Source organism: Sciurus carolinensis, chromosome Y (genome assembly GCF_902686445.1).
Source record: "Sciurus carolinensis chromosome Y, mSciCar1.2, whole genome shotgun sequence".
NCBI lineage: Eukaryota > Metazoa > Chordata > Mammalia > Rodentia > Sciuridae > Sciurus > Sciurus carolinensis.
The window spans coordinates 1,696,432-1,768,520 of NC_062233.1; positions in this window are offsets into that span (position 1 = coordinate 1,696,432).

Genomic DNA, 72,089 nt, shown 5'->3' on the forward strand with positions numbered 1-72,089 from the left:
AAAGAATCTTTGGATCTGAAAAATTACAAATCAATGGATTTAACAGAAATATATAGAATATTTCATTCAACAGCAGCTGGATACACTTTCTTCTCACAAACTCATGGAACATTCTCCAAAATATACTGTATTTTAGGTCACAAGGCAATATTTAGGAAACAAAATATTGATATAATTTCTTGCACGTTATCAAATTATATGGTATGAAATTAAATTTAACATGAACATACACTTTGAAACACATTTTTCATTAAGAAATGGGTGATGTAAGATATCAATGAAGAAATCTAAAAATACTTAGTCTTAATTGAGACTACTTACACAATATATCAGTACTTCTGGTACACTGTCAGGGCAGTTCCAAAATGAAAGTTCATAGTCCTGAGTGCTTACATAAGAAATCAAAAGAATTTTATATAATTTAGATGATCATATATTTCAAGGTCATGGAAAAACAAAAACAAACCCATCCAAAACCAAAAGAAGGAATTAAATAATTAAGATCAGAACCAAAATTAACCAAATGGAGAATAAAAAAATTAAAGGATTGATGAAACAAAGGGTGATTATTTTGATGAGCTAAAACTGATAATCCAACAGGCAATATAATCAAAAGAAAAATGGAGAAGACCCATGTCAACAAATGTAGACATGGAAAATCATAGAAACCAGTGGATTACTGGGGGATTTTTGAAAACATAACCAAAAAACTGGAAAACCTAGAAGTAATAGAACTATTTTAAGACATGTACAACCTGCCAGAATTGAATCAAGAGAACAAAGGAAACCTAAAGAGCTCACCAACTCACAATGGGATAGAAGAAGTAAAAAGAAAAGTCATTTAAAAAAGGAAAATCCAGGACCAGAACAAATATCAGCTCAATTCTATCAGAGCTTTGAAGAACTAATCCCAATGCTCTTCAAATTATTTCATGAACTAGAAAGGGATGGGACATTTCTAAATTCAGTCTATGAAGTCAGTGCCACACTCATATCCAAATTAAATAAGAAAACATCAAGAATGGAAAACAATAAAAATAATCCCTAATGAACACAAATGCAAACATTCTACTAAAGTATTAGCAAAGCACATTTAACTACATTTTAAGAACACTGTACACCATTACCAGGCTGATTGGATCCCAGTGTTGCCAGAATGGTTTAAAATAAAAATACCAATAAGTGTAATACATTACATAAATTGAATTAAGAACAAAATTCACATAGTTGCCTCAAAATATGCAGAGAAACACATCAACAAATCTCAGCTTTTATTTATGATAAAAACCCTGAAAACTTAGGCACAAAAGAAACTTTCATCAATATCAATATAACAAAGATTATATTCAACTAGTCCAAAGCCAACCTCATAGTAAATGAGGAAATATGGAAAGATTTTCTTTCGAATCCAGAGCAAGAAAAGGATTTCAACTCTCACCACTACATTTAAACATAGTGCTAGGAAGTCTATCCAAAGCAAAAGAAGAAAAGAAAGGGCATAAAATAAGGCAAGGAATATATAAAATTACCACTCTTTGCAATAGACTGCTGGAGCTAAAGTTGAAAATGTTCAGCAAAGTATCCAATTTCAAAATCAACATGCAAAAATCAACAGCTTTTCTATTTACCAACAATGAATATATTGAGAAATTAAGAAAATATTTCCATTCACTGTTCAAAAAAAATAGAAAAAAAGAAAAAAAGAAAAGAAACAAAGAAAAAGAAAGAAAGAAAAGAGAGGAAGAAAGAGAAAGATGGAATATCTGCAAATGAATCTCAGCAAAGATATAAAAGATTGCTAAATTTAAAGCTATAGAAAAATGAGGAAAGAAACTGAAGCAGACCTAAGAAGATGGAAAGGCCTTGCATGTTCAGAGACAGGCATAACTGATATTGTTAAAATACTCACATTAAGAAAACAATATGTAGATTCAACAAAATCGCCATCAAAATATCACTGACATTCTGCACACAACTAGATAAAACAGTTCTTAGTTTCATTTGGACAAATAAAAGATCCCAAAGAACCAAAGCAATTCTATGTTGAAAATGCAATGCTGCAGTCACCACCATGCCTGATTTAAATTACACTAGTTCGATATCTGATAAATGTACTTGGTAATGGCCTAAAATTACACACCCCCACCAATGGCCCAGAAAAGAAAACACAGAGACAAACTGGCACATCAATAGTATAATGAACCTTGACACAGGTGCCAAAAACAGGCATGGAGGAAAGGCAGCCATTGTAAACAGTGGTGTTGGGAAACTCATTATCCACAGTAGATAAATGAGTCTAGACCTGTATCTCACACCCTGCACCAGAATCATTTCAAAATGGAATAAAGACCTCGGAATTAGACCAGAAGATATGTGACTCCTACAAGGAAACCTAGGGTCAACACTCTAACTTTAATGCACAGACATATCTTTCTTAGCAGGATTTCTAAACTGCAGGAAATAATGTCAAGAGTCAATAAATGGAATGGCTTTAAATTAAAAAGTTTCAGCACAGCAACTGTAACATTGAGACCATGAAGAGAGAATGTAAAAATGGGAGAAAATCTTTGTTAGCTTTTCTTCTGACAGGAGAGTAATATCTAGACTGTATAAAATATTTTAAAAATCAAGACCAAAAACTCCCAAAGAGACTTTAATAACTTGGAAAATGAATTAAAGACTTCTCAAAAAAAGAAACACCAACAGCTTGTAAATAAATGAAAAATAGTGCAAAATCATTTTTAATTAGAAAAATGCAAATCAAAACCTCACTCAAATTCCTTCTTTCTCCAACTAGAAATGCAGTAAACAAGAATATAAACAACTAGTTTGGTCCCATGGTGCAAACCTGTAATCCCAGCAACTGAGGATTCTGAGACTGGAGACTCTAAAAAACTCAGTGATACTCTATCTCTAAATAAAGCACAGTATAAGGCTGGGGATGAGCTTACTTGTTGAGTGCTTCTGAGTTAAATTGCTTGTAATACCCCATTCAATAAAAATAAAACAATGCAACAGTTTCAAAGACTGGAGAGACTGTGGAGAAAAAGGACTCTATTGTAGTGTTGGTTGGAATGGAAATTAGCACATCGCTGTGGATATTTCTCAAAAGACTCGGCATGGAACCACTATAAGTTCCAGCTATAAATGTTTCAGGATTCATCTTCAAAATTAAAGTCAGCATACTGTAGCAATAAACACAAACCCATGTTATGGCAGCACAATTCGGCATAGCCGCATCTCAGAAATAAGCATGTGTTTGTCCACAGGTGAATGAAGAGAGAGAAAATGTGTATGTAGACACAATCTAGATTAATTCAGTCATAAAAAAATAATAAAGTCATCATTTGCAAGAAAATGAGTGAAACATGAGAACATTATGTTAAGTGAAATAAGCCAAAATCAGAAGTTAAAGTCCAGGTTATTTCCCACATACAAAGTCAGAGTGAAAACAGGGGAAGAAAGGTAGGGATCTTGTGAAACCCAAGAGTGATCAGTAGAGAGAGGGAACAAGGAGTGTGTTGGTGTTGGAATTTGACACTGGCCACTGGACATTTCTACACTGTATAATGTGATGGTCATCATGGTGCACATCTGTCACTACCAACAGAATGTGGAAAGAACAAGAACACCCAAGAGGAAGCTGGAGTGAAGGTTATACTATGCTTCCTTTCTTCTTGCTGCACCTGGATTCAGTTCCTGGAGAGAGCTCATGCAGTCTAGGACATGGGCACTTAGAGGTGCCTGACCATGGTCTTGACCCTAACAAGTCAGGCATGGGAAGGGTCAGGATGGTGAGGGCAGTGGTTCCAAGGCACAATCATGAACACAACCTGCACAGGCCTTGGAGCTGGCCTTGGTGGGGCACACCCTTCCTACCCTCCTCAGGTCCTGGTCACAAGGCATCCTCTCATGCCCTGGAAACAGACCACCACCTAGACGGGATCATTGGTCCTCCAACTCCTGGTGCCAATGGCTTCTTGAAACTGAACTTCCTGCTTCCCATGCCAGGAACCAACTACACAGGGCCACTGAAACTTAGCCTCTGAATGATAAAGCCAGAACACATCAAGTAAGCTGATGCATGTGCACAACAGTCCTGACAGGCTGCAATTACCCAGTCCATTGACCATGACTGGGCATGTGATCAAGACATGATCATCAACCATGACCATTAGACCACTCTGAGGACCACATTCCCAGTGGTGGGCCAATGACCAGCCCAAGTTCCAGGTTCCTTTGAATACATGCAGGGAACAAACAGCAAGACCTACTCAGGAAACATCTTCCCATGCTGCAAATGCACAATTTAATTTCAAGTAGTGTGCATTAGATGGACCACTGAGTGTGTAAACTCTGACGCAGATCAAGACTACATCCAGCCATAGCTGAACTGAGATATGATCTGTGATGTATTTATTCTTACCTGTGCTGTGCTGCCTTCTCACTACCAGCTAATGGGGTACTGAGTATTTACAGATCACCCATCCACTGGTGTAAGCAAACCCCTACTTGACTGAAAATTAGTCTGAGTTTCCTCCCACACTGCCTGGGGCATATAAAGATGTCTTTTGCTCATTCATATTCCACCTCCCCATGACCTCTGTCTTTGCCCAGGTAGTTTCCCCATGTGTGTGTCTATAAGGTGATCACAACATTTATATGAGGCACAATGCTATTTCTTATGCATAAAAGTATTAAGAAGTATCTGCTTAGGGTTGGGAATTGTGGGTCAGGCATGGTAGCACATGCCTTTGATCCCAGTCACTCACAAGGTGGAGATGGAAGCATCACAAATTTGAGGTCAGTGTAGCCAACTTATCAACACACTGTGTCATAATAAAGCATATTATGAGGAGCAACTAGGTGGTAGAGTTCTTGTCCAGCATGTGTAAAACATGTGCTCAATTCTCCCCACTTAAAAAAAAAAGATTTTGGAAGCTCTAGAGTTGAATATTCTACTGGTATTACCTATTTTAAAAGGAAAACTGAAAAGGGATATGTTGCAAATTATCAGGGTTAGAAAAAGCCTGACATTTAAAAATAAAGCCTTAGAAAGAGCATAAGTTGTGATCAAATTTCAAATTATTAAGACAAAACTTTAAATACACATAGAAGTCTGGCAGGTAATATAGAGAACTATCATATAATCAATACTCAGATTAAAGAGTTACACTTCATGGTCAATGTTTCAATTAGACATTTATTAATTATTGATATTTTCCTAAAAGATAAGTGTGTTTAAAATACACACTACCAGTATTTTATTTACAATATAAGACTGACCTGCATTGGAAACCCTCTTGATTCAGCCTCCCTGGAACTTTGATGAAGGCATGACCAGGAGGAATCCACCCTGTCTGTATCACTTGCTGTACATCCTGGGCCTCTTATTACATACTAGTAGTTAAGACTGGTGGGCAAACAGCCTCCACTGTCTCCCAAGTGGAGCTGTTGCCTGAAGTGCCTGCCTGTGCATGCCCTTGATGGTTCAGGAAAAAAACCTCACTTGGTCAGGGAAGTTTCACCAATCAAGTAGTGACTGTATTTTTTTTTTTTTTGGTAGTGGTGAGGATTGAACCCAGAGATTTGTGCTTGCAAGGAAATCACTCTACCATTTGAGTTTTCTCTCCAGTCCATGTCTTTATCTTTACTGAAGTTTATTTAGTTTAATATGGAATGGTAAATAAGGGAATCTAAAAAGACCTATTTGTTTGACAAAGTTGTGACCTGTAAGTCACTAGGACAGGCTGAAATATTTTTTTAAATATTTTTTTATTTCAGGCAGGTGGCACAGACCTTTAATCCCTTACCTCAGGGAGACTGAGGCAGGAGGTTGCAAGTTTGAAGGTAGCCTCTGCAATGTTAAGACCTTGTCCAATATAAAATATAAATAGGACTGTCATTTAATGGTAAAGATACATGACTTCAAATTTCAGTATGAGTCAATTAATTAAATGAAATTAAAATAAATGCAGTATAAATTTCCTGGATCTGAGTTGGTGAAAGTGCTGCCAAACAAAGAGGATGCTTAACTCACATTTGGATCCAGGACTACAGTGGGCCCAGGAGGGCCTCAAGGGCCTGTGACAGTAGAGACAGGGAATCTAGGCATTGGGCAGTCCTGGTGAATGCAGGTTCACTTGAGAAACCTCAGCAGAGTCTTGCAATGCAAAGGAGTTCTCAGGTAAGTTAGAAGATGATGCCTTGATCCCTGGCTGCTCCAGAAAAGCCAGACACCCAAATGACTCCAGAGTGTAGTTGCCTGCTAGGATGACCCTGGGTACCAGAGAGTCAGGTAAGATTGGGATTGAACAGCAGGAATCCCCAGGGGTCCAAGGAGTCTTTCATGGTTCAAGACCTGGATGCTGCTTTAGGAAGCCATCCCTGGAAGGCATATGGACAAGCATAGAAGAGCAGAACTGTCTGTCAGACCTAGAGGGAGAGTTCTGGAGAGTGATGAGTTGTGGGTAGCATCTGGACTCTGAAGACATAGAAGAATATGCTGAAAGCAGGATGCCTTAAACCTAGATCCAGGTGAAACCACAGGAAGATCTGTATGAATCAAATAGAACTGCAGGCATTTCTATTTTCTGTGTCCAGCAGAGAGCAGAAGGTGTGTATTCAGGACTGACATCTCGGTGCTTTCTCTGTCCATCATAAAGGCAATCCCTCCATTTCTGCCAGTGCTGGGACCATGGAACGAAGGAAGGGAATAAAAGCATGTCATCCTTGAGGGCTGCTGGGGCTCACAGGCAGTGTAATGTGGTTTAGGAGTGGTTGGCCTGTCCAGCAGGGTCTACTGTGAGTGGAGGCTTGCTCTGAAGCAAGGCACTATGTGGAGGTGGGGCATATTTTGAGCTGAGCTTAGTGGGTTGTCCTGGGGTGATTGCAGCTACCCCAGGAAGCAGTGGTCTGGAAGTCTGGGTGTTCCTCAGGGAGGATTGTTATTGCACCACCTGGAGATAGGATGCTTCCTCCACACACTCTACTGTTGTGGTGCCCATGGTCAGATCATGAGACCCTCACAAAAAACTGCCCTGAGTCAGGTTTCTTGGTGTAGACATGCTAAACCTGAGTGGAATCAATTCTTATCCATAGATTCAGCTGCCTCGGGCATTTCCTTGCAGGAATACAAGACTGAACAATAGGTACTGGATATTCCTGCTCATAGTCCAAGATCATGGGCAGCGTTTGTGTCCAGACAGGAGATCCATTATTGCTGTGGTTCACATGTCAGAGTCTTTGTTCCTTAGTCTTTGTTCCTCCTCATGGAGTACCAATGGCACACAGAGGGTCTGTGTCTTGCTGTTTAGGTGCAGCTTCCCACCAAGTGTGTGCTTCCAAAGCCAATTGAAACAGGCCCTCGTAGCCATTCCTATTCAGAGGGAGAAGCAGGGAAGCAGGAAGGCGTTTGGTGCAAATTCACAATCCACCAGGGCATTGGGACCGAGGTCAGGAATAACCCTTTCTGCTAATCGGTTTGCCACACATCTGCAATAACAGTGAACTGGGAGGCTGAGACAGGAAGACTGCAAGTGCAAGATCAGTCCTGGAAAGCTGGTGAGATCCTTTCTCAAAATAAAACTACACAAAGGGCTGGGGATGCAGCTCAGTGGCCAAGCCTCTTTGGGTATTATCCCTAGTAAGGACAACAACAACAACACCCAATATTTTACTTTATGCTTCATCCATAAGTTTTCATGGCTAAATACCCCTTCCAGAATGGGTGGATGTCAGTGTCCTGTTCAGTGACAGAAGAGGTGGTAGCCCTGACCCTGTTGCTCTGTGCCTGGGTCATGCAGTATGTGTGTTCTGCTGTGACTCTGTATCTGAGTCATTACCATTACCACCCAAGGCTGGAATTGGACCCCAATGTCAGTAAAGGTTTGGGGAGTGAGGGCCAGGTCTGTCTCTGTGGTTTATCTTGTGAGACTCTGTGGCAGTTTTGCCCATGGTGGTTCTCTGTCTGGGTCTCAGAGATAAGAATTCTGTAGGGGTAACCATGTGTACACAGAGGTGAGAAAGATGGTGGGTAGAGCTGCCTGGTGAGGGGACCTGGCAGCATCCCCTTCCTGGGCTCAATGTACTCCAGGACCATGGAGGGAGGGGGGCAGCCTACATCTCTTCAGGACCTTGGGGCCTCTCTTGTGTCATCCCAGGGTGCATCTGTCCTCATGTTTTTAAGAAACAGTCAACCATACCCTCTTTTCACCAATCTGATGAGTAGACCAAGAATTTTCCAAATTTAATAGGGTACACTTGCTTGTGGGTAAAATTCTATCCCCTGTAACTATTCTCTAATGGTTTATGAGAAGCACTCAGCAGTGCCAGTCCCCCCTTAGTACCCTGCTTACACAGGTCTTCCGTCAACAAGTCTTTGATCTAAGGTCCTGCCTGACATGAAGCCCTGGATCAGAACAGTTGGGTCAGTTCCTCTTTCCTGTAGCAATACTGCACATTCATCACTTCAGTCTCATGCCTGCCAAACTAACCTTCTGACCACCTATCCTGATGACAGAGATGACTCACAGCAGGCTGAGGTTTTTCTGCAAGTATTTCCTTCCTGAGTGTGGATAGATTGAACCTGAGGTTGACAAGATTGCACTAGGGTCAGGCTGCAGAACCTCCTTTTATTCTCAGCTGTGGGTCTCCTGTAGGATCTTTTTATAGCACAGTCTCTGCTAAGTCCACATGGGAGAATCCCACCCTCAAAATCAAATGAACCTAGTGATTTGATGGAGTCCCTCTCCCCCAGGAGTTCCAGGTGATGTCTGGTCACATTTTTCTGTTTATGGTAGGTATGGGCATTAGTCTTTTCTTTTTTTTTTTTTTTTATAAGAAACCACATATTCTTTGTTTTATTTAAAAATGTGACCTGTGGCATGTTTGTATCTGTACTTCTTTTTTTTTTATTATTATTGTACACAAATGGGATACATGTTGTTTCTCTATTTGTACATAGAGTCAAGGCATCCCATTTGTGTAATCATACATTTACATAGGGCAATGATGTTTATTATTTTTTTCCTTCCCCCCACCCCTCCAGGGACTGGTCTGGTGAGGGAGTCAAAGTCCCAGCTATAGTAGAACTTGGGGCAGTGAGTGTGATGCTAAGTGGGTTCATTTATTTACTGGTAGGTGTTTCATGAAACCAGAACAATAGGGATGTAGGTAACTCCACTATCACAGCCACCCATTGGAGGCACCCACAGGAGCAGGCTATGTGTTTCTGAAATGGAATCCTGTCACCACCAGATGGGTTCCTTGAGGTTGCAGGAAGAAGAGTTTACTTCAACCCAATCCTGCAGGTTCTGGACACGCAGTAGAGAGGAATTTTTGGACCTCTTAGCAGAGAATCACGGAGAGATTTATTAGGAAAAGAAAGACACAGAGGGGGACTGGTAACTGGCATGAGGTCCCTTTTGGGGCTGTGAACTCTCCATGAAAGGAAACCTGCAGATGGTGAAGATGAGGAGCAGACCTGGAGAGTCAGCCTAGTTCCTTAAATACAGATCATGGTGTACAGTTTCGAGTGGCATCTGTTTTCCCTTCAGGACCTGTGCTTGATGCTCTCTAGTAGATTTACAGCTCCTGGACTGTACCCACATCTGTGACCTTGGACATTTTCTCTCCAAGCTTCTTGTACTTACTCTGCAAACATTTTCTGTACTGAAACTAGTTTTTCTGCCTCTCTCCTTTCCTGCTAACAGTGCCATCATCACCAAAAAAAAAAAAAAAAAAAAAACCACTCAAATGGAGCTTTCACAAAAGCAGTTCAAAATGATTCCATCTTGACTAGAAAGAGAGGCCCCAAATGGGCACAAGGAGAGACTCAAGAGCAATTAACAGGAAGAAGGGAAGACTGTATGCCCATTGGGAATGATGTTCTAGGGTCAGACTTTGCGACCAGAGTCACAAAAGTCATTTTTTCATCTTATCAGAAGCTGTAATGTAATCATCACTGTCTATGATGGTCAGAAAGTCAAGAGATAAGACTGAGCCTTGTAGCTCAGGGATCATCTTTACCTGTCCGGCATCCTGGGCCAGAAGTCCTGGGTTAGACCGCTGGAGCTGTATCCAGTGACTATAGCAGAGAACTGAAGTTCCACCAACCTGACCAAATTCTGTCCTTGACCCATCCCAGAGCGTGAAACTGGATTTCCCTCAGCAGTCCCCAAATCAGACATTCCTAAATTCAGGGAAAACAAGGTCAGAATCAGAACTGATTCCAGTCTTTTCAGACCTATGAATACAGTCAGTGGAAGCAGAAGTCATTAGGCCCAAGGAAGGTTACACTTGGGGACACAGTCCTGAGGGCCCCACACCCTCTCTAAGGCCTTAGTGGCAAAAAGAGCTAGGCCTTCCCCTCCCCCAGACAATTATTACATCACAAACTGTATGAGAGTTAAGTAGAGAGGCTGGACACTGTTCCCAGACTACCATAAGGGGAGGGCACTGGGGATCTGAGGATATGGGGAAGATTCCATGAGGTCACAGATCAGCACAAATCAGATGAGGAGACAACTGGAGAGTTGTAGTGAGTGCTACATTTATATGAGTACTAGGGACATAAACTGTCACGTGTGTCAGGTTTCCAGACCAGCAATTCTGTCTCCTGTGCCCTGTGGTTCAGTAATTCTCACCTAGGGGTTCTTAGTCTTCTCTAGATTCTGTGTCTAAGCTTCTCTCACACACCATTGCTCAGTGTCTCCTGTGTCCTCTGGGACCATAAACCTGTACCACTGGTGCTCAGGCATTTCAGGTTTCGATCTTTAATCCCGCTTCCCCACCATTGCTCAGAGTATTCTAAGTCATGTGGGTGAGCACCCCTCTCTCATGGGTGCTCAGCCCCCTCTGAGTTTTGGGGGTACATACACTTCACCTGCCAGTGTTCACTCTCCAATGAACCCTAGGCAACATAATTCACTTAGTGAACTCTGTGGGTGAGTCCCTTCCCTGCTAATGTCAGTACAACATCTCAGGACTTATCTGCATGTCCAGGACAACAGAAGTATGAAAACATGGAGATATAGGGATATTTCCTCTTTCTGAAAAACTCAATAGGCCTTTGGTGCTGCCATGCAGACAAACTTCATTAATCTTCATTAATGCCTGAAAATGCCAGGCAATTTTAACAAAAGTCAATTCCCACAGCACTGAGAACCTCGTTCCACCACTCATAATCCACAATTCCCACACCATTGTTCAAGTTGCTGAGCTCTTATGAGTGATGCAGGATCACCAGTTTTTCTGCCATCTATGTGAGCAGTGGATGGAAAGCATATATTGAAGTATTTTCAAGATCTTCTCTGATGTGTTAGTGGCTCAGAATTTTCTCTGATATGATAATGGCTGCTCTCTTTTGACAGAAGAAAAACCTTCCTAGGACATCTGGGTCTTGCACAATGTACACCTTCAAGGGTCAGTGTGAAGTGTGACCAAGGAAAATTTCTCATCATAGATGACTTCTTCAGACCTTTTTAATTGCAATATTCCTACCTTCCCTCAAGATATTGAGACATTGGCCTGAGAGACACTTTCAAAAAGGATCCCAAAACACCAGAAACCCTCTCCCAACTGAGCTCTGTCTCCTCTGGATTCTGTAGTTTAGGGCACCTCATCTAACTTGCTTTATTCTTCTCTGGGTTCTGCACTAAAACTCTTTGCAACCACTATTTTTCATTTCCCTTCTCCCACAAGTGCTCAGTCTTCTCCAATGAATATTTGCTCAGACTCATCTGGTCCTGTGTGTGAGTGTCCTTCAGCTAACAGTTCTCAGGCTCCTCTGTTTTAGTCTGAGTTCACTAACCATTCCATGCTCATTCCTTTCTGGGTTCTTTTAGTGAGTGCCCCTCAGCTTACAGTCCTCAATCTTCTCTCTGTCCTGTTCCAGGTTCTCCAATGCAATATTTGTTCAGACTCACCTGGTCCTGTGTGTGAGCACTCTCCAGACAGTGCTCAGTCTTCTCTGTGTACTGTCCTAAATCTCCTTCATACATCATTGCTCACAGTCATCTGAGTACTGTGGTTAGGACCCATCACACACAGGTGATAAGTTTTCCATGAATATTGTTTTGGTTTGCCCCTTAACCTTCAGTATTCTGATTCCTCTGTGTCCTCTCAGTGAGCACCACTCATCAAGAAGTGCACAGTGTAGTCTTGGATTTCTGTGTGAGCACCCCTCTCGCAGCAATGCTTAATCTCCTCTGCGCCATAAGCTAAATTCCTTTAACCAATATTATCTCACCCTCCTCTGGTTCATGTGTGTGCTCATAAATACTCTAACATTGTTCAGCCTTTTCTGGGTTCTGTCTTAACCTCACCTACCCCACCAATGCTCTGTGTCCTCTGAGTCTTCTGCGTGACCCACCGGTGCTCAAACTTCTCTGGGTTCAGTCCTTAATCTCCCTCCCTACACCATTGCTTAGAGTATTCTGAGTTTTGTGGGTAATTGATCCTCTTCCACCAGTACTCAATTCCCTGTGGATATTGTAGATGGGCACAATTGCATCACCAGTACAAACTCCACTGAGCCCTAGGCAAACCTACTCTATTGGTGAATTATGTGTGAGTCCCATTCAGGCTAATATCAGTATGCCATCTCTGGTGTTATCTTAATGTCCAGGCCAACACTACTGTGGAATTCCAGAGATGTGAATATTTACTCTTTCCAAAAACCTCAATAGGCCTTTGGTGCTGCCATGCAGACAGGCTCCTCAACAATGCTTGAAAATTTTAGTGGATATCATTTCCCACATCACTTAGGACCTCGTTCCACCATACATTGTCCATATTTCCACACCATTCCTCAAGTGACTGAGGTCTTATGGGTGACATAGCATGCCCAGGATTTTGCACATCTTTCTGAAGAGTGGACAAAAAACATATATTTAAGTATTTTCAGGGTCTTGACTGATATGTCACTGGCTGCTCACTTTTGAGAAGGCAGAGACCCTCCTAGGACCTCTGCATCAGGAAAAATGTACACCTGCAAAAGGCAGTGTGAAATGTGGCCAAGGATAATTTTCCATCATCATGCAGGTCTTCCCCAGAATTTGAAGAGGCACCATGGTCAAACCACCCCTGTAGTAACTGAGATTATGGCCTGAGGGTCTGTCTTGATATGGGTCTAAAGACTGTAAGTCATCTTGATGAGCACCTTTTACAACTGCATTTTGTCTTCTCTGGTTCCTGTGGTAAAATACCTCACCTAACTTTGCTCAGGCTTCTCTGGGTCCTTCCCTAAGTCTCCACTATCCCACCATTGTTCAGGGTCTTTTGTGTCCTATGGATGAAGGCCCAACTCACCAGTGCTCAGTTATCTCTGGATGCTGCACTAATCCGCTTTCACCCATCATTGCTTAGGTTACTCTGAGTTCTATGGGTAAAGCACTTTCACCCACTAGTGCTTTGTTTTCAGTGGGTCATCTAGCTGATTTTCCCACTCCTAATATGGCTCAGTTTTATTTGTTTAAGTTGCTGGGTTCACATAACTTCTCCTTTTCAGGTTCCTTTGGGTCCTGTGGTTGAATGTCCTTCACCAAGCCATGCTCAGGGGTGTCTGTTTCTTTTTTCTCAGTTTCCTGAACATTTCTTCATTATTCTTCACCGGGTTCTTTAGGTGAGCAACCTAACCTAAAACTGCTCAGTCTTTTCTATGTCTTGTTCTATCTCCCCCAAGGCAATTCTTGCTCAGAGTATTCTGGGTCCTGTGGGTAAGCACCTCTCAAATGAGAGGTGGGTAAGCACCTCTGTCTTTAATCTCCCTTCACACACAATTCCTGTGTGTCATATGAGTCCTGTGTGAGTGCCCCTCATACACAGGTGCTCAGTTTTCCCTGAACATTATATTAGAGTACCCCTTGTCCTCCAGTACCCTGTCCCTTATGTGTCCTATGGGTTATTGAGTCTCATCAAAGAGGGCTCAGTGTACTCTGAGACATCTAGATGAGTGCCTTCACCCAGCAGTGGTCAGTGTCCTCTGAATCATGTGCTATGTTCCCCTAGTCAATCTTTCCCAGCCTCATTTTGGTCCTGTATATGAGCATATATAGCCTATCAGTGCTCAGCCTTCTTTGGGTTCTGTCTTAACCTCACCTACCCCACTGTTGCTCAGGGCTTTCTGAGTCCTGTGATGAGTCCTGTTTAAGCCCCCTCTTAAACAGTTGCTCATTTCCCTGAATATTACTTACCCTTTCCTGAGTGCAACACTGAGCTCAGATGAAGTGAAGGCAAAGATAAGGACCAGGCCAACCCCATCTAGACACACCCAGTCAAGTTCAGGTAAGAGATGTGTCAGGGACAGGGCTAGTCATGTGAGGCAGGGTAAGGCTAGTAAAGTTGGGTACTCACCTTGCTCACAGAAGATTTGGAATCAACCTGGGACTTGAGATTGGCTCTTGACACAACTGTCTGTGGATTTTTAAAACATACATGCATTTGTTGATTTGAGTTACTGCCTGTAGAAATCAGGGGCTCTATGCCAGAGTTTGGTTTTTTTTTTTTAATTTAAACACAGGATCTCACAAAAAGATTCATGCAGGCCTCAAATGAGGGATCCTGGTGCCTCAGCCTTCCAGGTGCTGGAATTCCAGGCTTGGTCACTTCACCAGGCTCTGTGGATTTTGTATCCCAGGATCACACTCAAGGGAAGACTGTGGGGTGAGGTCTCAGTTCTCCTGTGTAGTTACCATCTGGCAGGTTCTGGATTTCTTGAGTCTTTGGAGGACAGTGGGGCATTTGGGTGTAAACATGACTGCAGATTGTGCTCCTGCCCAAGTCTGACACAGTGTGTCCAGTCCATTGGTGAAATGGATAGAATGATGGGGACTGTAATTGGAGAAAAAGATCTGACCCTGGCAGTTTGAGGAATGACACTAATCTGAGGCACTTTTGCCCCTGTGAGAGGAAGGAGTTATATGAAAGGTCAATAGAAATACATGCATCCTCCAGGTACAAGGCAATATGGGCTATTTGGGAAAACCCAAACATTAGTTGTACTTGGCCCTCCCTGACAATAGCCTGACTCAGCACTGCTGAGTGGAGAGGTCATGTTGTGAGTGAAAAGTGTTGTGTTGTAAGTGCATAGTGGGATATGCATGGAAATGTGTGTGCATGTGGGAGTTACTATTTTCATGAGTGAATTTTATGATGTGTAAGGCATGTATGTGCACCTGGTGGGTGCTGTGTGTTTTGATGTGTGTTGTGTCATGTGTAAAGACATGTGCAAACACATGGTATGTGCTGTGTTGAGTTGTGTGTGTTGTGTGATGTCCAAGCAGGTGTGAGTGCACATGGTGTGTGCTGTGGTGTGTGTTTCATTGTTTATGTTATGTGATGTGTAAGGAGGTTTGTGTGCACATGGTGTATGTTGTGTGTTTTGCCCCTCAAATTTCAGGTGACTGAGCCTTGAAGTCAGGCCCTCAGGATAACCCAGTGCTGGTGCCAACACATCCTCTGATGGCCAGGTGCAGTTTTGGTGATGACATAACCCCTGTTTTCTCAGAACTACTTGGGGCAGGCAACGAAGCCCAGAGCCTGATATAAAAGTCAAGGACCTAGCATCCTCCATAGATGTCCAGAGTCCAGATGGCAGTGGGCTGGTGGGGTTGGTGTCCAGGAGAAGCCTGTCTTCCTGGGCCCAGTGGAGGACAGTTTACAAGCACCCTGCCCTCCATGTGGCAGCGCAGGTAGTCACCCAAAACTGCCCTTTTCATACTCTGGGACCCCAGCAGCTAGCTCATGTGGCACTGCGAATTCCAGAGGGGTGAAGGGTGAGGGGTGAGGATCACAGTGTGCACTCAGTGGTCATGTTTGTAGTGTTAGGGGTTCTGAGGCTGTGATCTTAAGGGAGAGAAGGATGGAAGCCAAGGCAGTCTCAACTGGCCAGTCACTCTGACAGATGTCCTGCACAGACCAGGGACCCCTCTACAAATCCTCCCTCTCTTGTTCCACATTAAAACCTCCAAATTTAGATGGAGGGCAGCCCTGGCCCAGAACCCATGATATCATCCCTGGGGCTTGCCAGTCTGGGAGACTCCTCCTCAGCATCTGGGGCAACACCGGCTGAAGAAAAGTTTCCTGATCAAGACAAAGCTGGAAGTTCTATTCTCTGGGCTTCTGGGTCAGGGTGCTCTCTAATGAAATGAATGCTTTCCTTCTCAGTGTTTATACTTAGTGTCTACTGGGCAATCCCAGAACACCTACATGCGAGGATTCATATGTGGTTTGAAGAAAGAGACAGGGGTTAGGAATTCCCCACTGAAACCCCAACAGATGCCAAACTGCTCTGCATCCTCCTTTATATCCTTTCCTGCTGTCCCTAAGGCCTTTAGTCTCTCTGGTGGTCTTAGCAGTGAAGGTGCCATGGCTGAGAGAAGAGACCCTCCCATTTCCCAGAAAAGAAGCTAAGTCCCCTTCCAAGTCACAGGATGGGCCCTGGCCCAGATAGCAGGGCATCCACCAGGGCATCTGGGGCATGGTAAGAACAGGAGTGGAGTCATAGGCCTGGCCACACCCCAGAGGCCTTTGTCACACAACTTAGATCCACTGCCCCTGAAGAGGTGGCCTCAGGTTTAATTCCAGTATGAAGCCAGGGCAACAAAGAGATGACCTTGGCCCTGCCTTGTTGATAGGGCCCTGGTCATACTGGGCTTCAGGGAAACATAGAGGTTGTTTCAGAATGAGTGTGTCTCATGCAGCACCAGGAGTGAAGCCCAGCAGGGCTTCCTGGAAAACGGAGAGACCACAGGTCAACTGTTCAAGACCAGTCCTTGATGGTGCTCCTGGGAAGAGAAACATTGTATAAGGTAGTACCTAGTTGGGGTTTAGGGGCCTAGTGGAGTTTCAGGGCCTGAGGTGTGTCTTTAAAGATAACTGTGGAACCTGGGCTCATCCTGCTTCTCTCTTGAATCCCAGAGATGATGTGAAGCATCTGCCCTGCCACAAACTTCATCATGCATAGTCTCACACCAGGTACCAAGAAGCCCTGGAATGAGGTTTTTAAAACTCAGAGCCAAAGCAAACTCTTTTTCTTGCAAACCTCTGGCATTTTGCTGCAGCCTGGGAATCTGACTCTCTCACTCTATAGCAGTTTCCTCTTCCCAGAACTTGCTTACCCATGTACACAGTCAGGAGTCAGGAATGGACCTGGGGGACACTTTAAAGTGGTTCATGCTCAATCTGTCCATCAACATGAGAGAGGAGATACTCACTGATGCACTCCCCAAAAGCAGATCACTCAGCAGAACTAAGCAGAGTGTGGACAGTTGCATAAAACTAAACCTACTCAAATTCAGAGCAATACCCCTTCCTAATTCTACTCATAGAAGTTTCCATAATGGGGAAGACTTGGCTGGTGCTAGGTCCTGGGATGGTGTTGCTGGGCAGGGGAGACATAGGTGTATCCTGTTGAAGGTTTAGGGTATAATTAATGGAGGGCTTTTCTCTGTTTTCCATTCCTGTTACTCTTTTATCTCAGTTGTGAAAAGCAGAAACCACTGCAGTACCATAGCATTCAGAGAAATATCCAAAGATGAAGGAAGCTGGGCTCGGATCTCCAAGGTGCTGGGAACTTGGACAGACATCTGGGAGTTGGGGCTTATTCTTGTTGGAGGCAGGAACCCCTTGTGGAGAAGCATCTGTAGCAGAGCAGGGCATTGACCTGGTCAGAGTTTCCCTGCAGCAGAGCCAGGAAGATGGAGGCAGGACAGAGTGTAAGTGACTGGAGACTTGGCCAGGGCAGCAGGAAGAAGTGCTGGACAGGAGAGAGGCCACGTGGGTTAGGACCATCCACCAAAGGCAGTTTGTGGGACTGGGAAACCAGAGGGCTGCTACTTAGTCCAGGTTCACAGGTAAGTGAGAGGGCATAGAGAACTGCAGTCTTGTAACTGGAGAAAGTCATCATCGTTTGGCATAGTTGATGGGGCCACAAGCAAGAGGGGAGGATCCCAAGACAGCATAGGAGGACCTGGAGGACAAGATGCAGATGGAAGGGCCTTATGTGGATGGGAGAGGGTAGGGGTTCTGGGAGCAGTAGGACCCATCCAGCAGGAAGCTGAAATAGAGAGTTAGATGTGGTGAAGGGAAAGTAACTGGGGCAGGATTGGGAAAAGAGGGAGAGACTCAATGGGCAACTCTCTTCATCCAGGAATAGTGTCTATGTCCTGGGTTTGAACCAGTCATGCTCTTTGCAGGATGTCTGCTTATCCAGGCTTTCTTGCCTCCAAATGATGTGCCACATGTAGTTCCCAGGTGAGACACCACAGGCTGAAAGCACATGGGAGCAGGTCCACGATGTGACCATGGGTGGCCCATGGTCTGTGAATCTGACATCTGGGTTGTACTTCTCCTCCAGGAGGTGAGGCTAGGCTGTGCAGGGTTGGCAGAGGGCCTGTCCTGGGAAAAGATCCAGTCACCTATCATACTGATCATTTTAGATAATGTCAACCCTCCAATTTCTCAACATTTTCTCCTCTGTTAAATCAAGTGAATAGAAAATGTTTGAAAAGTAGCTCTTTTAAATGCAATTTCATTGCAATGAGAGTTTTCAGCATGATGCTGGCATAGGAATCAATAGTGCTTCCCCAGTGACCTGGATTACGTAAGAGTAGGCATTCTTGGAAGTGAGTTAACTAAATGAGAGGTTATATGATTCTCACAAAAATTTTGATGTGGGGATTAAATCAGAAAATTCTTGAAAAAGAATGATCTTCAGCAGTATTTAATGGCATGTAATTCATACGCTTTTTTGAGCATCTCTGATCCAGAGTCTGTGGCACTTGCCTGTATTCTGCACCCTACAGGGGCTGCTAAGATAACCCTTGACATTGTCACAGAGGGCCCTATGTCAGACAGGCAGAATTCAATTGAAGAGGATGAACCTATGTGTCAAGAGAGTTTATTCAGATATTTCTGCATCTAAAGTTGAGTTGAAGGGCCCATTGGAATCTCCTACCAAGAGAATTTCTGAGTTCAGCCTAGTTGTAGGCCAGCAGCAAATGAGATAGGACATGGCAGAATGAATGTTCACAGAACATTTCTCTTCACTAGCTCTCTCCTGGCCTCTCTCACATGTGCTAAATGATTGATTCCCTCTTCTCCTCACTAGTGATCACAGCAGCAACACACATTCACTGAGAAGTCAAACTTACATGTTCCAACCCTGAAATGTTTGAGCATTCTAGGGTGTTTCTCAATTCAACTTCACCTAACCCATTGAGCAGCACTGGATGCTCCCCTGCCCTCTCCTATGAACAGTCGTCATTCCATGTCTTTCAGTGTATAGGCCAGGTACCTGACAGGGCAAAATCCCAAGAGAACCTAGATTAGAAGAAGCTGATTTGGTGTGGAATGGTCAAGGGGCCTGTTGTAGGTTGTTGATCTCGTCCCCTCTTGAACCCAACTCTTCCTCCCAGGTTCAGTAGACTTGGTGGGGACCAATTGCCTATAAAAGGACATGATGCCTGGTTTATTGTTCAAGTATCATGATGACTGGTTTAGTGAAACATGGACAGCACTGTCAGGCTTCAGCAGGTTCCCTTTCCCTGAATGGACTGAATTGCCCATAAGGTCATGGGTCTTGACACCAACACACCCTGGCTCCTCTGCTACTGGGTGAAGAAATTTGAATCACATTTCTTGAAAACATTAGGCTCCAGGGAATTACTCCCTTTCTCTTCCCTCTTACCATCAAACCAGAGCCACCACTTTTCCTCAATCTTTTTCTGAAGGTGTCAGGACTTGAAGAGTATATGGTTGCCTTGAAAACCCTGTTGTATTCATGCTGTCATTCCACATTTTTGTGACATCAGGTGGCATCTTCAGAGCAGCCTGGATGTCACACCATGCACTCCTGGAGACACATGTTGTCCAAGATCCAGAAACACCACCTACACAGGGAAAAAAAGTGTATTCTCCTACCTGAGCCTGGAATCTTCTTGCCCTTCAATCCCAAAGTTTTGGATGCCAGTCCTTTCCACTTTGAATATCTTAACTCTCCAGCCTTTTGCTCTCATTTCACAGGATCACTGTTAACCAAGTTAGGTATGACTTTTCTTAGATGTCATTTTCCCAAATGACAATTCATTAATTTCAATACACTAATTTAAAAATAAACATCTATGTGTAAATTACAGGGGAATCAATAGAATAGAGGGAGAGTAGGAGAAAGTAGTTTGATTGGGGAGTGCTTGGGCCAAAAGTAAAATTAATTATACTCCATCCTTTAGTGACTATGTGAAAATGTATCCTAACTATAGATACATAGATATATCTCAAAATTGAAGAGAAATCTGGCTTACTCCAGAAGGATATGAATTTAACTTCTTATTCCCATGTAAAGCAATTTTTTGTATCCTTCCTACTGTCTTCATTCCCTTTTTTCCACATGCTCTCTTCCTTTCTATCTGTCATTAGATGTCCCCATTCACTCTACACAATTTTTTCTCATAATCAAGCCATTTAGAAATCAAAGACTATTAGGGTATATTGATTGCTGGATATTGGGTGTCTGTATTCTGAGTTGTTTTCATTATATACATCTGAGAAATATATTTCCTAAATGTACTTTCATTCTCATATAACATTAAATATATATTTCATTTTATTTAATGCCAGACTATAATTGTTGTGAGTCAATGTAAGAGACCTGAGATTTCTTTATTATGGGTGGAACTCAGAAAACAACTCAGACCACTGTCGTTGAACATAAAAGCTACATTCAAAAAGTTTTCTTGCAGATACTGACTATTTATCAATAGCTGAGAATAAAATAAGTTCTTTTCTTCTCTTCTGAGAACACCCACTGTGCCCACTGTAAGATAATTATTGTCAAATATGAGATGTGACACCAAGGTTACCTTTCTACTGAGAGATGAGTTAAAACCATCTGTGCAATAAAACTTCATCTTGGAAGCCTCTGCTTCAATCTGAATGAAATGGAAGCAGAGAAGGCAGAGAAGTCTCCTAAGTAAAATGCAAAGAAAGGCATTGTGAACTTTTTCTCTTACTACATCAAATCCAGGACACAGACATTTATAGAGTGGTTAATGAACTAGAAATTGTATAGTATTATTCTATTTTATAGTATTAGTATAATAATGCAAGAATTATTATAGATAGTAGATTATTTAGTATTAGTGTGCACAAAGAATAATTTAAAAAATGACAGTTCTTGCTTTATAATAACTTGTTGGATTAATTCTTTTCAAGTTCTATTATTGCAATTCATAAGCTGAGACACATCCATATCAAAAATCCTAGGTAATAAAATATTAGAGTATAAATTTCAAATAAAATGTGTAGACTGTGTTTACCAAATATTTATATAATTTCATTTTAAAAATTTCCTAGTATCACTATATGTCAATGATTATTTTCCTCTTTACTACTACATAGGGGTTATTCCAAAATTGGACAATTTTAATGCTTCTTGAAATTATCCTGAACCATAAAACGGAGAAGAAATTTTATTCAAAATTGCGGAAAAAAATCAGTAGAGTAGTTGAAGTGTATGGAACAGAAGAAGGAAAGACAGAAAAAGGGAAGGACATTGAAATGTACATGACAGGACCATCTAAAGTTAATGAATGACTACACCACAGGAAACTCCAATACCAAGTACATTCACCAGACACTAATTTTTAAAAAACTATAAATCAATTGCCAAGGGATTGAGTTGCAGTAGAAGAGACCAGAAAGTGTTGGGGGCTGAATTAGAATAAGTTTTATTCCAGGCTTTTGTGTAACAAAATGTATCCTAATGTTATATAAAATTTAATTGAAACAATAAAAGAGTAAAAATAATACCAAAATGTAAAATGTGGTATGATTTAACAATTTTTAGTATTGATTAAAATACTTCCCAAAATTAAAATAATATTATAAAATGCACAGAGATAGAAAATGATTAGAGTAATCTTTAACTTCTTACCAAATAAAATATAAATTTTAGGACCTATATTTGCATAGTGATGTTAGTATACAAAGACAGGGACATTTATCTGGTGCCAGTCATTATCTCCTCAGTTTGGAAAACACTTTTCCTGGATTCTTGACATATTTTTGGAACTGTTTCACATAATTCATCACTTAATTTTAAAGTTCTTCTTTACTAATACTTATCACTGAGAAGTGACATAGAATTTTACTTGAGAATCTTCCAAAATAGTCATTTTTGTAGTAGATTCATTAAATATAATAAAACATATCCAAGCGATGAAAGGAGAAAGAAAAATACAAGAAGAAACATAAATCTGCAATCAAATAAAAAATTTATTTTCATGGTTAGGAAAAATTATTTTATTATGGACAATATGCCCATATATCTGTCTATAGTTTATATCTTCCGATGTTAAAAAATCTTTGTCGCTCAATTTCTGAAAGTGTCTGGAATGGTTACCTTCTGCTAGTTGATCTCTTATCTTTATACTTTACTCATAAAAAAATCACTGAGAAAGCACAATTTTCAAACAACAATTTTTGCATACTTTTTGATTCCTTGAAAAGTAATGTATATATTGATTATGTAAAATTTATTGATATTTCTACAAATATGACAAAGTTCTATGCTATAATTTAGCTGAAATTTCTGTAGCAAAGAAAACCAGTATACAATAATCCACTGGAAACTTATTTTATCTTTACAAAGAAATATTTTATTTTCTAAAGCATTTTCTGCTGCTCTTGTCAACCAAATCTTGATTAATAATATTGAGTTCATAATGATCTTCATAAAAATATTTTCCAAGTAAACTTTCTATCCAGTCACTGAATAATCACAAAAGTTAGATTTGCATGTTCATTAAGCTAAATTATTTATAACCTTCAGAAACATACAGTTTAAAGGAAAAGAAAGGGTATTAAGTGTATGCTGGTGGAGATGTTTCCAATGGCGCTTCCCAGATATCTGAATACATGCATTAGGAACAGAATCATAGATACCTGGGAAACATAAGCATTTGCTGAAGGAGATTTAGGGACTTGGGAGTGTTCTCAGTACTCAGGTGTCCTTCAGTGTTTGAAGAAATAAGCATTTAGAGATTTCTATGTGAAGAAATGTTCCAGCAACTTCCAAACAATGTCATTCAAATTGAAGACATGCAGTTGTTTTAAATTTGTTCATTGCAGACATTCCCTTTTCCTCCTTGGTAACAACAATATGTCAAGAAGAATGTGACATGTTGAATTTGATTGCTGTTTTTACAAATGCCTGGATTTTAAGTTTGAAACACTTGATTTTCTTTGAAATTGCAAGTTTTATTGCATTTACAAAAAATGTGTTTGTCACTTCTTCATCTGTAGAAAGGCAAGAAAACACATAAAAACTGCTTGTCTAATGTCCACTTTGGCTGAGCATTCATGTCACAATATTTCCAGGAATTTGGAAGTCTGAGGCTGGAGTATCTGACATTTAATGCAAGTCTCAGCAACTTAGTGAAGTCCTAAGACACATAGTGATAAACTGTCCCAAATTTTAAAAAAATGGACTGTGAATTTGATTTGGGAATTAGCTCAGTTGTAAAGCACCACTGGATCCATCCAAGCGTACCCCAACAAAAAAATGTGCACTTTATTTCTTTCAACAAACCGTTCTTACCCTGGAGTTCTAGCTAATGTTATCGAGTGGTTTTGAGCACAATCCTCCTGTTTCCTCCTATTTCTGCAATTGTGCCTCCTGATTTTCCATACAACTTACACACATATTGGGGAAAGAACTATCACAACATCAAAACTAGAATGCTAGCTTCAAATTTCATGGAATTCAGCTTTTCAATCTAAAATATCCACTGTGATTTATCCTGCTTGCAGGATATCTCTTCATTCCACACAGGGGCTCTGTGGCTTCCCTGAACTGAATATCTTTTGTTTCTCTGCATTTATTACTATGTTCACTGCATTCATTTAACAAGCATAATATCAATATGATGTACTGTCAATAATTCTGCCTTTCATTAGAAACAAAATCAAGAATCAATAAATAGGATGGAACCAAACTAAAACAGTTTTCCTCAGCAAAAGAAACAATTGTAACATAAAGAGCCTACAGAATTGGAGAAAATCATTATGCAGAAAATCATTACTACATGCACCTCAAATAGAGCACTTATCTCCAGGTTATATAAAGAACTCAGAAATCTTAACACAAATAAAACAACTAACCCCTGTCAATAATACACACCATTGTGTACAATGTAGAACTCATCATTATAAAGATAAATAATCTCCCAAAATCTAAAATATTGTCCCATTGAAATGATAGTATACCTTATTTAATGAAAGAAGGAAACAGAGTAAAATTTCTAAAATTCATCTAGATGGTGAAATATACATAAAAGTAGTCAAGAAAATTTGAATTCTAAGAAGAAAAACTTCATTTATCTTTCTTTACACTAATATATATATATATATTCCTTACACTAATATATATATATATATATATAATTCTAAATCTGCAAAAATAAAAACCAAAGGATCATAAAACAAAGAAGTCCATAAAGGAATTTACAGGTATAGAAAAATTATTTGTATTTTAAATAGCAATAGAAAGGCCTATATAAATACATTCACATGAATAATAATATTAAATGTGAAGGGATTATACAAACAAAGCTAAAGGTAGAAGTTTGTACTTGGGGCATAGTTCACCAGCAGTGTGTGTACAGAATGTGCAAGGAACTGGGATCAAACTCCAGCACAAAATAAAGGGGTTATGCTCAGGTAGAGGGAGGATGATATAGAAAATATAACACAATAGGATGTTACTGACCATTCATCCTCCATGAATACATGTGTAAACATAATGTTTCAAATTCCTCCTGTAATAAGTGAGTAATAATTAATAATTGAGTCAATAGAATTATTTACATTGCATAAGACAGAAAATATCTGCCATCAAATGTGGAAGAAAACTTGGGCTAGTCTTAGCCATTACTTCACTTTTAGGCCAACTACTTTTTAATTGGATCAAACTCACCAACAGTCAGTGTCAGGTTGAGGAGAGAAAGATTTGAACCATATATACACACTTAGCTCTTAAGATTATTGAGGTAGAGACTTTGATTTGCATACTGCTTAAGAGGAAGAATCTAAACCGTAATAAGTATTAAGACCCCAGAAAGAGTGGTGGTATTTCATGATATTGTAAGTACTACCATGAACTTCAAAATCTGGGGTAAGGGTAGAAAAAAAGTTAAATCACAAATGACATGTTTTATGCATACAGAAGAGATTTGCTAGGGTCCTTTACAAAATTATGCAGACAGTTGGGCTACTTTCTATCTTCTACTGCATCAAATATTTTAAAAGGACAAAAATATTTCACCTTTTGCAGACTTAGTAACACTTTAGTATTTACTGAGCTCTAACACCTTATCCCTATAATAAAGGCAGTCTGTCAATTCCTCTTGAAAGATAGTTCCCCATTCAGTGGATTTATCTCATCTCCATCCTCCATTCCATTGATAGTGCAAGGTATTTGGCTTCATCCGGTTCCATTGTCATGCTTGGACCTGGAGAGATGAATAGTCTGCGGGACTATCCCCCAACCCAGCTTGGCTCACTGTCTCCTCTGGACCAGATTAGAATCACATTTCTTGAAAACCGCAGGATCCTGGCACTCACTACCTTTGCCTTTTCTCTCACCATCACAGCTGAGCTAACTCCTGTCAAATCTCCATCAGAAGCAGCCACCAGCAGAAGCATCTCTGGTTTCCATGGGAACCATGACACCATCAAACTACCATGCCTTTCCTCTGTGGCCTCAGGTGGTATCTGCAGTGCAGGTACCATGTGATAGGAGCCACTCCTCAAACTGCATGTTGCCCAAGGCTCTGAAAAAACCCTCTGGAGAGAGAAACACAGTGCCTTCTCCTACCCAAGACTGGAACACCTGTGCCATTCACACCCGACCGTCCCTATGCCTGCCCCTTTGACTCCCACAAGAGGAGCTCTCCCATCTTTTTCCATGATGTCACAGGAGCACTGGTAACAAAGTGTAGCATTTTTTTGAGTGGAATTGAATGCAAATGCTTCACTGAGAGATCAGGAATATGAATTTAAGCCCCTTATTTCACTGTAATGAATACTGAGAGTAATAACTGCATAAAAAAGAGCAGATGATTGAAATCGGATAAGGACTTTTTCCTTCTACAAGCAAGTATCAGACCTGGGACCCCAGACTCTTGAACCGATCACCAATTGCTTTTGCTGTTTATGTCTCCTGACATCATCTGGGTAAGTAGCCAAGGCATTCCCTCATTGAGGGAAACAAGCCTTGCCCAGGGGAAACAACTTACTCTACCTCACCAATTCCTGAGACAATTGGCAGGATCCAGGACCTGCATTATCTTCTTCATTTTGCACAGATCTCTGCTTCATAGAATATTTCAAATGAAAATACCAAAATGAAAAATAAGAAAAAAAGGAATGAGGAAGGTGTCAGTAGATTGTTATTATAATGACCAGGGATGCATGTGTGAATGATCTCCAAAATATCCTTTTATACTCAACCTGAGCATATTCTTATTCCCACATAGGCCTGCCTCACATCATGTCCCCAGCCTCCATGGATCACTGATGTATTTTTCTGCTCAGGGATAAGCTACAACCATTTTCCTTCTTAAGTAAAGATGGGATCGATCTTTCTGTCAGCACATACACATTGACTCTGGGTCTTCACATGCAAAAATATTCCTTGCAGCAATGTTGTGAAAAGGAGAATTCCTTTAGACATCATTTTGCTTTATCTAGGGTTGCTTCTTTGCATAGAATTCCACACAGTCAGACCTGTAGATGATTAAGTCATGTACCATACAGGAGTCAATCATGTGCTGACGATATAGCCAATTTTTTTGGGTGCTTGCCTAGCATGTTCAAGGGTAGGGTTTGAATTTCCAGGGCCATGGGATTGGGAAGAAGAAAAAAATACTGAAGATGCCAACCTTCCATCCTCTCACCTTTTTTTTTCCTCCACGCTTAATCAAGTGAATCAACACTGTTAAAAAAAAATACCAGTTTCACTTGCAACCAATTTCCAATGACGCTTTTCAGTTGGTAGTTACACACAGAGAAAGCAGTGCACCCCCAGTCACTGGAATTTTTTAATAGTACATGTTTTTTCACATCATTCAGCTCTCATTAGTTCATAGACTAAATCACTCTCATGTGTATGCTCATGCAGATATTTCTTCAGTGGTTTCTTAATCCAGGCAATGTACACTAGGTTGCAGGGGCATAAAATTCAAAATGACAACCACACTGGTCCTTGGAAATCTTTAGGCTTCTTGGATTCACTCCCAGACTTTCTTCCAATGTAGTCGACTTCTACAGCTGAGGTTCACTTTCCATGTGAACCTCAACGTCAACTGGAAAACCAAGAGGTGATGGCAAAAGAGAGCCTCCTCTGACCCTGGAGTTTCTCAGGCACTTATGCTTTGCATTGGTTTGCATAAGACTTGATGAAAAATGGTGGGATTTGAGACTGAATCCAAGTTATCTTCTATTGATAGTATTCAGGAGGAACAAGAGGGATTTAAAACCTACTATTCCAGAATCATTGGAGTTCTAGTGTCAAGAGCACTTTTATAGACTCCTGTTAATATTGATGGATGTCCTCAAGAGATGCCGTGTAGAATTGGGTGAAGCATATATAACTCTCATGTTTACCATGGATCTGGAAATTAATGGATTGTGCTTTGTCGGGTAAGGAAAGACACAAGAACCCCTCTTTGCAAGAAGTCACACTGAAAGAAGGAAATCAGAGACATTAGGCATGTGGACTGTTTCTGGTGGATAGAAGCAAGTCAAGACATAAACAGGATTTGAGAATTTGCCAATGCTTCAGTAAGTCCAATCACAGATTTGGATATTTTAGGATGACTTCTGTTTGGATATTCAGGTTTTGCCCATGGGTGTTCATTGTTGCATTTTAGCAGAGTTATTTTGATTTAAATTTCTGATACTGTTGTGAGCACTTTATTTGGAGAGTCAGCGTTCAATGCTAAATATCCCAAATTTAACATGTTTACATTGTAGGTCATGGGTGTTGGTGCTGTGTTATAAGGAATGCCTTTGCTCATGGTTCTTGTGCCAAAAAAAATACGAATCAGCATATGAATAACCAGTGGTCCCTTGGGAGCAAAAGCAAAGAGCCAGGAATTTGCAAGGGTTTTAGTGTCCTTGCAAGGGGAATTAGGTTCCCTAATGATGGTTACTTACTGAATGATCTGGAAATGACTACTTCCTGTATTTTTAGACTACGTTGAAACTAAAGACATGTGAACAATTTTTGAGTTGACTATGAACAAGTGTCTGATCACTGAAGGTGGTTTTCAGCACCAACACCTTTCTGCTTTTCATGCCCCCACAATTGTCTTTTCTCTCCCTTTTTTGAATAGTCAACTGGGAGGCTTTGAACCATTCATCTTTCAGTATGGTGGATATTCAAATCTGGTGGTTATTCCCTTTTAAACTATGCTACTCATGCCATCACCAGGCTGTTATTTCATCACTGCCTTGTAGTCTGCATCCTCCTGATGGTGGTAATAGGACCCTTGGCAATAGTCCACAGGGCCTTTTGCCAGACAAACACAAGTCTTGTCAAGACTATGAACTCTTGTGTAAACACAGATTGGCCATACATTTCCCATCTTGAGGTGAGCTGAGGTGCCCCTGGAAAATTCCCAACAGATAAAGGTCTGAGTGCAGCCTAGTTGTAAGGCAGCAACCAAGGTGATGGGGCTTGGCAGGTATACTGAGAACAGAACATCTCTCCTTGCATGTCAGCTTTATCCTGTCCTCCATCCAACATGCTGAGTGAATGACTCCCTATTCTCCACATTAGCCATCAGGGGAGCCATCCACTTTCACTTAGAAGGCCCACTTCCCAGGTTCCACCTTTCTCCTGTTCAGAGTTTCTCGGAAAGTAGGGGCAACCAGACAGATTGGGTATGTTGTGTCCCAATTCAATGATTGCCTAAGCCACCACACTGCACTGCATCCTCCCTTGCACTGAGCTTTCACCTACCATTATTCCATGTTTTTGCAATGGCCCCAGGCTACTTTCCTGACTAGGAAAATCCTGGTGTGTCCAGTCCTGAAGGAGTAGTTTCAGAGGGCAATGCTGCAGGGGCCAGTGCTAAGCTTGGTGACCCATGTACCCTCAAGAACACCTCGGTCTCAGCCTGGTGAATAGGACCTGGTGGTGGCTAAATTCCTGCAGCATGAGGCAGGTGAGCAGGCTGTCATTATGCCCAGTGCAGTCAAACTAGCACAGGGTCACCTAACGGGTCTGAGCAGTAGTGCAAGGAGTCAGACTTCAGAGAGTACCTTGTTCTGCCTGGACCTGGAGCAACACATGCCTGCAGGGTGACTGTGCCCACACACACCTTGCTCCTTATCTCCTGGGCAATGAAGTTAGAATAACATTTCTTGAAAACCTCAGGCCCCTAGCACACGTTTCCACCATCTTTCCTCTTAGAATCACAGCTAAGCTGGCACTCGTCTTGAATCTAGGTCTGAAGTGGCCAGGAGTGGAAGTAACTCTGGATGTCATAAAAGTGTGATGCCATTGTGTTGTCATTCTGCTCCTCTGTGACCTCAGGCAGTATCTGCAGTGCAGTCACCATGTCACGGGGAGCCACTCCTCAAATTATATGACCAAGACTCGGAAACACCCTCTGGAGAGGATAAAAAGTACTTTCTGCTACAGGATCCTGGAACCCACACGCCCTTCACACACCAGACCTGCCCAATGTGTGCCCCTTCCACTGTAACTACAGGAGCTCTACCATCACTTGCTCTCATGTCACAGGAGCACTGGTAACAAAGTGAGGATTTTTTTTTGAGTGGAATTGAATGCAACTGAATGATTGAGAGATCACAGATATAAATTTCAGGCACTTATTTCACTGTAATGAATCATGATAATAATAACTGCAATCAAAATGAGTAGAAGATTGAAATTAGATGAGGAATGTTTTCATTCTGCCAGCAAGTCCTGGAACCCCAGGCCCCTGAGCTAATCACCACTTGTCTTTGCTGTTTATTGTCCCTGACAGGATCTGGCTAAATAGGTGAGGCATTCCCTAATTGAGGGAAACAGGCCTTGCCCAGGAGAAACAACTTCCTCTACCTAAACCATACCTGAGATGATAGAAAAGAACAGAAGCTGCACTGGTTTGTGCATTTTGTACAACTCTTTGCTGATTAGAATTTTTCAAAGGAAAATGCAAAAAAAAAAAAAAAAGAAACAATGGATTGAGGAAGGTATTAGTAGATTGTGAATGTTATGATTAGGGATGCATGTGTGAATGATCACCAAAATCTCCCTTCATACATACAACCTGAGCACCTGAGCATATTCTTATTCCCACATAGGCCTGCCTCTCATTATGCCTCAGGTCTCCATGGATCACTAATTTTTTGGCTCATGCATGAACTACAACTGTTTTTCTCTTTAAGTGAAAACAGGATAAATCTTTCTCTCAGGACACAAACCAAGACTCTGGATCTTGATATGCAAAAAAATTTCTTTGCAGGATTGTCGTGAAAAGGAGAATTAAGAATTCTATATTATTTGGCTTTATATAGGGTTGCTTCTCTGCATAGAATTTCACAGAGTCAGACCCTTAAGGTATAAAGTCATATACCTTAAGATAACTGTTCCTGTGTGGATTATATAGCCCATCTCACTTGGTGCTTGCCTAGAATGCGCAAGAGTTGCGGGGTTTAAATCCCCAGTGTCGTGCATTTGGGAAGAAAAAGAAAAGACTTATAAGGATGCCAAGTTTCCATCCTCTCAACTTTTTTTCTCTTCTCTTCATCAAGTGAATCAACACTGTTGAAAAAGTACCAGTTTCACATGCAACCAATTTCCAATGATGCCATTCAGGAGGGAGTTGTGCTTAAAGGGAGCAGTGTTCCCCCAGTCACCAACATTTCTTAAGAGTACATGTTCTTCGATATCATTCAACTTTCATAGATTTACAGGTTACATCCCCCTCATGAAGATGTTCATGTGTATATTTCTTCAGCAGCTTCTTAATCTAGGCAATGTACACCAGGTTGCAGTGGCAGAAAATTCAAAACGACAACACTGTTCCTTGGCCATCTCATTGCTTCTTGGACACACTCCCAGACTCTTATCCAATTGAGGGGAAATCCACGACTGAGCATTTCCTTGTGAAGCTAAATGTCAACTGGAAAATAAAGAGGTGAAGACAAAAGTCATTCACCCTTGGCCCTGGAGTTTCTCAGTCAGTTTTGCTTTGCATTGGCTTGCATATTACTTGATGAAAAGTGGTAGAATTTGGGGCTGAATCCATGTTAGCTTCTGCTGATACCATTCAGGAGGCAGAGGGGGTATTTACAACCTATTCTCCCAGTATAATTGGAACTCCAGTGTCAAGAGGAATGGAGCACATGTTTAGACTCTTGTTAATATTGATGGATGTCATCAAGAGATGCAGTGTAGAATTGAGTGAAGCATACGTAGTTATCATGTTTACCATGTATCTGGAAATTTTTGGATTGTGCTGTATCAGGAAAGGAATGACACAAGAACCCCTCCTTGCAAGAACTCAAATGGAAAGAAGGAAACCAGAGATATCAGACTTGTGCCTTGTTGGTTATGGATAAGACATAAAAAGAATTTGACAATTTGCTAATGCATGGGGTACACTTTTCCTGCTCAGTAAGTCCTATCACATATTTGGATATTCTAAGATGACTTCTGTTTGGATATTCAGGTTTTTCCCATGTTGTTTCTTCATATTTGCATTTTAGCAAAGCTCCCTGGGTTTAAATTTCTGATAATGTGGTGCACTCATTACTTGAAGAGACAGGGCTCAGTGCTGCATACCTGAAATTCAACCTGTTTAAATTGTGGGTCATGGGTGTAGGAGCTGCATTGTATGGAAATCTTTGCTCATGGTTCTTGTTTCAGATTATACATATCAGCATATGTATAATCAGTAGTCCCTGATGAGCAACAGGAAAGAACCACAAATGTGCAAGGGCATTGCTGTACTTGCAAGGGGAATTAGGGTCCATAGTGATGTTTGCTTACAGAATGAACTGGCAATTACTAATTCCAGTATTCGTAGAGTATATTGAAACTGAAGACATGCGTGGAAATTTTGGGTTGACCATGAACCATGGGTAGTCTTAGAGTGTCTCTAATCAGAACTTGATTTACAGCACCCTTCAATTTTTCATGCCCCCCAAAATGTCCTTACTCTCCCTTTTTGAATATTCAACATGGAAGCTTTGCACCATTCCTCTTTCAGCACAGTGATTGTTCAAATCTGGTGTTATACCTGTGAAACTGTGCCTACACCAAGCTCTTTTTTTATCCATTGGCTTATAGTTTGCATGCTCTGGGACTGATAAGAGGACTCTTGGTAGTATATCACAAAGCCTTGTGCCAGGCAGGCACTAGTCTGGAAAAGAAGATGAAACCATGTGTGAACACAGATTGACCAGACATTTCTGCATTTTGTGGTGAGTTGAGGTGCATCTGGAAAAATCCCAGCTAGTAAATTTATGAGTTCAGCCTAGTTGTAAGACAGTTGTCAACGAAGTGGGTCCTGGAAGGTGGAAAGAACACAGAACATCTCTCTTTGCATGTCAACCCAATCATGTCCTCCATTCAACAATCTGAGTGAATGACACCCTCCTCTCCTCATTAACCATCAGGGGAGTCACCCAACTTCACTTAGGAGACCCACTTCCCAGATTCCAACTGTCTTCTGTCCTTACTTTCAAGGAAAGGATACACAACCGCCATATTGTTTGTGATGGGTCCCCATTTAAAGATCACCTTACTCACCATGCTGAAGTGCATACTCCCCTGCCCTGAGTTCTGACCAGTCATTGTTATGTGTGATTGCTAGGGCCCAGGGTAGTTTTCTAACTTGGAAAAACCAGGTGTTTCCTGTCCTGGAGGATCCAGTTTGGAGGGCAATGCAGCCTGGACCAGTGCTAAGATTGGTGACTAATGTTCCCTCAATAACACCTCCATCTCAGTTTGGTACACTGGACCTGGTAGTGGCTAATTGCATGCAGCAGGATCTATGTGTACATCCTGTCATGTTGTCCAGTGTGACCAAATGAGAAAAGAGCAACCTAGAGGACCTGGGCAGTAGGACTAGCATTCATGATTCAGCTGGTTCCATTGTCATACTTGGACCTGTAATGATCCACCACCCATGGAGTGACTGCACCCCATACACAGCCTGTCTCTTCAGCCGATGGAAGACAAGGTTAGAATCACATTTCTTGAAACTGCAGGCCCCTTGCACCCACACCTTTAGTCTTTCCTCTTACCATAACAACTGGGCAGTAGTTTTCTTGAATCTCTGTCTGAAGTGACTAGGAGTGGAAGCATTTCTGGTTGCCAAGGGAATCATGATGCCATTGTGCTGCCATGTCACTGCTCTGTGACCTCAGGCAGCATCTGAGGAGCAGGCACCATGTCAAGAGAGCCACTCCTGTAATTCCATGTTGACAAGGCTCGGAAAACTCTCTGCAGAGAGAAACAAGGTGGCTTTGATACCGGATCCTGGGACCCATACATCCTTCACACCCAAACTGCCCGATACCTGCCCCTTTCACTCTGACTAGAGGAGTTCTTCCATCTTTTGCTGTCATGTCTCGGGAGCACTAGTAACCAAATGAAGGGTTTGTCTGAGTGGAATTGAATGCAACTGCAGGATTGAGAGATCAGGAATATGAATCTAAGCCACTATTTCACGGTAATAAATCTACAGAGTAATAACTGCTAACATAATGAGTGGATGATTGAAATTGGATGAATGTTTTTCTTCTGCCACCAAATATCTGTCCTGGGACCCCAGAAACCATGAGTCAATCACTACCTTCCTTTGCCAGTTTATGTCTCCTGACAGCATCTGGCTAAGTAGCTGAGACATTCCTTTATTGAGGTAAATAGGCCTTGCTCAGGGAAAACAACTTCTTCTACATCACTCCTACCTGAATGATAGGCAGGATCCAGCAACTGCATTGGCTTATGAATTTGCACAGTTCTCTGCTGCTTAGAATTTTTCAAAGGAAAATACCAAAAATATAAATAAGAAAAAAACTATTGAGGAAGCTGTCAGTAGATTGTGAATATAATGGCGAGGATTTCATCTGTGAATAATCCAAAATCTCCTTTCATACTTCCAACATGAGCATAGTTTTTTTCAAAGATATGCTCGTCTCTCCTTGTGTCCAAAACCTCCATGAATCACTGATATAATTTTTGACTCAGGATTCAACTACAACCATTTTTCTCCTTAAATAAAGACAGGATAAATCTTTCCCTCAGGACACACCACTAGACTTTGGGTCTTGACACCCAAAAATTTTTCCTTGCAGGAATGTTGTGAAAAGAAGAAATAAGAATTTCTTAAACATTGTTTGGGTTTATCTAAGATTGTATCTCTGCATATAATTTCACAGAGTCAGAACCATAGAAGATCAAGTGATGTACCTTACAGGAACTGTTCCTGTGCTGGGGACATAACAGATCTCATTGTGTACTTGCTAGCATGCCCAAGGGCCAGAGTTCAAATCACCAGTGTACTTGGATTGCACAGATGAAAAAAATAAACACTTCAGAGGATGAGATACTTCCATGCTCTCAATTTTTTTCCCTTTCTTCCTCAACTGAATCAACATGGTTGAAATATATCAGTTTCACATGCAACAAATTTCCAATGATACCTTTCAGCAGGTACCTGTGATCAAAGAACAGAACTTCCCCACTCACCTGTATTTTTTAAGAGTACGTGTTACTTCCACATCATTCAAGACTCATTATTTACATAATTAGTTCATAATTTACATCACTTTCATGAATCTCCTCATGTGGATATTTCTTCAGTAAGTTCTGCAACTAGGCAATGTGCACCAGGTTTCAGTGGCAGGAAATTCAAAGTGACAACTGCACAGGTACTTGGCAATCTCAGGCCTTCTTGAACTCACTCCCAGACTCTCTTCCAACGAAGGAGATTTCCACACCACAGTACACTCCATTTGAACTTCAAAGTCCACTGGAATACCAAAAGGTGAAGACAAAAGACTGCTGCCACTGGCCCTGTACTTCCTGAATCAGTTTTGCTTTGCCTTGGCTTGCATACGACTTGATGAAAAATGGTAGGATTTGGGGCTGAATCCATGTTCACTGTGCTGATAGCACTCAGTATGAACAGGGGGGATATACAACCTACACTCCCAGTATCATTGGAGTTCCTTGTCATGCAGGATGGAGAACTTCTATATATTTTTTATAATATTGATGAATGTCATCAAGAGATGCAGTGTAGAATTGGGTGAAGCATGTATTGTTCTCTTGTTTACCACAGATCTGGGTATTATTGGATTGTGCTTTGTTGGGTAAGAATGACACAAGATTCCCTCTTTTAAGAACTCATACAGAAAGAAGGAAATCAGAGATGTTTGGCATGCGGCCTATTGGTGGTGGATAGAAGCAAATCAAGACATAAAAAGGATTTCACAATTTGCCAATGCTTGAGATAAACTTTTCCTGCTCAGGAAGTCTTATCACTTATTTGGATATTCTAGGACAACTTCTGTTTGGATATTCAGGTTTTGCCCATGTTGGGTCTTTACTGTTGCATTTTAGCTTAGATGCCTGGGTTTAAATTTTTGATATTGTTGTGCACTCTTTATTTTGATAGTCAAGGTTTAATGCTAAATATCCCATATTCAACTTTTTACATTGTAGATCATGGGTGTAGGTGCTATGCTATAAGGAATGCCTTTGTTCATGGTTCTTATGCCAGAAAAAATATGATTTGGAATATGCATAATCAACAGTTCCTTGCAAGCAACAGGAAAGAGTCAGAAATTCTCAAAGGTATTGATGTGCTTGCGAGGGGAATTAGGATTTGTAAAGATGGTTGCTTAGAGATTGAACTGGTAATTACTACCAGTATTATTAGGTACTGTATTTTTAGAGTTTGTTGAAGCTGAAGAAATTTCGTGGAATTTGTAGGTTGACCATGAATGATGACTACTTTTAGTGTTTCTGTACTCTGGAGTTGGGTTTCAGCACCAACCTTTTGCTTTTTGTACCCTCAAAATGTCCTTACTCCCCCTTTTTAAACATTCAACATGGAAGAATTGCACCATTAATCTTTCAGCATGGTACATATTCAAATCTGGTTTAATGCCCTATGAAACTGTGTTCCTATGTCATCACCAGGCTGATATTTCATCCACTAATTTGTAGTCTGCATCCTCCTGGCCCAGGTAAGTGGACTCTTGTCAATATACCACAGGGACTTGTGCCAGACAGGGACAAGTCTGGTAAAGAAGACGAAATCTTGTGTGAACACAGATTGTCCAGACATTTCTGCATCTTGTTGTGTGTTGAGGTGCACCTGGAAAAATCCAAATTGAAAAATTATTGAGTGCAGCCTAGTTTTAAGGCAGTAAAGAGGTGGGGCCTTGTAGGTGGAGTGAGCACAGAATATCTCTCCTTGCATGTCAGCTCTGTCCTCTCCTTTGTCCAAGTGACTGAGTGAATGACACCCTCCTCCCCTCATTAGCCTTCAGGGGAGCCACCCACATTCACTTCGAAGACCCACTTCCCAGGTTCCAACTGTCTCTTGTCCCGAACTTCTAGGAAAAGAGGATCAAGCTGCCAGATTGGGTGTGATGTGTCCCAATTCATTGATCACCTAAGTCACCATGCTGAACTGCATGTTCCTCCACTTGAGATCTCACCAAGCATCATTCCATTTGACTGCTAGGTTGCTAGGCTATTTTCCTGACTAGGAAAATCTGAGCATGCCCAGCCTGGAGAGTGGGTTTGTAGGGCAATGCCGTTGGTACTAGTGCTATGATTGATGACCACATAATCTCAAGCACACCTCCATTCCACTCTGGTACACTGGAACTGGTGGTGACTAAATGTCTGTAGCAGGAGATAGGTGAGCAGACTTTCAAGATGTCCAGTGAGGCCAAACCAGCACAGAGCCACTTAGCAGACCAGGGCTGTAGTGAGAGTGGTCAGGAGTCAGCCTAGTCTGCTGTCCTGCCTGGACCTGGAGAAATCCACTGCCCATGTGGTGACTGCACCCTGCAAAAGATCTGGTTCTTTGTCTCCTATTCATCAAGGTTATAATCACTTATCTTGAAATCCGCAGGCCACTAGCACCCACTCCTTTGTTTCCTCTAAAAGAGTTTGTTGAAAACGAAAATGTCATGGAATTTGTGGGTTGACCATGGATGATGGCTAGTTTTAGTGTATCTCTTCACTTAAGTTTGTTTTCAGCACCAACACCCATCTGCTTTTCTTTCTTCCCACCCAGAAGTCATACTCTATCTTTCTGAATATTCAGCATGGAAACTTTACACCATTCCTTTATCAGCATGGTGCATATTCAAGTCTGGCATTATGCCCTGTGAAACTTTGCACCTCGTGCCATCACCAGGCTTTATTTCATCCACTAACTTGTAGTCCTGCATCTTCCACTGATAGCAGGACTTTTAGCAATATACCACAAGGCCTTGTGCCAGACAAGCAATAATCTGGTAAAGAAGATGATACATTGAGTGAACACAGATTGGCCAGACACTTCTGCATCTCAAGGTGAGTTGAGGTGCACCTGGAATAATCCAAGTTGGTAAATTTCTTAATGCAGCCTAGTAGTAAGCCTGAAGACAAGGAGGTGGTTCCTGGCAGGTGGAATGAACACAGAACATCACTCCTTCCATGTCATCTCTGTCCTCTCCTTCCACCAACATGCTGAGACAATTACTCCCTCATCTCCTCATTAGCCAACACGGAAGACACCCACCTTCACTTAGAAAACCCACTTCCCAGGTTCCAGGATTTTCCTATCCGGACGCTCTAGGAAAGGATGGGCAACAAACCAGATTGTGTGTGATGTGTCCCAATTCAATGATCATGTAAGTCACCATGCTGTACTGCATTCTTCCCTGCCCTGAGCTCTCACCAGCCATCATTCTGTATGGTTGCTTGGGATTTAAGCTATTTTCCTGACTAGGAAATTTTGGTTGTGCCCTGTCCAGTACTAGCTGTTTCGGATGGAAGTGCAGCTGCGGAGGGTGCTAAGATTGGTGACCCACATGCACTCAAGCACACCTCCATCCCAGCCTGGTTCAATGGACCTGGTGATGGCTAATAGCCTTGCAACTAAGCTAAATGAGGACTGTAATGATATCCAGTGCATTCAAAGAAGCACAGCGCCACCTACTGGGCCTAGCTGGTAGTGAGCGCAATCAGGATTCAGCTGGAACCTTTGTTCTGCCAGTACCTGGAGCAAATCAATGCCCACAGGGTATCTGCACCCCACACACAGCCTGGCTGTTTGCCTCCTGGGCAGCAAGGTTACAACCACATTTTTGAAAACTGCAAGCCCCTACACCCACTCACTTCATCTTTTCTCTTACCATCACAGCTGAACCAGTGGTTACCTAGAAACTCAATCTGAAGCAGACAAGAGAGGAAGATTCTCTGGTTGCTAGGGGAACTGTGATGTCTTTCTGTTGTCATGCCACTCCTAGTGCAGGACCTATATACCCAGAGCCATTCCTGTACATCCATATTGCCCAAGGCTCGGAAAATCCCTCTGGGGAGAGAAACCAAGTTCCTTCACTTACAGGAGCCTGGAACCCCCGCGCCCTTCACACCTGAAAGGCTCAATTACTGCCCCTTCTACTCTGACTAAAGGAACTGTCCCATCTTTTGCTCTCTTGTCACAGGAAACTGGTAATGAAGGGAGATGTTTTCCTGAATGGAATTGAATGGAACTGCATGATTGAGCAATCAGGAATATGAATTTCAGCCACTTATTTCACTGTAATTAATCTACAGAGTAATAACTGCAAGCATAATGACTGGATGATTGAAATTGAATGAGGAAGATTTTCCTTCTGCCACCAGGTATTAATCCTGGGACCCCAGAGACCATGAGCCAATCACCACTTGCATTTACCTCTTTATATCTCCTGCCAGTGTCTAACTAAGTATCTGAGGCATTCCTTCATTGAGGGCAACAGGCCTTGCCCAGGAGAAACAAATTCCTCTACCTCATATATACCTGAGATGATAGGCAGGATCCAGAACCACCACTGGATTGTGCATTTGCACAGCTCCCTGCTGGTTAGATTTTTCAAAGGAAAATGCCAAATGGAAAAATAAGCAAAAAAAGGATCAAGGAAGGTGTCCATAGATTGTGAATGTAATGGCTGTGGTTGCATCTGTGATTAATCCAAACAATCTTCTTTCATACTCACAATCTGAGCACATTATTATTCCCACATATGCCTGCCTTTCCTGATACCCACAGCCTGAATGGATCACACATATAATTTCAGCTCAAGGATCAGTAACAATTGTTTTTCCTCTTAAGTAAAGATTGGAAAAGTCTTTCCCTCAGGACACACCCCTAGACTCTGGATCTTGATATAAAAAATAAGGTTCCCTGCTCAAATGTTGTGAAAAGGAGAATTAAGAAATTCTTAAACATTGTTTGGCATTGTCTAGGATTGCTTCTCTGCATAGAATTTCATAAAGTCAGAAACACAGATGATCAGGTTATGTTCCCAACCAGAGGTGTTCCTGTTCTGAAGATATAGGAGATCTCCTTGTGTACTTACATAGCATGGGCAAGGGCCAGAGTTTGAATCCCAATGTGTTGGGATTGGGGAGAAGAAAAAATATAAACACTTTGGAAAATGCTATACTTCCATCCTCTCTACTTTTTTTCTCCTTTCTTCCTCAAATGAATCAATACGGTTGAAAATGTAAGTTTCACATGCAACCAAAGTCCAACGACACCTTTCAATAGGAAGTTTCCTTCAAAGACACCAGTGGTCCCCCAGTCACCTGCATTTCTTATGAATATGTGTTCCTTAACATAATTCAAATCTCATATTTCATAGGTTATATCACTTTCATGAGTATGCTCATGCAGATTTTTCTTTAGCAACTTCTTGAACTAGGCAATGTGAACCATGTTGCAGTGACACGAAATTTAAAATGACAACTGCATTGGTACTTGGCAATCTCAAGTCTTGGACTAACTCTCAGACTGTCTGACAATAAAGGGGATTTCCACTCCAGAATACTTTCCATGTGAAACTTAATGTCCACTGGAATACTACACAGTGAAGAGAAAAGAATGCAGCCGTTGGCCTGTAGTTTCTCAGTCAGTTTTGCTTTACATTGGCTTATACATGACTTGATGAGAAATTGTAGGATTTTGGACTGAATTCAGGTTAGCTCTAAGGTGATAGCATTCAGATTGAACAGGGGGCATATACAACCTACTCTCCCAATGTCATTGGAGCTCCTGTGTCAAGCAGAATGGAGCACTTTTATAGATTTTTGTTAATATTGATGGATGTCATCAAGAGATGCAGTGTAGAATTGGGTGAAGCATGTGTTATGCTTATGTTTATGATGGATCTTGGAATTATTGGATTGTGCTTTGTCAAGTAAGGAATGACACAACATTCCCTATTTTTAAGAACTCACACAGAAAGAAGGAAATCAGAGACATTAGGCATGTGACCTGTTGGTGGTGGATAGAAGCAAGTCAAGACATAAAAAGATTTTGACAGTTTGCCAATGCTCAGGTACATTTTTCTTCTTAGGAAGTCCTATTACATATTTGGATATTTTAGGATGACTTCTGTTTGGATATTCAGGTTTTGCCCATGTTGGGTCTTCACTTTGCATTTTGGCAGAGCTGAATAATTTTAAATTTCTGATATTATCGTGCACTCTTTATTTGCAGAGTCCTCCTTCAATATTATATATATCCCAAATTCAACTTGTTTACTTTTTTGATGGTTGTTGTACATGTTGTGTTGTAAGAAATGTCTTTCCTCGTTCTTGTGCCAGAAAAATATGAATTGACATCGATATAACAAGCAGTCTCTTGTGAGCAACAGGAAAGAACCAGGAATTTACAAAGGCTTTGATGGCCTTGGGAGGGGAATTAGGGTACATAATGATGGTTGCTTAATGAATGAACTGGCAGTTTCTACTTTCTGTATTCATAGAGTTTGTTGAAGATGAAGAAATATCATGGAATTTTGGAGGTTACCATAAATGATGGCTAGTTTTAGAGTTTCTCTTCATTGAAGTTGGCTTTCAGCACCAACACCCATCTTCTTTTCCTACCCTCCAAAATGTCCTTATTCTCCTTTCAGAATATTCAGTATGGAAGCTTTGCACCATTCCTCTTTCACCATGGTGCATGTTCAAATCTGGTGTTATGCCCTGTGAAAATGTGCTCCTCATGCCATCACCAGCCTCTTATTTTATCCACTGGCTTGTAGTCTGCATCCTCCTGGGGCTGGTAAGAGGACTTTTGGCAATATACCACAGGGCCTTGTGCAAGACAGGCACTAGTCTGGTAAAGAAAATAAAATCTTGTTTGAACACAGATTGGCCAGACATTTCTGCATCTCGAGGTGAGTTGAGAAGCTCCTGGAAAAATCCCAGCTGGTAAATTTCTGAGTACAGCCTAGTTTTAAGGCTGCACCCAAGGAGGTGGTGCCTGGCAGGTAGAGTGAACACAGAACATCTCTCCTTACATTTCACCTCTGTTCTGCCCTCTGTCCAACATACTGAGTGAATGACTCCCTCCTCTCCTCATTAGCCAGCAGGGGAGCCACCCACCTTCATTTAGAAGACCCTCTTCCCAGGTTTAGCTGTCTCTTCTCCGGAATTTCTAGGAAAGGGGGCAACCAGCTAGATTGGATGTGATGTGTTCCAATTCAATGATTACCTAAGGCACCATGCCTAATTGCAAGCTCCCCCACCCTGAGCTCTCACCTGTCATCATTCCATGTGACTGGTACTGCCCTAAGCTAGTTTTCTGAATAGAAAAATTTGGATGTGCCCAGACCTGGAGGATCCAGTTCAGAGAACAATACTGCTGGGGCTGGCGCTAAAATAGGTTACACATGTGCCCTCAAGCACACCTCAGTCTCAGTCTGATACATTGGAATTGGTGGTGGCTAATTGCCTGCAGCAGAACTTAGGTGAGCAGACAGTCATGATGTCCAGTGCGGCCAAACGAGCGCAAGGTCATCTAGAGGGACCTGGCAGTATTGCATGCAGTCAGGATTCAGATTGGTCACTTGTCCTTCCTGGACTTGGAACAATCAGCATGGTTTAATCCCACAAAAAGCCTGGCTCTTCATCTCCAGGGTGACATTTCTTGATTCTGCAAGCCCCTGGCACTATCCCCCTTTGTCTTTTCTCTTACCATCACAACTGAGCCAACCCTTGTCTTGAAGCTCAGTCTTAAGGGGCCAGGAAAAGAAGCATCTCTGTTTGCCATGGGAACTATGATGTCATCATGGTGCCATTCCTCTCCTCTGTGATCTCAGGTAGTATCTGCAGTGCAGGCACCATGTCTCGGGAGCCACTGCTCAAATTCCATTTTACTCAAGTCTTGGAAAAACCTCTGAGGAGAGAAAACAAGTGCCATCTCCAACCAAAGCCTAGAAACCCTGTGCCCACCACACCCAAACTGCCTGATGCCTGCCCCTTACACTCTGACTAGAGGAGCTCTCATCTTTTGCTCTCATGTCATAGGAGTACTGGTAATGAAGTGAGGCATTTTTCTAAGTGAAATTGAATGCAACTGCATGAATGAGAGATCAGGGTTATTAATTTCAGCCACTATTTCATTCTAATGAATGTACAGGGTAATAACTACAAACATAATGAGCAGATGATTGAAATTGAATGAGGAATGTTTTCCTTCTGCTAACAAGTATTAGTCCAGGAACCCCAGAAGCCATGAGTCAATCACCACTTGACCTTGCTGTTTTATATCTCCTAACAGCTTCTGGCTAAGTACCTGAGGCATTCCCTCATTGAGGAAAACAGGTCTTGACCAGGGGAAATAACTTCCTCTACCTCACTATACCTGAGGTGATAGGCAGGATAGAGAAACTGCACTGTGTGGTAAATTTTGCACAGTTCTGTGCTGCTTAGAATTTTTCAAAGTAAAATGCCAATAGGAAAAATTTTTAAAAATTCAAATGAAGAAGCTGTCAGTAGATTGTGAATGTAATGGCTAGGGATGCATTGTGAGTAGTCCCCAATGACTCTTATACAATATGAGCATATTCTTTTCCCATAGTCCTGTCTCTCTTCATTCCCACAGTCTCCATGGATGACTAACATAATTTTTGGCTCAGTGATCAGTTACAACTGATTTTCTCCTTAAATAAAGGAGGGATAAATCCTTCCATCAGCACACACCCCTAGACTCTGGGTCTTGACATGCAAAAAAGTTCATTGCAGGATGTGAAAAGGAGAATTAAAAATTTCCTTAAGTTGTTTGGATTTGTCTAGGGTTGCTTCTCTGCATACAATTTCACAGTCAGACCTGTAGAAGACCAATTGATGTACCTTATAGGAGCTATTCCTGTGCTAACAATTTAGCTCATCATGTTGGGTGCATGGCTAGCTTGCACAAGGGTCAAAATTTGAATCTACAGTGCTGCAGAATTTGGGAGAAGAAAAATAAAAACAATTCAGAGGATGACATACTGCCATCCTCTCAATTTTTTGTCTTTCCTGTCTTCCTCATCAGAATCAACATGGTTGCAAAGTATCAATTTCAAATGCAACAAATTTCCAGTGACACTTTTCAGCAGGGAGCAGTGCTCAAAAGTAGCAGTGCTTCCCCAGTCTCCTGCATTTATTAAGAATACATGATCCTTCACATCATTGAACTCTCATTAGTTCATAAGTTTCATCACTCTTATGAGTATGCTCATGTGGATATTTCTTCAGCAAGTTCTTCAACTAGGCAGTGTTCACCAGGTTGCAGTGGAATATAATTCAAAATGACAACCACATTGCTACTTGGCAATCTTGAGGTTTCATGAACTCACTCCAAGACTCTCTGCCAGTGAAGGGGACTTCAACAAAACAGAATTTTCCAGATGAACCTCAATGTCCACTTGAGTACCAAGAGGTAAAGACAAAAGAATGACATCATTGTTCCTTGAATTTCTCATTCAGTTTTTCTTTGTGTTGGCTTGTATATGACTTGATGGAAAATGGTTGAATTTGTGGCTGAATCCATGTCAGCTCTAATGACAGCACTCAGGATGATCAGGGTGATATACAATCTACTTTCCCAGTATAAATGGAGCACCAGTGTGAAGCAGAACTGAGCAATTTTATACATTTTTGTTAATATTGATGGAGGTCCTCTAGATATGCAGTGTAGATTTGGGTGAAGCATGTGTTGTTCTCATGTTTACCATGCATCTGGGAATTAGTGGATTGTGCTTTGTTGGGTAAGGAATGACACAAATCTCCTCTTCTCAAGAACTCCCACAGAATGAAGGAAATCAAGGACATTAGGCATGTGACCTAATGGTGGTGGATAGAAGCAAGTCAAGACATGAAATGACAATTTTCCAAAGCTTTTAGGTACACTTTTCCTGTTCAGTAAGTCCCATCACACATTTGGATATTCTAGGATGATGTCTGTTTGGATATTCAGGTTTTGCCCATGTTGGGCCTTCATTGAAGCACTTTAGCAAAGCTGTTTGGCTTTAAATTTATGATATGGTTGTGCACTCATTGTTTTGGGAGTGAAGGTTCAATGCTAAATATCCCAAATTGAACTTGTTTACATTGTAGATTGTGGGTGTATGTCCTGGGTTGTAAGTAATGCCTTTGCTCAATTTTCTTATGCCAGAAAAAATACGAATTGACATATGTATAGTTAGCACTCCCATGTGAGCAGCAGGAAAGAACCAGAAGTTTGAAAAGGAATTGATGTTCTTATGAGGTGAATTATGGTCCCTAATGATGGTTGCTTAGAAATGAACTGGCATATATTTCTTGTTGTATTTGTAGAGTTTGTAGAAACTGAAGAAATGTGGAATTTGTGGGTTGACCATGAATGATGGCTAGTCTTAGTGTTTCTCTTCAATAAAGTTGGTTTTCAGTTCCAACACCCTTCTGCTTTTCATGCACCCCAAAATGTCCTTACTCTCCCTTTTTGAATAATCAGCATGGAAAATTTGCACCATTACTCTTTTAGCATTTTGCATGTTCAGATATGGTGTTATGCCCTGTGAAACTCTGCTCCTAGGCTCTTATTTTTTCCACTTGCTTGTAGTCTGCATCATCCTGGGGCAATATAGTACAGGACCTTGTAACAGAAAGGCACTAGTCTGGTAAAGAGGATAAAACCTGTGTCAACACAGATTGTCCAGGCATTTCTGCTTCTTGAGGTGAGTTGAGGTGCCCCTGGAAAAACCACAGCTGGTAAATTTCTGAGTGCAGACTAGTTGTAAGGCAGCAACCAAGGAGGTGGGACTTGACTGGAGTGAGCACAGAACATCTCTCCTTGCATTTCAACTCTCTCCTGTCCTCCACCCAACATGCTGAGTGTATGACAAACTCCTCATTAGACATCAGGGGTGCTACACACCTTCACTTAGAATACCCAAATTTTATGTTGTACCTGTCTCCTGACCTGACTTTTTTGGAAAGAGGGTGCAAACAGCCAGATTGAGTGTGATGTGTCCAAGTCAATGATCATCTAAGTCACCAGGCTAAACTGCATGCTCCCCTGCCATGAGCTGTCACCAGTCATCATTCCATGTGGCTGCTACTGCTAAGGCTAATTACTTGACTAGAAAAGTTCAGATGTGCCCTGTCCTGGAGGAGCTGGTTCAGAGGGCAATGACAATGGGATCCCTTGTAAAATTGGTGAGACACATGCCCTAAATCACACCTCCGTCAGAGGCAAGGGCTAGGTGAGCAGACTGTCTTGATGTCCAGTGAGGCCAAATGAGCCTAAGGCCACCTAACCAGCCTAAATTGTAGTGCAGTCTGGATTCAGCCTGTTCCCTTGTCCTTCCTGGAACTCAGACAATCCACAGTCTGTGGGGTGGCTGCACGCAGTAAAAAGCCTGGCTATTCATCACATGGGCAATGAGACTAAAATCACATTTCTTGAAATCTGTAGGCCCCTGGCACCCACTCCCTTTGTCTTTCCTTTTACCATCACAACTGACCTAGTGCTTGTCTTGAAGCTCTGTGAAGGGGCCAGGATCAGAAGTGTCTCTGGATGCCATGGGAACTGTGACATCATCGTTCTTCCATGCCTTGCCTCTTTGAACTCAGGTGGTATCAGCAGTGCAGGCACCATGTTGCAGCAGCTACTGCTCAAATTGCATGTTGCCCAAAGTTCAAAAAACCCTCTGAGGAGAGAAACCAGGTGCCTTCTCTCACCAAGACCTGGAATACCCATGCCCACCACACCCAAACTGCCTGATACCTGCTCCTTCCACTCTGACTAGAGGAGCTCCCCATTTTTGCTCTCATGTCACAGGAACACTGGAAATGAAGTTAGGAGTTTTCTTGAGAGGATTTGAATGCAATTGCATGACTGAGAGGTCAGAGATATTAATTTAAGCCACTTATTTCACTGTAAAAAATCAGTTTACAGAGAAATATCTGCAAACATAAAGAGTGCATGATAGAAATTGGATGAGGGATGTTTTCCTTTTGCCACCACGTATCGTTCCTGGGACCCCAGAAACCGTGAACCATTCACCACTTGCCTTTGCCTGTTTATATCTCCTGACAGCAGCTGTCTAAGTAGCTGAGGCATTCCCTCATTGAGGGAAACAGGCCTTGCCCAGGAGAAACAACTTCCTCTACATCACTCACACCTGAGTTGACAGACAGATTCTAGCACCGGAAGTGGCTTGTGCAATATGCACAACTCTGCACTTCTTAGAATTCCTCAAAGGAAAAAGGCCAAAAGGAAAATTAAGAAAAAAAAGTATTGAGAAAGCTGTCAGTAATTGTGAATGTAATGGCTAGGGAAAAATCTGTGAATAATTCCCAAAATCTCCTTTCATACTCACAATCTGAGCATATTGTAATTACCAAATTGGCCTGCTTTCCTAGGGACCACAGCCTCCAGGAATCACTGATATAATTTTTGGCTCAGGGATAAACTAGTACCATTTTTCTCCTTAAATAAATGAGGGATAAATTTTTCTCTCAGAACACAAACCTAGACTCTGGGTCTTGACATACAAAAAGACTTTTTGCAGGAATGGTGTGAAAAGGAGAATTAAGAATTCTTTAAACATTGTTTGGCTTTGTCTAGGGTTGCTTATCTGTATAGAATTTCACAGAGTCACACCCATAGAAGACCAAGTGATGTACCTTACAGGAGCTTTTTCTTTTATGACGATATAGCTCATCTTGTTTGGTGCATGCCTACATGCGCAAGGACTGGAGTTTGAATCCAAAGTTCCATGGGATTGGGGACAAGAAAAATAAAAACACATTGAAGGATTCCATACTTCTGTACTCTCATTGTTTTTTCCTCTGTTGTCTTCCTCATCTGTATCAACACGGTTGAAAAAGTATCAGTTTCACATGCAACCAATTTCCAATGACAACTTTCAGCAGGGAGCTATGCTCAAAGGGAGCAGTGCTCCCCAAGTCACCTGCATTTCTTAAGAGTACATGTTCCTTCACATTATACAACACTCATTAGTTCATAGGTTACATAACTCTTCTGAGTATGCTCATGCAGATATTTCTTCAGCAACTTCTTCAACTGGACATTGTGCACCAGGTTGCTGTGGCAGAAATTCAAAATGACAACCACACTGGCACTTGGCAATATCATGCTTCTTGGACTCACTCCTGGACTCTCTGTCAATGAAGGGGACTTCCACACAACAGCACTTTTCATGTGAACCACAATTTGCCATTGCTTGAGGTACACTTTTCCTACTTAGTAAGTCCTATCACAAATTTGCATATTCTAGGATGACTTCTGTTTCGGTATTCAAGTTTTTCCAGTGTTGGTTCTTCAGTGTTGCATTTTAGCAAAGCTGTTTGGATTTATATTTCTGATATTGTTGTGCATTCTTTATGTCGAGAGTCAGGGTTCAATGCTAAATATCCTAACTTCAGCTTCTTTACATTGTAAGTCATGGTTTTATGTGCTATGTTTTAAGAAATGCCTATACTCATATTTCTTGTGCTAGAAAAAATATGAATCAGCATACAAGTAATCATCATACCTGTAATAGGACAGAGCCAGGAATTTTCAAAGGCCTTGATGTCATTGCAAGGTGAATTAGGTTCCATAATGGTGGTTGCTCAGAAATCAATGGGCAGATACTACTTGCTGTATTTGTAGAGTTTGTTGAAGCTGAAAAAATGTAGTGTAATTTGTCAGTTCACCATGAATGAGGGCTAATTTAAGTGTGTCTCTTCACTGAAATTGATTTTCAACTTCAACACACTTCTGCTTTTGTTGCCCCCCATAATGACCTTACCCTTTCTTTTTTAATATTCAGCATGGAAGCTTTGCAACATTTCTCTTTCAGCTGTTCAAATCTGGTGTTATGCCCTGTGAAACCGTGCTTCTCTTCTCCTGCCATCACCAGGCTCTTACTTTATCCACTGGCTTATAGTCTTCATTCTCCTGGGGCTGGAAAGAGGACTACTGGAAATATACTGCAGGGCCTTGTACTAGACGGGCAATAGTCTGGTAAAGAGGATGAAACCTTGTGTAAACACAGATTGGGCAGACATTTCTGTATCTTGAGGTAAGTTGAGGTGCCCCTAGAAAAATCCCAGCTAGTAAATTTCTGAGTGCAGCCTAGTTTTAAGGCAGCAGCTAAGGAGGCAGGGAGTGGCCAGTGGAGTGAGCACAGAACATCACTCCTTGCATGTCAGTTCTCTCCTGTCCTCCATCTAACATGCTGAGTGAATGACACCCTCCTGTTCTCATTAGCCAACATGAGAGTCACCCACCTTCACTTAGATGACCATATCACAAGATCAAGCTGTCTCTGTATGGATTTTCTAGGAAAGGAAGTAAAACACACCAGATTGTGTGTGATGTGTCCAATTCAATGTTAATGAATTCACTATGCTGAACTGCATGCTCCCCGACCCTGAGCTCTCACCAGTCATCATTCCATGTGACTACTACTCCCCTACGCTATTTCCCTGACTAGAAAAATTTGGATGTGCCCAGTCCTTTTGAGGAGCCAGTCTGAGGGCAATGCCACTGTGGCCAGTGCTAATATTGGTGACACACATGCACTCAAGAACACATCCATCTCAGTCTGAAACACTGTATCTGGTGGTGGCTAGTTGAGCAGACAGTCATGATGTCCAGTGAGGACAAATGAACTCAAGGCCACCTAGCAGGCCTGGGCAGTAGTGCACACAGTCAACATTCAGCCTGGTTCATTGTCCTTCCTGGACCTGGAACAAATCACCAACTGCGGGGTGGCTGCATCCCACAAAATGTCTGGCTATTAATCACATGTACAATGAGGATAAAATAAAATTTCTTGAAATCCCCAGGCCCCTCTGGCTTCCACTCTCTTTGCTTTCCTCTTACCATCATAACTGAGCCAGCACTTTTCTTGAAGCTCAGTGTGAAAGGGCCAGGAGCGGAAGTGTCTCTGGTTGCCATGGGAACCTTGTTGCCATCCTTCTACCATGCTGCTCCTCGGTGAAATCAGTCAGTATCTGAAGTGCAGGCGCCATGTCATGGCAGTCACTATTCAAATTCCATACTGTCCAAGGTTTGGAATACACTCTGGGGAGAGATACCCAGTGCCTTCTCCTACCAGAGCCTGGATTCCCCAAGGTCTTCACACCCAAACTGCCCAATGCCTACCCATCCAATCTGACTAGAGGAGCTCCCCATTTTTGCTCTCATGTCACAGGAGCACTGGTAACAAAGTGAGGCATTTTTCTGACTTGAATTGAATGTAACTGCATGAGTGAGAGATCGGGGATATGAATTTCAGTCACTTAATTCACTGCAATGAATCTACAGAGTAACAACTGCAAACATAAAGAGTGGATGATTAAAATTGGATGTGGGATGTTTTACTTCTCCAACTAAATATTGGTTCTGGGACCTCAGAGACCGTGAGCCAATTACCACATGCCTTTGTCTGTTTATATCTCCAGACAGCATCTGGCTAAGTACCTGAGCCATCCCTCATTGAGGGAAACATTCCTTGCCCATGGGAAACAGCATCCTCTACCTCAACCATACCTGAGATGATAGACAAGGTCTAGCATCCAAACAGGCTTGTGCAATTTGCACAGCTCTGTGCTTCGTAGAATTTTCAAGGGAAAATACCATAAGGAAAAGTAAGAAAAAAATGATCAGGAAAGTTGTCAGTAGATTGTGAATGTAATGTCTAAGGATGCATCTGTGAATAATCCCCAAAATCTTTCATACTCACAATCTGAGCATATTCTTATTCTCACATAAGCCTACTTCTCATTATGCCCACAACCTACCTGGATCACTGATATAATTTTCGGTTCAGAGATCAGTTACAACCGCTGTTTTTTTTCCTTAAATAATGCAGGGAAAAATCTTTCCCTCAGCACACACCCCTAGACTCTGGGTCTTGACATGCAAAAATGCTCATTTGCAAGAATGTTGTGAAAAGGAGAATTAAGAATTTCTTAAACATTGTTTGGTTTGTGTAGTGTTGTTTCTCTGCATAGAATTTCACAGAATCTGACCTGTGAAAGACTAATTAACATACCTTACATAGGCTGTTACTGTGCTGCTGATATAGCTCATCTCCGGGGTGCATGCCTAGCCACTGGCAAGGGCTGGAGATCAAATCTGCAGTGACACAGGATTGAGTGGAAGAAAAATATAAAAACTTCCTTGGATGCCATACTTCCATCCCCTCATTTTTTTTCTCCTGTCCCTCCCCTCTGGATCAACAAGGTTGAAAAACAATCATTTTCACATGCAAAACTTTTCCAATGACACCTTTCAGCAGGGAGCTATGCACAAAGGGATTAGTGCTCCCCCAGTCTCTTACATTTCTTAATACTACATATTCCTTCATGTAATTCAGTACTCCTTAATGCATAGGTTATATCACTCTTATGATTATGCACTTATGGATATTACTTTAGCAAATTATTCAACTAAGCAAGGTACTCCAGGTTGCAGTGGCAGAAAATTAAAAAGAACAACTACACTGGTACTTGGCAATTTCAATGCATCTTGGACTTATTCCCAGACTCTCTGCCAATGCAGAGAATTTCTACACCACAGCATTTAACACGTGAACCTCAATGACCACTGGAATACCAAGAGGTGAAGACAAAAGACTGCCACTATTGGCACTAGATTTTCTCATTCAGTATTGATTTGGATGGGCTTGCATACAACTTGATGAAAAATGGTAGTATTTGGTGCTGAATTCACATTAACTCTAATGATACCATTCAGGATGAACAGGGGGATATACAACCTATTTTCCAAGTATCATTGGAACTTCAGTGTGAAGCAGAATGAGTACTATTACATATTTTTGTTAATATTGATGGATGTCCTGAAGAGACTCAGTGTAGAATTGGGCGAAGCATATGGTTTTTGCATTTTTACCACAGATCTGGGAATTATTGGTATGTGCTTTGTCTGCAAAGGAATGACACAAGATTCCCTTTTTTCTAGAACTCACAGAGAAAGAAGGAAATCAAAGACAATTTACAAGTGACCTATAGGTGGTGGACAGGTGCAACTCAAGACATAAATTGACAATTTCTCAATGCTTGAGGTAAACTTTTCCTGCTCAATAAGTCTTATTACACATTTGGATATTCTAGAATGACTTCTGTTTGGATATTCACATTTTGCCTATGTTGGGTCTTCACTGTTGCATTTTAGCAAAGCTGTTTGGACTTAACTTTCTGATATTGTTGTGGGCTCTTTATTTTGAGAGTCAGGGTTCAATGCTAAATATCCCAAATTCAACTTGTTTACACTGTAGGTCGTGGGTGTAGGTACTCTGTGATAAGGAATGCCTTTGCTCATGTTTCCTGTGCCAGAAAAAAAAATAGGAATCATTATATGTATAATCAGCAATCCATGTGAGCAACAGGAAAGAACCAGGAATTTTCAAAGGCATTGGTGTCATTGTGAAGGGAATTAGGGTCCGTAAAATGTTGTTTGGGAGTGAACTTGCAAAAACTACTTGCTGTATTTGTAGAGTTTGTTGAAAATGAGGAAATGTGGTATTTGTGGGTTGACCATGAATGATGGCTAGTTTTAGTGGGTGTCTTCTCTGAAGTTGGTTTTCTTGTAAAGTTTCTTGAAGTTGGTAGTTTTGTAAAGAGGATAAATCTTGTGTGAAAGCAGATTGACCAGCAGGTTTTCAGCTTCAACACCCTTCTGCTTCTTGCACCTCCCAAAATGACCTTACTCTCCCTTTTTGAATATTCAACATGGAAGCTTTGCACCATTCACGTTTCAGCACAGTGCATGTTCAAATCTGGTTTTATGCCCTGTGAAATTTTGCTCCTCAAGCTGTCTTTAGGCTCTTATTTTATCCAGTGACTTGTAGTCTGAATCTTCCTGGGGTTGGTAGGAAGACTCTTGGCAATATACAACAGGGCCCTGTGCCAGACAGGCAGTAGTCTTGTAAAGAGGATAAACCTTGTGTGAAAGCAGATTGACCAGACATTTCTGCATCTCAATGTGAGTTGAGGTGCCCCTGGAAAAATGCCAGCTGTTAAATTTCTGAGTGCAGCGTAATTTTAAGGCAGCAGCCAAGGAGGTCAGTTCTGGCCAGTGGACTGAACACTGAACCTCTCTCCTTGCATATCAACTTTGTCCTGTCCTCCATCCAACATGCTGAGTGAACGACTCCTCTCCTCATTAGCCATCTGGTAAGACACCCACCTTCACTTAGACTCACATCTCATGATCCAGCTGTCCCTTGTCTGAACTTTCTTGGAAAAGGAGTGCAGTCCACCAGAATGGGTGTGATGTGTCCAATTCAATAATCAACTAATACACCACACTGAACTATATGCTCCCATACACTGAACTCTCACCAACCATTCTATGTGGCTGCTACTGCCTTAGGCTATTTTCCTCACTTGAAAAATTTGGATGAACACTGTCATGGAGAAGCTGGTTTGGAGAGTGCAATGTTGCTGGAGTTGGTGCTACTATTGGTGGCCTCAAGCATACCTCCATCTCAGTCTAATACACTGAACCTGGAGGTGGTTAATTGCCTGCATCAAGGACTAGGTGAGCAGTTAGGATGTCCTGTGAGGCCAAAAGAGCACAAGGCCACCTAGCCAGCTTGGGCCATAGTTTGCATGGTCATGATTCAGCCTGATCCATTGTCCTGCCTGGACCTGGAGCAATCCACCCCCAGTGGGGAGGCTGCACCCAGGGAAAAGTCTAGCTTTTCATCTCCTTGGCAATGAGGATAGAATCACATTTCTTGAAATCCAAGGCCCCTGGCACCCACTCCCTTTGTCTTTACTCTTACCTCCACAACTGAGCCTGCACTTGTCTTGAAGCTCCATCTGTAGGGGCCAAGAGTGGAAGCATCTCTGATTGCCATGGGAACTATGATGCCATCCTGCTGCAATGGTGCTCCTCTGTGAACTCAGGTGGTATCTGTGGTGCAGGTGCCTTGTCACATCAGCCACTGCTCAAATTCCACATTTCACAAGGCTCAGGTTTCTCTCTGGGGTGAGAAACCAAGTGCCTTCTCCTAACAGACCCTGGAAACCACATGCCCACCATGGTCAAACTGTCCGATGCCTGCCCCTTCCATTCTGACTAGAGGAGCTATTCCATTTTTCCTCTCCTGGCACAGGAGCACTGGTAATGAAGTGAGGCATTTTTCTGAGTGGAATTGAATGTAATTCATTACTGAGAGATCAGTGATATGAATTTCAGTCACTTATTTTATGGTAATAAAATTACAGAGTAATTCCAGGACTTGTTCAGAGTAACAACTTCCTCTACCTCACCCATACCTGAGATGATAGACAGGATCCAGTACCTGCACTGGCTTGTGCATTTTGCACAGTTCTCTGCTGCTTAGAATTTTTCAAAGGAATATGCCAAAAGGAAAAATAAGAAAAAAAGGATCGAGAATGCTGTCAGTAGATTGTGAATGTAATATCTAGGGATGCATCTGTGAATAATCCCCAAAATCTTCTTTCATACTCACAATCTGAGCAAATTCTTATTCTCACATAGGCCTGCTTCTCCTTGTGTACACAGCCTCCATAGATCATTGATATAACTTTCAGCTCAGTGATCACCTACAACCGTTTTTCTTCTTAAATAAAGGAGGGATAACTTTCCTTCAGCACACACACCTAGAGCCTAGGTCTTGACATGCAAAAAGTTTCCTTGCAAGAATGTTGTGAATAGGAGAATTAAGAATTTCTTAAACATTGCTTGACTTTGTCTAGGGTTTTTTCTCTGCATAGAATATCACAGAGTCACACCTGGAGAAGACAATGTGATGTGCCTTACAGAGGCTCTTCCTGTGCTGACGATATAGCTCATCTCATTGGGTGCACGCCTAGCATACCAAAGGCCAGAGTTTGAATCCCCAGTGCTGTGGGATAGGGGAAAAGAAAATATAAACACTTCCATCCTCTCAAATATTTTTTTCTCTCCTGTCTTCCTCATCTGAATCAACATGGTTGAAAAGTATCAGTTTCACATGCAAAGAATATCCAAAGACATCTTTCAGCAGGGCACTTCACAAAAAGGGAGACGGGCTTTCCCAGTCACCTGCATTTCTTAAGAGTACGTGTTCCTTCTTATCATTCAGGGCTTATTAGTTCAAGGTTACATCACTCTTATGAGTATGCTCATGTGGATATTTCTTTAGCCATTTCTTCAAACAGGCAATGTACATGAGGTGTAGTGGCACAAAATAAAAAAACGAGAACCACATTGTTACTTGGCAATTTCAATGCATTATGAATTCCCATGCTCCATGCCAGTGAAGAGGATTTCCACACCACAGCACTTTCCATGTGAACCTCAATGTCCACTGCAATACCAAGAGGTGAAGACAAAAGACTGATGCCATTGACCCTGGAGTTTCTCATTCAGTTTTGGCTTGCATATGACTTCATGAAAAATATTAGGATTCAGGATGAACAGGAGATATACAACCTACTTTCACAGTATCATTGGAGTTCCAGTATAAATCAGAAATGAGCACTATTATAGGTTTTAGACAATATTGATATATGTCCTCAAAAGATGCAGTGTAGAATTGGGTGAAACATGTGTTGTTCTCATGTTTACTACGGATTTGGGAATTATTGGATTGTGCTTTCTTGGGAAATGAATAACATATGATCTCATCTTTTAAAGAAATCACACACACAAAAAAAGGAAATCAGAGACATTAGTCATGTGACCTGTCAGTGGTTGATAGAAGCAAGTCAAAACACAAAAGGAATTGACAATTTGCCGATACTTGAGGTACACTTTACCTGCTCAGTAAGTTCTGTCACACATTTGGATATTGCAGGATGACTTCTGTTTGAATATTCAGGTTTTGCCCATGTTGGGTCTTCAATGTTGCATTTTAGCAAAGCTGGGCTTAAATTTCTGATATTGTTGTGTGCTCCTTATTTTGAGAGTCAGGGTTCAATGCTAAATTTCCCAAATTCAACTCCTTTACATTGTACATCATGCGTACAGGTGCTGTGTTGTAAGGAATGCCTTTGCTCTTGTTTCTTGTGCCAGAAAAAAATATGAATCAACATATGTATAATCAGCAGTCCTTGTGAGCAACAGGAAATAGCCAGGAATTTTAAATGTCATTGATGACCGTCCAAGGGGAATTAGGGTCCATAATTATTGTTACTTAGAAATGAACTGGCAACTACTACTTGCTGTATGTGTAGAGTCTGTTGAAACTGAAGAAATGTCAAAGAATTTGTGGTTTAACCATGAATGATGGCTAGTTTAATGTGTTTCTTCACTGAATTTGGTTTTTAGCCCAACACACTTCTGTTTTTGTGCCCATCAAAATGACCTTACTTTCCCTTTTTGTGTATTCTCATGAAAGCTTTAACATGTTCCTCTGTAGCATGGTGCATGTTCAAAACTGGTGTTATAGACTGGGAAACTGTGCTCTCCTGCCATCATCAGCCTCTTACTTTACCACTGGCTTGTAGTCTGCATCCTCCTGGGGCTGGAAAGAGGACTATAGGAAATATACCACAGGCTTTGTGCCAGACAGGCACTAATCTGGTAAAAAGGATGAAACATTGTGTGAACACAGATTGGCCAGACATTTCTGCATCTTGAGGTGAGTTAAGGTGCCCCTAGAAAATTTACAGCTGCTAAATTTCTGAGTGCAGATTAGTTGTAAGGCAGCAGCCAAAGATGTGGGGCCTGGCCAGTGCAGTGAGCATAGAACATGTCTCCTTGCATTTCATTGCTCTCCTGTCCCCATCCAACATGCTGTGTGAATGATAATCTCCTGTCCTCCTTAACAATCAGCAGAGTTACCCACTTTCCCAGCTGTCTCCTGTCTGGACATGGTAGGAAAAATTCTAATGGGACAGGTTGGGTGTGATGTGTCAAATTCAAAGATTGCCTAAGTCACCACACCGAACTTCATGCTCCTCCATCCTGAGCACTCACCAGCCATTAATCCGTGTGACTGCTATTGGCCTAGGCTAGATGACTAGAAAAATTTGGATGTGCCCAATCTTGGAGGAGCTGGTTTGGAGGGCAATGCCTCTGAGGCCAGTGCTAATATTGGTGACATACATGCCTTCAAACACCCCTCTATCTCAGTCTGATACACTTGACTTTGTGGTGGCTAATTACCTGCAGCATGAGCTAGGTGAGCAGACATTCATGTTGTCCAGTGAGGATAAATGAACACAAGGCCCCCGAATGGAACTGAGTCATAGTGTGCACAGCCAGGATTCAGTCTAGTTCTTTGTTCTGCCTAGACCTGGAGCAGTCTGCCAGTGCGTCAGCCAAATCCACAAAAAGCCTGGCTCTTGCTCTCCTGGGCGATGAGGTTTGAATCACTTTTCTTAAAATCCGCAGGGCCCTGGCACCCGCTCCCTTTGTCATACCTCTTAAATCACAAGTGAACCATAGTTTGTCTGAAGCTGTTCTGAAGGGGCCAGGAGCAGACACATCTCTGGTTGCCATGGGGACCGTGAAGCCATCTTGCAGCCATGCACACCTTTGTGAACTCAACCAGTATCTGTGGTGCAGGCACCATGTCATGGGAGCCACTGCTCAAATTACATGTTGCCTAAAACTTGGAATACCCTCTGAGGAGAGATACCCAGTGCCTTCTACCAGAGCCTGGAACCTCCAAGGCCTCCACACCCGAAATGCCCAACATCTACCCTTTTTCTCTGACTACAGGAACTCTCCCATTTTTGCTCTCATTTCACAGCCACACTGGTAACAAAGTGAGGCATTTTCCTAACTGGAAATGAATGTAACTGCATGACTGAGAGATCAGGGATATGAACTTCAGCCACTTAATTCACTGTAATGAATCTACAGAGTATTAACTGCAAACATAAGGAGTGGATGATTGAAATTGGATGAGAGATGTTTTCCTTCTGCCACCAAGTATCAGTCCTGGGACCCAAGAAACCATGAGCCAATAACCACTTGCCTTTGCCTGTTTATTATTCTTGGCAGCATCTGGCTATGCACATGAGGCATTCCCTCATTGAGGGAAATATTCCTCACCCATACCTGAGAAAATAAGCAGGATCTGGCACCTGCACTGTCTTGAGCAATTTCACAGCTCTGTGATGCTTAGAATTTTTCCAAGGAAAGATCAAAGGGAAAATCAGAAAAAAGGAATTGAAGAAGCTGTCAGTAGATTATGAGAATGTAATGGCTAGGAAAGCATCTGTGATTAATCCCCCAAATCTCCTTTCATACTCACAATATGAGCATATACTTATTCCCACATAATCCTGCCTCTCCTCATGCCCACAGGCTTCAAGGATCACTGACATAATTTTCTGCTCAGGAATCAGTTTCAACTGTTTATCTCCTTAAATAAGTAGGGGTAAATCTTTCACTCAGCAGACACCCCTAGACTCTGGGTTTTGACATGCAAAAAGATTCCTTGCAGGAATGTTGTAAAAAAGGGACATAATAAATCATTAAGCATTGCTTGGTTTTGTCTAGGGTTGCTACTCTTCAGAGAAATTCAGTCAGACCCATAGAAGAGCAAGTGATATACATTAGAGGGGATATTTCTGTGCTGATGATATAACTCAAGTTGTTGGTTGCATGTCTAACATGCACAAAGGCTGGTGTTTGAATCCACAGTGCCACTGAATTGAGGAGAAGAAAAATAAAACTACTTTGGAGGATGCCATACTTTAATCCACTCCAATTTTTTTTCTCCCATCTCTTCCTCATCTGAATTAGCACAGTTGAAAAAGTATTAGTTTCACATGCAAACAATTTCCAATGACACATTTCAGCAGGGAGCTGCACTCAAATGGAGCAGTGCTCCCCCAGTCTCCTGCATTTCTTAAAAACATGGGTTCCTTCACATCATTGGACACTTGTTAGTTCATACATTACATCGCTCTTATGAGTATGCTCATGCGGGTATTTCTTCAGCAACTTCTTCAAATAAGCAATGTGCACCAGGTTGTAGTGGCAGAAATTTTCAAAATGATAACCACAAGGGTACTTGGCAAACTTGAGGCTTGTTGGACTCACTCCTGGACTCTCTGCCAATGAAGGAGACTTTCACACCACAGCATTTTCCATGTGAACCTCAATGTTCACTGAATACCAAGAGGTGAAGACAAAAGACTGCTGCCATTGGATGTGAATTTTCCTCATTCAATTTTGCTTTGCATTAGCTTGTACTCTACATGATAAAATAGAATTTTGGGCTAAATCCATGTTAGTTCTAATGATAGCATTCAGGATGAACAGGGGAATATACAACCTCATTCCTAGTGTCATTGGAGCTCCAGTGTGAAGTGGAACTGAGCACTTTTGTAGAATTTTGTTAATATTGATGGATGTCCTCAAGAGATGCAGTGTAGAATTGGGTGAAGCATATGCTGTCCTCATGTTTACCATGGATCTGGGAATTATTGGATTGTGCTTTGTTGGGTAAGGAATGACACAAGTTCTCCTCTTTTAACAACTCACACAGCAAGAAGGAAATAAGAAACATTAGGTAATGGATAGATTCAAGTCAATGCATAAAAAGGAATTGACTATTTGCCAGTGCTTGAGGTAAAAATTTCCTGCTCAGTAAGTCTTATCACACATTTGGATATTCTAAGAGGACTTCTCTTTGGATATTCAGGTTTTGCCCATGTTGGTTCTTCAGATTTGCATTTTATCAAAGTCTTTTGGGATTAAATTTCTGATATTGTGCACTCTTTATTTTGAGAGTCGGGGGTCAGTGCTAAATATCCCGTATTCAAATTGTTTGCATTGTAGGTTGTGGAATTCAGTGCTGTGTTGTAAGGAATGCCTTTGCTCATGTTTCTTGTGCCAGAAAAAATATGAAATGGCAAATGTATAATGAGCAGTTACATGCACGCAACAGGAGGGAGCCAGGAATTTTCAAATAAATTGATGTTATGGAGAGGGGAATTAGGGTCTGTAATGATGGTTGATTAGAAATCAACTTGAAAATAATACTTGCTGTTTTTGTAGAGTTTGTTGAAGCTGAAGAAATATTGTGGAATTTGTGGATTGACCATGAATGATGTCTACTTTTAGTGTGTCTCTTCAATGAAGCTGTTTTTTCAGTTCCGACACCCTTCTGTTTTTCGTGACCCCAAAATGTTCTTACTCTCCCTTTTTGAATATTCATCTTGGAAACTTTGCACCATTCTTCTTGCAGCATGGTGCATTTTAAAATCTGGTATTATGCCCTGTGTAACTGTGCTCCTCATGCCATCACCAGGCTCATGTTTTATCCACTGGCTTGTAGTCTGTATCCTCCAGGGGCTGGTAAAAGGACTCTTGGCAATATACCACAGGGCCTTGTGCGAGACAGGTACTAGTCTGGTAAAGAGGATGAATCCTGTGTGAACAAAGATTGGCCGGGAATTTCTGCCTCTTGTGGTGAGTTGAGGTGCTCCTGGAAAAATCCCAGCTGGTAAATTTCAGAGTGCAGCCTACTTGTAAGGCAGCAGCCAAGGAGGTGAAGCCTGGCTGGTGGAGTAAGCAAGAACATTTCTCCTTTTCTGTCACCCCGATCCTCTCCACCATTCAACATGCTGAGTGAATGACACCCTCCTCTCCTCATTAGCCATTAGGGGAGCCCTCCACTAATGTGGTTCTTTTAGAAGACCCACTACCCATGTTTCCACTGTCTTCTATCCAGATTTATAGGAAAGGGGGGCATCCACCAAGATTGGTTGTGATGTGTCCCAATTCAATGATCACCAAAGTCACCATGATGTATTGCATGCTCCCTGACCCTGACGTCTCACCAGCCATAATTCCTTGTGTCTGCTACTACCCTAGGCTAGTTTCCTGAGTGGAAATATTCGGATGTGCCCAGTACTGGAGGAGTTGGTTTGGAGAACAATGCTGCTGGGGCCACGATAATATTGGTGGCACACATGCCCTCAAGTACACCTTCGTCTATGTCTGATACATGGGACTTTGTGGTGGCTAATTGCCTGCAGCAGGAACTAGGTGAGTGGATAGTCATGATGTCAAGTGAGGCTAAATGAGCATAAGATCACCTAGCAAGCTTGGGTGGTAGTGCCAGTGGTAAGAATTCAGCCTGGTCCCTTGACCTGCCTGGACCTGGTGCAATCCACTGCCTGTGGGGTGACTGCATAACATAAAAATCCTGGCTCTTAACCTTGTGGGTCAAAAGGTTCAAATCACATTTCTTGAAATCAGCAGGGCCCTGGAACCAGTTCCCTTCTTCTTTCTTCTTACCCTCAAAACTGAGCCTGCACTTGACTTGAAGCTTCTTCTGAAGAGTCCAAGAGTGGAAGTGTCTGTTTGCCATAAAACTCTGAGGCCATCATGCTACCATGCTGTACCTCTGTGAACTCAGGCAGTATCTGTGGTGCAGGTGCCATTTTATGGGAGCCACTGCTCAAGTTCCATGTTCCCCAAGGCTAAGAAATCCCTCTTGGAGAGAAACCAAGTCCCTTCTCCTAAAGATCCTGGAAATCCTGTGCCAAACACATCCAAACTGCTTGATGCTTGCCTCTTCCACTCTGACTAGTGTAGCTCTCCCATCTTTTGCTCTCCTGTCACAGGAGCACTGGTAACAAAATGAGGCTTTTTTTATTGGAATTGAATGCAACTGCAGTATTGAGAGATCAGGTATATGAAATTTAGGCAATTATTTCACTCTAATGAATCTGCATAGTAATAACTGCAAATATAAGGAGAGGAGATTGGATATGGATGAGGAATGTTTTCCTTCTTCCACCAAGTATCGGTCCTGGGACCCCAGAAACAGTGAATCAATCACCACTTGTCTTTTCCTGTTTATATCAACTGGCAGTGTCTGGCTAAGTATCCAAATGATTCCCTTATAGAAGGAAATAGGTCTTGCCCAGAGGAAGCACTTCCTCTATCTCACCCATACCTGAAAAGACAGGCAGGATTTAGCACCTGCACTGACTTGTGCAATTTCTGGCTCAGGGCTGCTTAGAATTTTTCAAAGGAATATGCCAAAAGCAAAAATAAGAAAAATGGACCGAGGAAGCTGTGATTGTGAATGTAATGGCTAGGGAAACATCTGAGAATATTCTCAAAATATCCTTTCACAATATGAGCATATTCCTATTCTTACAAAGACCTGCTTCCCCTCATGCCCACAGCCTCTGTGGAATTGTGATATAATTTTCAGCACAGGGATCAGCAACAACCATTTTACTTCTTAAAAAATGAAGGTTAAATCTTTCCGTCAGCACACAGCACTAGACTCTGATTCTTAACATGCAAAAAGTTTCCTTCCGGAAATGTTGTGAAAGGAGATATAAAAAGTCCTTAAATATTGCTTGGCTTTGTCAATTGTTGCTTCTCTGTATACAGTTTCACAGAGTCAGATCTGTAGAAGACCAAGTGATGTATTTCACAGGAGTTGTTCCTATGCTGACAATATAGCTCATCTCATTGGGTGCTTGTCTGGCATGTTCAAGGCCAGAGTTTGAATCCACATTGCCACAGGACTGGGGAGAAGTAAAATAAAACACTATAGAGGATGCCATATTTCCATCCTCACAATTTTTTTTTCTCTCCTATCTTCCTCGTCTGAATCAACATGGTTGGAAAAGTAACAGTTTCACATGCAACCAGTTTCCAATGACACTTTAAACAGGGAGATGTGCTCAAAGAGAGCAGTGCTCCCCCAGTCTCCTGCATTTCTTAAGTGTATGCATTCTTCAGCATCATTTAACTCTCATTAGGTCATAGGTTACATCACTCTTATGAGTATGATAATGCGGATATTTCTTCAGCAACTTCTTCAACTAGGAAATATGCACCAGGTTGCAGTGGCAGTAGATTCAACATGACAACCTCACTGGTACTTGTCAATCTCGAGGCTTCATGGATTCATTCCCAGACTCTCTGTCAATGATGGGGACTTCCACTCCAGAACACTTTCCATGTGAACCTCAATATCCAGTGGAATACCAAGAGTTTAAGACAGAAGACTACTGCCATTGGCATTGCAATTTCTCATTCAGTTTTGCTTTGCTTTGACTTGCATAAAACTCAAGGAAAAATGGTAGGATTTGGAGCTGAATCCATGTTAGCTCTAATGATAGCATTCTGGATGGACAGGGGGATATATATCCTACTTTAGCAGTTCATTGGAGCTCCAGTGTGAATCACAACTGAGAACTTTATTATAGGTTTTTTTTTTAAATATTGATGGATAAGCTAAAGAATTTCAGTGTAGAATTGGGTGAATCATATGTTATTCTCATGTTTGCCACAGATCTAGGAATTAGTGGATTGTGCTATGTTGGGTAAGGAATGACAAAGATCCCCTTTTATCAAGAACCCACACAGAAAGAAGAAAATAAGAGACGTTAGGCATGTTGTCTCCTGGTGGTGGATAGAAGCAGGTCAAGACATAAAAAAGATTTGACAATTTGCCAATGCTTGAGGTACACTTTTCCTGCTCAGGAAGTTCTATCACACATTTGGTATTCTAGGAGGACTTCTGTTTGGATATTCAGATTTTGCTCATTTTGGGTGTTCACTGTTGCAATTTAGCAAAGATTTTCAGGTTTGAATTTCTGATACTTTTGTGCACTCATTATTTTGAGAGTCAGGGTTCAATAGTAAATATCCCAAATTCAACTTGTTTACATTGTAGATCATGGGTGTATGTGCTGTGTTGTAAGGAATGCCTTTGTTCATGCTTCCTGTGCTAGAAAAACATACAAATTGGCATATGTATAATCAGCAGTCCCATGCAAGTAACAGGAAAGAGTCAAGAATTTGCAAAGTCATTGATGTCATTGAGAGGGGAATTATGGTCCATAATAATAGTTGCTGAGAAATAAATTGGCAAATACTACTCACTGTATTTGTAGAGTTTGTTGAAGCTGAAAAAACACATGGAATTCGTGGGTTGACCATGAAGGATGGCTAGTTTTAGTGGGTCTCTTCTCTGAAGTTGGTTTTCAGCTCCAACACACTTTGGCTTTTCATGTCCCCCAAAATTTCCTTACACTTGCTTTTGAATATTCATCATGGAAGCTATGCACCATTCCTCTTTCAGCATGGTACATGTTCAAATCTGGTGTTATGCCCTGTGAAACTATGCTCCTCATGCCATCACCAGGCTCTTCTTTTTTCCATTGTCTTGTAGTCTGTATCCTCCTGGGGTTGGTAAGAGGACTCTTCACAATATATCACAGGGCCTTGTGCAAGACAGGCACTAGTCTGGTAAAGAGGATGAAATCTTGTGTGAACACAGATAGGTTTGATATTTGTGCATCTTGTGGTGAGTTGAGGTGCTCCTGGAAAAATCCCAGCTGGTAAATTTCTGAGTGTAGCCTACTTTTAAGGCAACACCTAAGAAGGTGGGACCTGGTTGGTGGATTGAACACAGAACATCTCTCTTTGCATATCAGCCCTGTCCTGTCCTCCATACAACATGCTGAGTGAATTACACCCTTCTCTCCTCATTAGCAATCAGGGTAGCCATCCACATGTTCAAGCTGTCTCCTCTCTGAACTTTCTAGGACAGGGCGAATGCCAGCCAGATTGGCTGTGATTTGTTCCAATTCAATAATCACTGAAGTCATCATTATATATTGCATGCTCCCCCACCCTGAGGTCTCACCAGTCATCATTCCGTGTGTCTGCTACTGCCCTAGGCTAGTTTCATAACTAGAAATATTGGGATGTGCCCAGTCCTGTAGGAACTGGTTCGGGGAACAATGCCACTGGGACCTGCACTAATATAGGTGACACACATACCCTCAAGCACATCTCTGTCTCAGTCTGATACACTGAACTTGATGATTGTTAATTGCCTGTAGCAGGAACTAGTTCAGCAAATATTCATGATGTCCAGTAAGGCAAACAAGCACAAGGTCACCTAGCTGACCTGGGCAATAGGGCATGTGGTTCAGCCTGGTCTCTCGTCCAACCTGGACCTGGAGCAGTCCACTGCCTGTGGGTTGATGGTGCCCCACAAAAAGCCTGGCTCCTGGTCTCCTGGTCAACGAGGTTCGAATCACATTTCTTGAAATCTGCAGGACCCTGGCATCAGCTCCCTTTGTCTTTCCTCTTATCATCACATCTGAGCCAGCACTTGTCTTGAAGTTCTTCTGAAGAGGACAGGAACGGAAGCGCAACTCTGGATGCCATGGGAACTCTGCCATCGTGCTGCCATGCTGCTTCTCTGTGAACTCAGGTGTATCTGCAGTGCAGATGCCATGTCACAGAAGTCACTGTTCAAATTCCATATTGCCCAAGGTTTGGAAACCCCTCTTTGGAGAGAAACCAAGTGCTTTCTCCTAAGGGAGCCTGGAAACCCTGTGCCAAACAACCTGAACTGCTTGATGCTTGCCTCTTCCACTCTGACTAGAGGATTTCTCTCATCTTGTGATCTCATGTCACAGGAGCACTGGTAACAAAATGAGGTGTTTTTTTGAGTGGAATTGAGTGCAACTGCAGGATTGAGAAATCAGGTATATGAAATTTAGGCAATTATTTCACTTTAACAAAAATACATTGTAATAACTGCAAATATAATGAGCAGAATATTGAATTTGGTGAGGAATGTTTTCCTTCTTCCACCTAGTATCAGTCCTGGGACCCAAAAAACAGTGAGTCAATCACCACTTGCATTTGCCTGTATATACCAACTGACGGCATCTGGTTAAGCATCGGAAAAAGTCCCTCATAGAGGGAAACAGGCCTTGCCCAGGGGAAACAACTTACTCTACCTCACCCATACCTGAGAAGTCAGGCAGGATTCAGCACCTTCACAATTGGTGAATTGCTTGTGCAATTTCCACAGCTCTGTGCTGCTTAGAATTTTTCAAAGGAAAAAACCAAAAAGAAAAGTAAGAAAAATGGATCAATGAAGCTGTCAGTAGATTGTGAAAGTAATGACTAGGGATGCATCTGAGAATAATCCTCAAAGTCTTCTTTCATACTCACAATCTGAGCATATTCTTATTCCAACAAATTCCTGCTTTTCCTTGTGCCCACATCCTCTACATCACTGATGTAATTTTCCACACAGGGATCAGCTACCACAATTTCTCTCCTTAAATAAGGAAGGATTAATCTTTCCATCAGCATACACACAGAGACTGTGTGTCTTGACATGCAAAAAGTTTTCTTGCAGGAATTTTCTGAAAAGAATAATTAAGACTTCCTTAAACATTCCTTAGATTTGTCTATTATTGTTTCTCTGTATAGAATTTTATGGAGTCAGATCCATAGAAGACCAAGTGATGTACTTTACAGGAGCTGTTCCTGTGCTGACAATATACCCCATCTCGCTGGGTGCATGCCTAGCATGTGCAAGGTCAGAGTTTCAATCTGCAGTGCCCTTGGTTTCAAGAGAAGAAAAATAAAAATACTTTGGAAGATGCTATACTTCCACCCTCTCAATTTTTTTTCTCTCCTGTCTTCCTCATCTGAATCAACATGGTTGAAAATGTGTCAGTTTCACATGCAATAAAATTACAAAGACATCTATCAGAAGGGATCTGAGATCAAAGGGAGCAGTGCACACCCAGTCTCCTGCATTTCTTCAGAGTATGGGTTCCTTAAAATCATTCAACTTTCATGAGTTCATAGATTACATCACTCTTATGGGTATGCTCATGAGGATATTTCTTTAGCAACTTCTTCAACTAGGTAATGTGAATTAGGTTGCAGTGGCAGGAGATTCAAAATGACAACCACACTGGAACTTAGCAATCTCAAGGCTTGTTGGACTCACTCCTGGACTCTCTGCAATTAAGGGGACTTCCACACCTTAGCATTTTCCATGTGAACCTCAGTGTTCACTGGAATACCATGAGGTGAAGACAAAAGACTGCCACCATTGGACCTGTATTTTTTCTATCAGTTTTGCTTTGCATTGGCTTGCATATATCTTGAAGAAAAAAGTGGTAGACTTTGAGGCTGAACTCATGTTGATCTAATGATAGCATTCAGGATGAACAGGGGGATTACAACCTACTATCCCAGTGTCATCGGAGCTCCAGTGTGAAGAGGAACTGAGCACTTTTGTAGAATTTTGTTAATATTGATGGATGTTTTCAAGAGATTCAGTGCAGAATTGGGTGAAGCATATGTTGTTCTTATGTTCACCACGGATCTGGGAATTAATGGATTGTGCTTTGTTGGCTAAGGAATGACACAAGTTTCCCCCTTTCCAAGAACTCACACAAAAAGAAGAAAATAAGAGATATTAGGCATGTGGCCTGTTAGTGGTGGATAGAACAAGTCAAGACATTAAAATGTTTGACAATGTGCCCATACTTGAGGTACCCTTTTCCTGCTTAGTAAGTCCTGTCACATATTTGGATTGTCTAGGACAACTTCTGTTTGGATATTCAGGCTTTGCCCATGTTGGGTCTTCACTGTTGAATTTTAGCAAAGATGTTTTGGTTTAAATTTCTGAAATTTTTGTGCACTGTTTATGTCAAGAGTCAGGTTTCAAAGCAAAATATTCCAAATTCAACTTGTTTACATTGTAGATAATTGGTGTAAGGACTGTGTTGTAAGGAATGCCTTTGCTCATGTTTCTTGTGCCAGAAAAAAACACGAATCTGCATATGTATAATCAGCAGTCCCATGTCAGCAAAAGGATCGAGCCAGGAATTTTCAGTCATTGGTTTATAATAATGGTTGCTTAGAAGTGAACTGACTAATATTACTTGCTGTATTTGTAGAGATTTTTGAAGTTGGAAAAATGTTGTGGAATTTGTGAATTGACCATGAATAATGTCTAGTTTTATTGTGTCTCTTCACTGAAGTTTACTTTCTGCTCCAATACCCTCAGATTTTCATGCCTCCCAAAATTTCCTGTCATTTTTCAATATTAAGCTTGGAAGCTTTGCACCATTCGACTGTCAGCATGGTGCATGTTCAAATCTGGTGTTATGTCCTGCAAAACTGTGCTCGTCTTGCCATCACCAAGTTCTTATTTTACCCACTGGCTTGGAGTCTGCATACTCCTGGGACTGGTAAGAGGACTCTTAACAATATACCACTGGCCTTGTGGGAGACAGGCACTAGTCTGGCAAAAAGGATGAAATCTTGTGTGAACACAGATTGGCCAGACATTTCTGCATCTCAAGGAGAGTTGAGGTGCCCCTGGAAAAATCCTAGCTGGTAAATTTCAGAGTGCAGCCTACTTGTAAGGCAGCAGCCAAGGAGGTGAAACCTAGCTGGTAGAGTGAGCACAGAACATCTCTCCTGCATGTCAGTTCTGTCCTGTTCTCCATCCAACATGCTGAGTGAATTACACCCTCCGCTCCTAATTAGACATCAAGTAGTCATCCTCCTTCACTTAGAAGACTCACTACCCATGTTCTAACTGTCTCCTGTCTGCACTTTCTAGGAAACAGGGCCAACCAGCCAGATTGGGCGTGATTATTCCAATTCATTGATCACCTAAATCACCATGCCAAACTACTTGTCACCCCACTCTGAACTCTCACCAGCCATCATTCCTTGTGTCTGCTACAGCCCTAGGCTAGTTTCATGACTAGAAATATTTGGATGTTCCCAGTCCTGGAGGAGACATTTCAGAGGATAATGCTGCTGGGTCTGGTGCTAATATTGGGGCCTCTTGTGCTTTCAAGCATACTGCCATCTCAGTCAATACAATGGAGTTGGTGGTGGTTAATTGCATGCAGCAGGAGCTAGGTAAGTGGACACTCATGATGTCTAGTCGTGCCAAATTAGCACAAGGTCACCTAGTACACCTCGGTGGTCTTGCACACAGTCAGGATTCAGTCTGGTCCCTTGCCTGCCTGGACCTGGAGCAATCCACCGCCTACCAGGTGGTTGCTCTCTGCAAAAATTCTGACTCTTCATCTCCCGGGCAACAAGTTTTGAATCACATTTCTTGAAATTTGCTGGCCCCTGGCACCTGACCCCTCTGTTGTCCCTCTAACCATCACAACTGAGCCAGCACTTGTCTTGAATCTCCATCTGAAGGGGCCAGGAGCAGAACCTTCTCTGATTGCCATGGGAACCTTGATGCCATCAGACTGCCATGCTGCTCCACTGTGAACTCAGACGGTATCTGCAGTGCAGGCACCATGTCACGAGAGCCATTGTTCAAGTTCCATATTGCCAAAGGCTCCAAAAACCCTCTGGGGAGAGAAACAAAGTGCCCTCTGTTAACGGAGCCTGGAAACCCTGCACTCACTACACCAGAACAGCTCCATGTCTGTCTCTTCTACTCTGAACACAGGAGCACTCCCGTCTTTTGCGCTCAAGTCTCAGGTGCACTGTTAATGAAATGAGGCTTTTTTTGAGTGGAAATGAATGCAATTGCATGACTGAGAGATCAGGGATATAAATTTCAGTCATTTATTTCACTGCAGTGAATCTACAGTGTAATAACTGCAAACAATGAGTGGATGATTGAAATTGGAAGAGGAATATTTTCCTTCTCTCTCCAAGTATCAGTCCTGGGACCCCAGAAACCCACTTGCTTTTCAATACTTGTATCTCCTGACAGCATTTGGATATTGATCTGAGGCATTTCATCCTTGAGGGAAACAGGCCTTGCCAAGAGTAAACAACTTCCTCTACCTCTCCCATACCTGAGAAGATAGGCAGGATTCAGCACCTGCAGTGGTTTCTGCAATTAACACAGCTCTTTGCTGCTTAGAATTTTTCAAAGGAAAATGCCAAAAGGAAAATTAAGAAAAATGGATCAAGAAAACTTTCAGTAGATTGTGAATGTAATGGCTAGTGATGCATTTGTGAATCATTCCCAAAATCCTCTTTCATACTCACAATCAGAGCATATTCTTATTCCCACAAGGGCTCTCCTCATGCCCACAGCCTGAATGGATCACACATATAATTTTGGCTCATGGATCAGGTACAACCGTTTATCTCCTCAAATAAGGAGGGATAAATCTCTACATCAGTATTCATTCCTAGACTCTGGGTCTTGACATGCAAAAAGGTTCTTGCAAAAAATGTTATGAAAAGGAGAATTAAGAATTCCTTAAACATGGTATGACTTTCTCTAGGTTTGCTTCTCTGCAAAGAATTTCACAGAGTCAAACATTCAGAAGAACAAGTGCTGTAACTACAGGAGCTGCTCCTGTGCTAACGATATAACTCATCTTGTTGTGTGCATGCCTAGCATGTGCAAGGACTGGAGTTAGAATCTGCAGTGTCCCAGGTTTGGGGAGAAGAAAAAAAAAACCACTATGGAAAATGCCGTACTTCCATCCTCTCAAATATTTTTCTCTCCGGTCTTCATCATCTGAGTCAACATGGTTGAAAAAGTATCAGTTTCATGTCCAACCAATTCCCAACGACAACTTTCAGCAGGGAGCTCACTCAAAGGGAGCGGTGCTCACCCAGTCTCCAACATTTCTTAAGAGTACGGGTTCCTTAACATCATTCAACCCTCATCAGTTCACAGGTTACTTTACTCTTATGAGAATGCTCATACGGATATTTCTTCAGCAACTTCTTCAACTAGGCAATGTGCACTAGGTTGCAGTGGCAGGAGATTCAAAATGACAACCACACTGGTACTTCGCAATTTCGAGGCTTTTTGGACTCACTCCTGGACTGTCTGCCAAGAAGGGGACTTCCACACCATAGCACTTTCCATGTGAACCTCAATGTCCACTGGAACACCAAGAGGTGAGGGCTGTGCTGGCCCTGGAGTTTCTAATGAGTTTCGTTGTTGTCTTGCATATGATTTTATGCAAAGTGGTAGGATTTGGAGCTGAAACCATGTTAGCTCTAATGATAGCATTCAAGATGGACAGGGGGATATACAACCTACAATCCCAGTATCATTGGAGCTCCAGTGTGAATCAGAACTGAGTACTTTTATAGATTTTTGTTAATATTGGTGGACATCCACAAGACATTCAGTGTAGAATTGGGTGAAGCATATGTTGTTCTCATGTTTACCATGGATTTGGGAATTATTGAATTATGCTAGGTCAGGTAGGAATGACACAAGATTCTGTCTTTTCAAGAACTCACACAGAAAGAAGGAAATAAGAGACATTTGGCACAATGCCTCCTGGTGGTGGATAGAAGCCGGTCAAGACATAAAATGATTTGACAATTTGCCAATGCTTGAGGTACACCTTTCCTGCCCAGGAAGTCCTATCACACATTTGGATATTCTAAGAGGACTTCTGTTTGGATATTCAGGTTTTACCCATGTTGGGTCTCTACATCATTTGCATTTAAGAAAACCTGTTTGAGTTTAAATTTCTGATATTTTTGTGTACTCTTTATTTCGAGAGTCAGGGTTCAATGCTAAAGATACCAAATTCAACTTGCTTATTTTGTAGGTCATGGGTGTAGGTGCTGTGTTGTAAGGAATGCCTTTGCTCATGTTTCTTATGCCAGAAAAATTTATGAAATGGTGTATGTATAATCAGCAGTCCCATGCAAGCAACAGGAATGAGCAAGGAATTTACAAAATCATTGATGTTATTGAGAGGGGAATTATGGTCCATAATGATAGTTGCTGAGAAATTAATTGGCAAATACTACTTGCTGTATTTGTAGAGTTTGTTGAAGCTGAAAAAACACCATGGAATTCATGGGTTGACCATGAATGATGGCTAGTTTTAGTGGGTCTATTCCCTGAAGTTGGTTTTCAGCTCCAACACACTTTGGCTTTTCATGTCCCCCAAAATTTCCTTACACTTGCTTTTGAATATTCATCATGGAAGCTATGCACCATTCCTCTTTCAGCATGGTACATGTTCAAATCTGGTGTTATGCCCTGTGAAACTATGCTCCTCATGCCATCACCAGGCTCTTCTTTTTTCCATTGTCTTGTAGTCTGTATCCTCCTGGGGCTGGTAAGAGGACTCTTTACAATATACCACAGGGCCTTGTGCGAGACAGGCACTTGTCTGGTAAAGAGGATGAAATCTTGTGTAAACAAAGATTGGACGGGAATTTCTGCCTCTCAAAAAGAATTGAGGTGCTCCTGGAAAAATCCCAGCTGGTAAATTTCTGAGTGCATTCTAGTGAATTGAACACAAAACATCTCTTCTTGCATGTCATCACTGTCCTGTCCTCCATGCAACATGCTGAGTAAATGACACCCTCCTCTCCTCATTAGCCATCAGTGTAGTCATCCACCTTTGCTTAGAAGATCCATTTCCCATGTTCCAGCTGTTTCCTGTACGGATTTTCTAGGACAGGTGGGCATCCCACCAGATTGGGTGTGATGTATCCAATTCAATGATCACAAAAGTCACCACACAAAACTATATCCTCCTCACTCTGAGCTCTCACCAGCCAACATTCCATGTGGCTGCTTCTGCCCTAAGCTAGTTTGTTGACTAGAAATACTAGGGTTTGCTGAACCCTGGAGGAACTGGTTCAGGGAACAATGCCCCTGGGTCTGGCACTAATATTGGTTACACCCATGCCCTCAAGAACACCTCCATCTCAATCTTATACACTGGACATGTGGTGGCTAATTACCTGCAGCAGGAGCTAATTCAGCAAATATTCATGATGCCAGTGAGG